This window comes from Salmo salar, chromosome 06 (genome assembly GCF_965601325.2).
Source record: "Salmo salar chromosome 06, fSalSal1, whole genome shotgun sequence".
NCBI classification, from domain to species: Eukaryota; Metazoa; Chordata; class Actinopteri; order Salmoniformes; family Salmonidae; genus Salmo; species Salmo salar.
In genome coordinates, this window is record NC_138296.1 from 56,772,842 (window position 1) to 56,844,930 (window position 72,089).

Sequence of the window (72,089 nt, forward strand, 5' to 3'; positions counted from 1 at the left end):
AAGCTGTCATCAAGGCAAAGGGTGGCTACTTTGAAGAACATAAAATATAACATTTGTTAAACACTTTTTTGGTTACTACATGATTCCATGTGTGTTATTTCATAGTTGTGATGTCTTCACTATTATTCTATAATGTAGAAAAAAGTAAAAGAAAGAAAAACCCTTGAATGAGTAGGCGTATCCAAACGTTTGACTTGTACTGTAGGTGTTCCCCTTATCCAGGTGGGAAAGGGCAGTGTGGAGTGCAGTAGAAATTGCTTCATCTGTGGATCTGTTGTTGCGGTATGTGAATTGTAGTGGGTCCAGTGTGTCTGGGATGATGTCATTGATGTGAGCCATGACCAGCCTTTCAAACCATTTCATGGCTACAGATGTGAGGGCTACGGGCGATAGTCATTTAGACAGGTTACCTTGGCATTATTGGGCACAGGGACTATGGTGGTCTGCTTGAAACATGTAGGTATTACAGACTGGGTCAGGGAGAGGTTGAAAATGTCAACGAAGGTACTTTCCAGCTAGCCAGCGCATGCTCTAATTACTCATCCTAGTAATCCGTCTGGCACTGTTTAAAGGTCTTACTCACATCGGCTAAAGGGAGTGTGATCACACCGTCGTCCGGAACAGCTGGTTCTCTCATGCATGTTTCAGTGTTGCTTGCCTCGCACATGGTAATTTGTTGTACAGAGCATCTAGAACCAGCCAGGTCATTCAAGATTCAAATTGACATCTGGAAATGCCTTCAAACCCGGACACTAGTGGCCACAGTGAGCGCTATTATCATCATCAAGCAGGCTTGGGTTTTGCTAGGGTGTTGTTGCCAGGGGTGGTGGATGGGCATAATCCCATGACTCTGGGTCAGAAGGTTGCGTGTTTGATCCCAGTCGTGGGGGTTTTAACCCTATCACAAAACCTTAACCCTTACCTCAACCATTCGGAATGACTGCCTAAACTTAACCCTTAACATCAAAATTTGACGTTTGGAGAAATGGAATGATACAGAGCAGCAGGAGTAACAAAAACACTTCAAAATGTGATGTTTAAAGCAACTTCAAAATTTGGAGAACGTGGATGAATGTTTAAGTCTGCAGAGACTGTGAGTGCTTGTTTCTAACACATCATGCTACAGCTGGTGCAAAGCTAACATGCTAGGAACATCAGATTATGTCTGATGCTAACATGATTAAAGCTGTAGTGTGTAAATTCCTAGAGCGTGTGGAGCGTAACCATGACACTGTTACAATGGGTGGGATTATGCTAACGTACTGTACTGAGTGTGAGGGGATTCCCCTCTGTGACTGTCAGTCTTAGACACACGCATGAGCGTGCATGAACGAAAACACACGCATGCGTGAATATACACAGACCCACATGTGCATAGACACACAGACATGCGCATGTATTCACTCGCAGACACACACACACGCAAGCACACACACGTTATCTATTGTCAGCAATCAATGTGCCTGTCTTCTCTTTATCTCCCTCTTACTTTCCTCCCTTTTCTCCCTCCCTTCCCTCTCTCCCTCCCTCTATTATCAGGTGGCCAGCCCTCAGCAACCCACAATTTACAGTGTCATAGATGGCGGGTTTGACCAGATAAATGGGGGATGAGAGAGCGAGCAAGAGAGAATAAGTGGAGAAATTATCCCCAACCCATCAAAAAATGTTACGAAAATTATTCAAGTGGAACTTTTAAAGAGGTGTCCGCTCTCCCAGGTAGTTCTCAGTTCCAGCCATCAGTTCCGACTTCTTGATAAAATGGTGCCGGATGAAATGGCAGCAGTTTTACGGGCACCCAAACAATTGTGCTATTATGTGGGGTTTTTCGCGTTATTTGTAACTTATTATGTACATAATGTTTCTGCAACCGTATCTTACGGCAAAACAAGAGCTTCTGGATATCAGGACAGCGATCACTTACCTCAGATTAGACAAAGATTTTTTCTTCAACAAGCAAGACGCACAGGAAATTCTGCAAACACCCGACAGGGCCAACATCCCCGTTATTTGCAAGAGGAAGAAACACAGGTACAGGGGACACAGAGCGGGATGCCTCGTGAGGACCTACAGAAGGCGAGTGGGAAAGCTGCCGTTACCGTCAATATTACTCCCCAACGTGCAATCATTGGACAATAAGTTAGACAAGGTACGATCACGAATATCCTACCAACGGGATATCAAAAACTGTAATATCCTATGTTTCACATAATCGTGGCTGAATGACGACATGGATATTCAGCTAGCGGGATATACGCTGCACCGGCAAGATAGAGCAGCACACTCCGGTAAGACGAGGGGGGAAGGTCTGTGCATATTTGTAAACAACAGCTAGTGCATGAAATCTGAGGAAGTCTCCAGATTTTGCTCGCCTTAAATAGAGTATATTGTGATAAATTGCAGGCCACACTACTTGCCTGGAGAGTTTTCAGCTATACTTTTTGTGGTTGTTTATTAACCACCACAGACAGATGCTGGCACTAAGATCACACTCAGTCAGCTGTATAAGGAAATAAGTTAACAGGAAACCACTCACCCAGAGGCGGCGCTCCTAGTGGCCGGAGACTTTAATGCAGGGAAACTTAAATCAGTTCCACCAAATTTCTATCAACATGTTAAATGTGCAACCAGAGGGAAAACAATTCTAGATCACCTGTACTCCACACACAAAGCTCTCCATCGCCCTCAATTTGGTAAATCCGACCACAACTCTGTCCTCCTGATTCCTGTTTACACTCAAAAATTAAATTAGGAAGCACCAGTGACTCGGTCTATAAAAAAGTGGTCAGATGAAGCAGATGCTAAACTACAGGACTGTCTTGCTATCACAGACTGGAACATGTTCCGGGATTCTTCCAATGGCATTGAGGAGTACACCACATCAGTCACTGGCTTTATCAATAAGGGCATTGAGGACGTCATCCCCACAGTGACTGTACATACATACCTCAACCAGAAGCCATGGATTAGAGGCAACATTCGCACTGAGCTAAAGGGCAGAGCTGCCGACTATAACCCGGAAGCTTACAAGAAATTCTGCTATGCTCTGCGATGAACCATCAAACAGGCAAAGCATCAATACAGGGCTAATATTGAATCATAGTTCACCGGCTCCGACTATTAAGACTACAAAGGGAAGCACAGCCGCGAGCTGCCCAGTGACACAAGCCTACCAGACGAGCTGAATCACTTCTATGCTCGCTTCGAGGCAAGCAACACTGAGGCATGCATGAGAGCATCAGCTATTCTGGGCGACTGTGTGATCACGCTCTCCGTAGCCGACGTGAGTAAGACCTTTAAACAGGTCAACATACACAAGGCTGCGCGGCCAGACGGATTACCAGGACGTGTGCTCCGGGCATGTGCTGACCAACTGGCAGGTGTCTTCACTGACATTTTCAACATGTCCCTGATTGAGCCTGTAATACCAACATGTTTCAAGCAGACCACCATAGTCCATGTGCCCAAGAACACAAAGGCAACCTGCTTAAATGACTACAGACCCGTAGCACTCACGTACGTAGCCATGAAGTGCTTTGAAAGGCTGGTCATGGCTCACATCAACACCATCATCCCAGAAACCCTAGACCCACACCAATTTGCATACCACCCAAACAGATCCACAGATGATGTAATCTCTATTCCACTCCACACTGCCCTTTCCCACCTGGACAAAAGGAACACTTATGTGAGAATGATATTCATTGACTACAGCTCAGCGTTCAACACCATAGTACCCTCAAAGCTCATCACTAAGCTAAGGATGCTGGGACTAAACACCTCCCTCTGCAACTGGATCCTGGACTTCCTGACGGGCTGCCCCCAGGTGGTGAGGGTAGGTAGCAACACATCTGCCATGCTGATCCTCAACACTGGAGCCCCCCAGGGGTGCGTGCTCAGTCCCCTCCTGTACTCCTTGTTCACCCACGACTGCATGGCCCGGCACAACTCCAACACCATCATTAAGTTTGCAGACGACACAACAGTGGTAGGCCTGATCACCGACAACGACGAGACAGCCTATAGAGACCTGGCCGGGTGGTGCCAGAATAATAACCTATCCCTCAACGTAACCAAGAATAAGGAGATGATTGTGGACTACTGGAAAAGGAGGACCGAGTACGCCCCCATTCTCATCGACGAGGCTGTAGTGGAGCAGGTTGAGAGCTTCAAGTTCCTTGGTGTTCACATCACCAACAAACTAGAATGGTCCAAACACACCAAGACAGTCATGAAGAGGGCATGACAAAGCCTATTCCCCCTCAGGAAACTAAAAAGATTTGGCATGGGTCCTGAGATCCTCAAAAGGTTCTATAGCTGCAACGTCGAGATCATCCTGACTGGTTGCTTCACTGCCTGGTACGGCAATTGCTCGGCCTCCGACCACAAGGCACTACAGAGGGTAATGCGTACGGCCCAGTACATCACTGGGGATAAGCTGCCTGCCATCCAGGACCACTACACCAGGCGGTGTCAGAGAAAGGCCCTAAAATTTTGTCAAAGACCCCAGCCACCCCAGTCATAGACTGTTCTCTCTACTACCGCATGGCAAGCGGTACCGGAGTGCCAGGTCTAGGACAACAAGGCTTCTCAACAGTTTTTACCCCCAAGCCATAAGACTCCTGAACAGGTAATCAAATGGCTACCTGAACTATTTCAATTGTGTGTGTCCCCCCCCCACCCCTCTTTTACACTACTGCTACTCTCTGTTCATCATATATGCATAGTCACTTTAACCATATCTACATGTACATACTACCTCAAATCAGCCTGACTAACCGGTGTCTGTATATAGCCTCGCTACTGTTTTTCACTGTCTTTTTACTGTTGTTTTTATTTCTTTACTTACCTATTGTTCACCTAATACCTTTTTTGCACTTTTGGTTAGAGCCTGTAAGTAAGCATTTCACTGTAAGGTCTACACTTGTTGTATTCGGCGCACGTGACAAATAAACTTTGATTTGGGATATTATGAGCCATCCTCCCCTCAGTAGCCTCCACTGGTGTGTGTGTGTGTCTTTAGCTGCATTTACACAGGCAGCCACATTCTGATATTTTGCCCAATTATTGGAAAAAGAGCTGATCAGATTGGTCAGAGCATCAATTAGTGGAAAAAAATATCAAAATTGGGATGCCTTTGTAATCGCAGCCTTTGTGTGTGTCTGTCTGTGTGTGTGTGCATGTGTCTGTTTGTGTGTGCACATGCTTGTGTCTCCATGTGTGTGTTGACTCTGGGGCGCAAGCGATATAACCCAGCCTGACATGATGTCATCGCCCAAGGACAGCTTGGGTTTAAGGTCCGGAGGACCCCAAGACAAGGTCACCATCCACCTCACCACCCCCCAACCCCCTCCAACAGCTGCCCCCATTCACACTCACATGGCCTCAGAGTCACCCCCATCCCCTTAAAACAAAAGATCCTGGTGCTCTTTAACTCATTAACTTTAAAACTCCCAGCCAGCGGGTCACAAACCCTAACACAGACACAGGGACTACTGTAACCGGGTGGAAATGAGTAGCTAATCGACCAGCCTTTCCAGAGAGGCCCAGGGGTTGGAGAGGGCAAGCCTCGGGTGCCTCGGGTGCATAATGACGTCTGGGTCCTTGGGCAGGAACTCTGGAACTGTTGTGGGGTTGACTAAATGACTGACAGACAAAGGCTTATATGACTAATCTAATGGTTAGTCAAAAAAAGCTTACAACTGGCAACAGCCCTTTGATGTTCTATATGATTATATAGTTATACGGCCAAAATCTGATTATGTTTACTGTGTGTAGTGTTTATCTGTTTGTGTACTGAGATTGGATAAATGCTTTGTTGGCTGCAGTTGAATCTGGGCTCAGTTCATTAGACATGAAAAGGAGTGAAATGGGGAGGTATACCATCTGATCATTTTCATTTTCTGTTCCAAAATGTTTTGCAACAATGTGCGACACCCTGATGGTGTTTTTTCCATAGTTTTTTTGACGTAGTGGATGAGGTCAGCTAACCCTTTTACTGTGGCTGAATCCCAAAAGGCACCTTATACCCTATATATAGTACACAACTTTGACCAGTGCGTGCTGAGCACTTTGAAAAAGTACAACTACAATATATTATAATCATTATTATTATCAGTGGTTGCACAATGTTTGTGGGTGGCTTGTCATATCCTCAATTCAGACTTTGTCGAGGCCGAGATGACCTCCATCCCCTAAACCAGGACACACATATAATGTTGTCTATCCTCTCGTCCTCCCTCTCTCTTTTTTTAGACTCTTACCTCTTCTCTCCCTCCCTCCTCCCTTTTCTCTCCTTCTCTCTCTTGCACTCCTCTCTCCTCCTTCCCCCACCATCACTTTCTCCCTCCTTTCCTCTTCCCCCACCCTCTCTCTTTTTCCTGCTTTTTTCTCTCTCTTTCACCCAATTACCTCCCTCTTCTCCCTCTCTTTTCTTTCACCCCCTTTCTCCCTCTCTCTAAGGCCCATAAAGTCATTGACATTGAGCAGTTATTCAGACGTGCAGCAATTTGCCATAACGTTGGTGTTTCATTGGCCCCTTTAGTGTGTACACTCTGGGGTTCAAAGGTCATGCTAGGGAAGTCAGGCCACAGTGGAAGACTTTATTGGGACCCCCGATGTATACTTTATAAAAATACATTATAATTGCTCACGCATGCTTACAACACGTAGGCCTAATAACACGTTATAACTGTCAGCTTTAAGTAAAGTGTTGCCCAACTATAAGATAAAAATGGGCATAATTAAAAATAAATCAGCAAAAACAAAGAAGGCACCAACAACAAAAAACGCAATACTTGTGTTAAGATCCATACAGCTAATGTCTAGGCTTTAGCTCAGCAGGCTAACACAGTCTTTCAAATAAACAGTAATACAATAGGTGATGTGTCAGTTTGATTTCCTTGTCAAATAAAATTAAATATTATTTGTCACATGTGCAGAATACAACTTTACTGTGAAATGCTTGCTTATGAGCCTTTCCCAACAATGAGGTTAAAGATAAAAATGTAATAGTAACACAAGAGTAATAAAATAAAATACACAAGAATGGAGATGTATACAGGGAGTACCAGTACCAAATCAATGTTCAGAAGTACTAGGTATTTGGGAGATATATATATATATATACACATGAGGGCAGGGTAAAGTGACTAGGCATCAGGATAGATAATAATAATGCAAGTAAAATAAAGAACAGAGCAGCAGCAGAAAATGATGAGTGTAAAAGTGTTTGTGTGTTGTGTCGGTCTGCGTGTTTGTGTTATGTGCACATATGTAGTGTATGTGTGTGGGTTTTGTGTGGGAATGTCAATGTAGTATGTGTGAATGAGTGTGTATATGGTTTGTATATACTGTATAGCCTAGTGAGTGTAGGGTCAGTGCAAGATAGTGTAAGTGCAGGTAGTTCGGGTACCATTAATTGACAACTTAGCAGTCTGGCTATTTAGCAGTCGTATGGCTTGGAGGTAGAAGCTGTCTCTGAGATCTGTTGGTCCGAGAGCAGATGCTCCGGTACCGTTTGCCGGATGGTAGCAGAGAGAACAGTCTATGGCTTGGTTGGCTGGAGTCTTTGGCAATTGTTCAGGTCTTCCTCTGACACAACCCATTATAGAGGTCCTGGATGGCATCAAACTCTGTAGCGCTTTGCGGTCAAGGGCGGTGCATTTGCCATACCAAGCAGTGATGCAGCCAGTCAAGATGCTCGACAACTTTTTGAGTATCCGAGGGCCCATAGCAAATCTTTTCAGCCTCCTGAGGGGGAAGAGGCGATGCCGTGCCCTCTTCATGACTGGGTGTGTGAGTAGACCATGGTAGGTCCTTAGTGATGTGGACACCAAGGAACTTGAAGCTTTCGACCAGCTCCACAACAGCCCTGACGATGTGGATGGGAGAGTGCTCTTTCCACTTTCTCCTGTAGTACATGATCAGCTCCTTGGTCTTACTGACGTTGAGAGATAGCAGTGTGGTGCCGGGACAAACAACCTAAGTCGCTGACCTCTTTCCTGTATGATGACTTATCGCCGTCGGTGATCAGGCCTACCATCGTCGCCCATGACTGTTGTGGTAAACTCCTCAATGCTATCGGATGTATTGAGGTAACAAAGCAACAGGGAAGTGACTTAATCTCCTACTGGACAGCAGCCAAATCCCTAGTCAGACCCTATATATATACACACACACACACACACACACACACACACACACACACACACACACACACACACACACACACACACACGCAGGAGGCAGCCGACAGACAGCTATGAGTGTGTTTGTGGGGGGCATTGGAGGAAATCATGCTGCTACAGAAATGTATATAGAGGAATTGAGCCTCTTTGTCTGTGTACTGTTCCTCAGCATGTGTGGTGTGTGTATCAAAGGTTAGGGGGGCTAAGAGCTGGAATGTACTCTTGAGGATGTTGGCTGCATTCTGTACCGCTCCCCCGTACACACCCTCCCCTGGGCCAGCATGCGACAGCTGCCCTCCCTTCACACACACCATTCTACCCCAGCCTTATCCTGGGCTCTCCTTTCTGATCCCTCTGAGTATACACACACACACTGGCCCTTCTGTAGGCAGTGACCAGCCAGCTCTTAGCAGACAGAGGGTAGATTGATAGGATCTGCATTGCAGATGATTCGCCTTGGCCTTCTCTCTCTCTCGCGCTCTCTCTCTCTCTCTCTCTTCTGTCTTTCTCTCAAACCTTCTTCTCTGCCCTTCATCTGTCACTGCAGCTTTCCACCTCTTTCTTTCTTTCCCTCACCTCCCTCTCATCAGCTGTTACTACTGCCCACCACTGCCTCACTTCCTGTCTCCCTCCCACCTATTGTCTCCCCCCTCTCCCCTTTGCCACTCTTTATACACCACTTCCTCCTCTTCTCATTCTGCATCAGTTTCCCTCCCTCTCTTTTTTCTTTGTCCCTTCCCTTATTTTTTCCGCAGTCCCCTCCCCCTCCCTCCCTGTCTGATGTTAGCTGCTGCCAGCCAGTTGGGTGCCACGCCGAGTGGCGGGAAGGAGAGAGCTTTGTGCACTGGCTGCATGTTCTATCACCCCAACCAACCATTAGAGGAACCCACCTAGTGCGCTACTTTTGACAGGGGCCCTATTAGGGCTCTGGTCAAAAGTAGTGCTTTGTATTGGGAATAGGGTACAATTTGTTATGCAGACAGGAGTCAACGAGGACATTGTAAATAATGGAGGAAAACGCAGGTCTGCGCTGCCACCCTGAGACGGCTGGCAGTAGTGCGGCCGGCGGTTGGCGGAGGGTCAACAAGGGGAGAGAGAGAAAGAGGATGATGAAATCCTGGCAGCTTTTCAGCAATGCCTAGTGTGGCTGAGTCGGAGCTGGATGGGGGTGGGGCCTGGCTACTGTGAGATCATCGCTCTAGCTGCTGCTGCGACGGCCACTATACAGTAGCACACAAAGCCACACAGGCCGATTATGCAAGAGGAGGGGAGAGAAAGTGGGAGGAAGGGAGAAAAAAATGGAAGAGGGAAATGCGGACAAGTAAGGATACTGTACTGTGGGCGATGGGATGAACCAAATGAACTCGTCCGTCTCCCTATATGCTGTACCTATAGAAATGGTGGCTATGTATTTCCTTTGTTTAGGGGGATATTTCTTCTAGAACAAAGGAATTTAGGACTACATGTTTCCTTTGTTTAAGAATGTGGTGTAGTGCCTTGATATACAATGTCAAAGCATGAGGCCAGCAAGGTTTTCCTCTCTGTCTATAACATCATGCATCACAAAGACTGCATTGTAAGATCCTCGGGCATAGAGAGGAACTTTTAGCAAAGAAATGTTTTTTAATTAATTCAACTCTTTAAAACGACTCCAAAAGAATCAAATTGCTGAAAAATGTAAACAATAAGAACATCTTAATTGAAATGGATATGCAAATAGTAAACTGCAAGTCAAATTCAGTCAAATTTGTTTTGTTGGCCGCTATCATTCTGAATTCAAAGGGCAAATTTCATAATGTGCATGTACAGTGGTTGCTCCACTAAAAGTTTTGCGATTATGCTGCGGGATTTAGAGGTAATTTGTGGTTTAGTACGGTACCCTGCGTCACCACTTCATTGTTCCAGACCAGAGCGGTGATTATGCTTTTGGGTCCTACTGTGTCTCTAACTGACATTTACATTTACATTTAAGTCATTTAGCAGACGCTCTTATCCAGAGCGACTTACAAATTGGTGCATTCACCTTATAATATCCAGTGGAACAACCACTTTACAATAGTGCATCTAAATCTTTTAAGGGGGGGGGGGTTAGAAGGATTACTTTATCCTATCCCAGGTATTCCTTGAAGAGGTGGGGTTTCAGGTGTCTCCGGAAGGTGGTGATTGACTCCGCTGTCCTGGCGTCGTGAGGGAGCTTGTTCCACCATTGGGGTGCCAGAGCAGCAAACAGTTTTGACTGGGCTGAGCGGGAACTGTGCTTCCTCAGAGGTAGGGAGGCGAGCAGGCCAGAGGTGGATGAACGGAGTGCCCTTGTTTGGGTGTAGGGCCTGATCAGAGCCTGAAGGTACGGAGGTGCCGTTCCCCTCACAGCTCCGTAGGCAAGCACCATGGTCTTGTAGCGGATGCGAGCTTCGACTGGAAGCCAGTGGAGAGAGCGGAGGAGCGGGGTGACGTGAGAGAACTTGGGAAGGTTGAACACCAGACGGGCTGCGGCGTTCTGGATGAGTTGTAGGGGTTTAATGGCACAGGCAGGGAGCCCAGCCAACAGCGAGTTACAATAATCCAGACGGGAGATGACAAGTGCCTGGATTAGGACCTGCGCCGCTTCCTGTGTGAGGCAGGGTCGTACTCTGCGAATGTTGTAGAGCATGAACCTACAGGATCGGGTCAACGCCTTGATGTTGGTGGAGAACGACAGGGTGTTGTCCAGGGTCACGCCAAGGCTCTTAGCACTCTGGGAGGAGGACACAAGGGAGTTGTCAACCGTGATGGCGAGATCATGGAACGGGCAGTCCTTCCCCGGGAGGAAGAGCAGCTCCGTCTTGCCGAGGTTCAGCTTGAGGTGGTGATCCGTCATCCACACTGATATGTCTGCCAGACATGCAGAGATGCGATTCGCCACCTGGTTGTCAGAAGGGGGAAAGGAGAAGATTAATTGTGTGTCATCTGCATAGCAATGATATGAGAGACCATGTGAGGATATGACAGAGCCAAGTGACTTGGTGTATAGCGAGAATAGGAGTGGGCCAAGAACAGAGCCCTGGGGGACACCAGTGGTGAGAGCACGTGGTGCGGAGACAGATTCTCGCCACGCCACCTGGTAGGAGCGACCTGTCAGGTAGGACGCAATCCAAGCGTGGGCGGCGCCGGAGATGCCCAGCTCGGAGAGGGTGGAGAGGAGGATCTGATGGTTCACGGTATCAAAGGCAGCAGATAGGTCTAGAAGGATGAGAGCAGAGGAGAGAGAGTTAGCTTTAGCAGTGCGGAGAGCCTCCGTGACACAGAGAAGAGCAGTCTCAGTTGAATGCCCAGTCTTGAAACCTGACTGATTAGGATCAAGAAGGTCATTCTGAGAGAGATAGCAAGAGAGCTGGCCAAGGACGGCGCGTTCCATAGTTTGAGAGAAAGGAAAGAAGGGATACTGGTCTGTAGTTGTTGACATCGGAGGGATCGAGTGTAGGTTTTTTCAGAAGGGGTGCAACTCTCGCTCTCTTGAAGACGGAAGGGACGTAGCCAGCGGTCAAGGATGCGTTGATGAGCGAGGTGAGGTAGGGGAGAAGGTCTCCGGAAATGGTCTGGAGAAGAGAGGAGGGGATAGGGTCAAGTGGGCATGTTGTTGGGCGGCCGGCCGTCACAAGACGCGAGATTTCATCTGGAGAGAGAGGGGAGAAAGAGGTCAAAGCACAGGGTAGGGCAGTGTGAGCAGGACCACTAGTGTCGTTTGACTTGGCAAACGAGGATCGGATGTCGTCAACCTTCTTTTCAAAATGGTTGACGAAGTCATCCGCAGAGAGGGAGGAGGGGGAGGAGGAATGAACGTGTCACGTCCTGACCATAGTAAGATGTTATTTTCTATGGTAGAGTAGGTCAGGGCATGACAGGGGTGTTATTTTATGTTTTGTATTTCTATGTTAATGTTCTAGTTTTGTATTTCTATGTTGGTTTTGTTTGGGATGATCTCCAATTAGAGGCAGCTGGTCCTCGTTGTCTCTAATTGGAGATCATACTTAAGTAGGGTTTTCTTTCCACCTGGGTTTGTAGGAGATTAATCTTGAGTAGTGTATGTTTCACCTCTGCATCACGGTTTGTTGTTTTGTCATTCAGTTTATTTATGTATTGCATAGTTTCACAGTATAAATAAAATGTGGAACGACACACACGCTGCACTTTGGTCCGCTCATTCCTACGACAATCGTGACAGAATGGGCGACAACCTAAATAGAAACTGATCATTGTGCACGACTTCAGTATTACTTACTGAAACTGTTACACTAAGGTTTTTATTATTTTATTTTGCTCTTACTGTAGTACTGTAGCCCACTTCCGACCGGACACGTTGTACAGCACTTGAGTGGTGCAACGGTCTAAGACACTGCATAGCAGTGCAAGCTGTGTTGCTACAGATGCTGGTTCAATACCTATGCTGGCCTTGACTGGGAGACCCATGAGATGACTGTAGGTTTATCTCCCTCTAAAAACATAAATAAATATTTCTAACTAACAAACCGGTTTTGTTTACAAATTAGTAGCAATGTTTCACCCCATGTTCAACAATGGCCTTTTTCCTCGCTCATTTTACGTTATTTGAAAACTAAATTATCTCCAAAATATAATTTTTAAAACAAAGCGATTATTAATTTAGAATTAAATAAAAGCCCCTTGGATATTCTCACAGATATATTATTAACCCTGTTATTAGCAGGACAATATATATATTGGTCATATTGTTCATGGCTCCCGAGAGGCGCACAATGGGATTGCCTTGCAGTTCTCCAGCAGTATCCACTGAAAGCTCGTGAGGTTCAAGGCACGGGATGGGCCGCAGAGCCGCGCACAGAAGACAGACCTAGCCCATGGGGAAGGGAGGAGGGGGGTGTATTCTGCACATTTGACAAATAACATTTCATTTTATTTGACAAGGAAATCAAACTGCCACCTCACCTACTGTATTACTGTTTATTTGACAGACTGTTTGCCTGATGAGCTAAAGCCTAGGCAATAGTTGTATGGATCTTAACCCAAGTATTTTTCGATATACAGTAAGTCTACCATAGGCGACATGAGTCTCACTAGTGTTGAGTAATGTGGTGTAGGTCTTATTTAAAGAGCCTATTGAAGTTAGAAGCAATAGGATTTGAAGCAGTAGCCTACAACAATTTTTGCACTGTTTCGCGCTGCTCTGAGACAAGCATGGGGACTGGTCTTGATAAATCAATGAGATTTTTATTTTGACTGAATCTCCAATTGGGTGTTGGTTCGACTACAATTATACAATTAGGGTGTAGAACTGTTATGCTCTTAGTGTAACATTTATTTAACTAGGCAAGTCCTTGGTCTCATGTGCCCGCACAAAACGGGGATCCTTTAGCGATAATATTCTGACCGGGAGTCGTTGTTTTCGTTCAGAGAGAGAGAAAGTAAACATGGTGTTGGCTCGTGCACGCGCCTCGAGTCTCATTGTCCTCAGATCGACCACTATCCAAATGCGCTACTGTTTTTCAGCCATGGCCTGCAAAGTCACCATTCATCGTTCTGGCGCCTTCTGAGAGCCTATGGGAGTGTTAGAAAATGTCACGTTATGCCAGAGATCCCCTGTTTTGGTTAGAGATGATCAAGAAGGCCAAGAAATAGTCAGAGAGAGCGCTTCCTGTTTGGAATCTTCTCAGGTTTTGGCCTGCCAAATGAGTTCTGTTATACTCACAGACACCATTCAAACAGTTTTAGAAACTTTAGGGTGTTTTCTATCCAAATCAAACAATTATATGCATATTCTAGTTACTGGGCAGGAGTAGTAACCATATTAAATCGGGTACGTTTTTTATCCGGCCGTGCAAATACTGCCCCCTATCCCCAACAGGTTAAAACTCGTTTTTCAACCACTCCACAAATGTCTTGTTAACAAACTATAGTTTTGGCAAGTCGGTGCATGACACAAGTAATCTTTCCAACAATTGTTTACAGACAGATTATTTCACTTATTATTCACTATGTCACAATTCCAGTGGGTCAGAAGTTTACATACACTAACATGACTTTTCCTTTAAACAACATGGCTTTAGAAGCTTCTGCTAGGCTAATTGACATGATTTGAGTCAATTGGAGGTGTCACTGTAGATGTATTTCAATGCCTACCTTCAAACTTAGTGCCTCATTGCTTGACATCATGGGAAAATCAAAAGAAATCAGCCAAGACCTCAGAAAAAAATTTGTAGACCTCCACTGGTCTTGCTCATCCTTGTGAACAATTTCCAAACACCTGAAGGTACCACGTTCATCTGTACAAACAATAGTATGCCAGTATAAACACCATGGGACCACGCAGCCGTCATACCGCTCAGGAGGAGACGCGTTCTGTCTCCTAGAGATGAACATACTTTGGTGTGAAAAGTGCAAATCAATCCCAGAACAACAGCAAAGGACCTTGTGAAGATGCTGGAGGAAACGGGTACAAAAGTATCTATATCCACAGTAAAACGGGTCCTATATTGACAATCTCAAAGGCCGCTCAGCAAGGAAGAAGCCACTGCTCCAAAACCGCCATAAAAAAAGCCAGATTACAGTTTGCAACTGCACATGGGGACAAAGACCGTAGTTTTTGGAGAATTGTCCTCTGGTCTGATGAAACAAAAAATAGAACTGTTTGGCCATAATGACCATCGTTATGTTTGGAGGAAAAGCGGGACGCTTGCAAGCCGAAGAACACCATCCCAACCGTGAAGCACGGGGGTGGCAGCATCATGTTGTGGGGGTGCTTTGCTGCAGGAGGGACTGCTGTACTTCACAAAATAGATGGCATCACTTGGAAGGAAAATTATGTGGATATATTGAGGCAACATCCCAAGTGAAAGCTTTGTCGCAAATCGGTCTTCCAAATGGACAATGACCCCAAGCATACCTCATAAGTTGTGGCAAAATGGCTTAATGACAACAAAGTCAAGGTATTGGAGTGGCCATCAGAAAGCCCTGACCTCAAGCCTATAGAAAATTTGTGGGCCGAACTGAAAAAGCGAGTGTGAGCAAGGAGGCCTACAGGCCTGACTCAGTTACACCAGCTCTGCCTGTGGGAAGGGGCCAAAATTCACCCAATTTATTGTGGAAAGCTTGTGGAAGGCTACCCTAAATGTTCAACTTCTGACCTACTGGGAATGTGACAAGAAATAAAAGCTGAAATAAGTCATTCTCTCTACTATTATTCTGACATGTCACATTCTTAAAATAAAAGGGGTGATCCTAACTGACCTAAGACAAGGAATTGTTACTCGGATTAAATGTCAGGAATTGTGAAACACTGAGTTTAAATGTATTTGGCTAAGGTGTATATAAACTTCCGACTTCAACTGTATATAAAATGTCTTACTAAGCCTTTCCATAAGTCCACATTAGTTTCTTCAACAGTCTTCTGACTGTGATTAGAGCGATGTTGATGTTGTGGTGTGATGCCTGCAGATTCCAGACTGCATTTGCTGATCGCTCATCATCTCGAACCATCATGGTTTGAATAGTCTCGCTGGAAATGGAATACAATGTAAAAATGTGTAGTATACAGCAAAGACCAGCAGTCTATTTATTTAAGCATTATTTTTAGTATTATTAGGCCTACTTTACAGTATTGTCGCCTACTGTACCTGTTCATAGGCCACTGTAATTGATGGGGGCTCAGAGCGGTACCATTCTGCTCATCTGATGAAGGTGCACATGGATCAGAGTCAAACTTTTAAGACCGAGATCGAGTCATTAAAGGCAGACCAGCAGAAAGAGAAACATTATCTGAGGGCAGAGATATGGGCGACAGCTGATGCATTGGATCAGAGCCAGCCAGCACTGGTGTAGAGTCAGGCAGAGAATGACGCGTTGAACAGGGCAAGGAACGAGATGGAGTCACAATCCATTCCAGGCACACCTGTGAGCTCTGGAACTACACCTCAGACAGGCTGAGTCAACATACCTGGCGGGTTCATCAGGTCGTCGTTTCACCCTGACATTTCCATTCCTCTTCTGACAACAGAACTTGACCAACTGCTCACCAGGCACAGCAAGGGCCGTCCGGACCGTTATGCTGTTCTGCTATAGCCTAATAAACAAATGCTTATATCTTCAAAATGCTTTATTATCCAAATGTAAACGCATATAGTGTACAGTACTGCATTTCATCATCAGCATCTTTATGCTTTCGTTAGTAAAATAATGATAAAAATACTCTTTCAAAATGCCAATGTATATTTAGTTATGATCCATAATTAATTACTATGGAAGTAAATATCACTGAATTACAGAATTGTTGGAACAAAGTTGTCTAATGAAAGTAAACAAATAGTTGCTTACTGGAAAATGCTCTTTCAAAACACACATGGTCACATTGTACAGCGCCATTATGGCTATTAGCAGGTAGCTGGACAACAGACTGGCCTAGAAGGAGGGTAGGGGGAGAATTCTATCATCAAATGTATTTCTTAGTTAGGTTGGCTGTGATTGGTTGCAATTTCAGTTTAATCCACCAGAATAGACAAACCAAATAATACAACAAAAAATATTATTATTATCATCATTATTATGTGTCACATCCGACCGTGATTGGGAGTCCCGTAGAGAGGCGCACAATTGGCCTAGTGTTTCTCTCCCTCTAAAACAGAAATAAATGTTTTGGCCTTTACAAATCGCTCACTTCATTTTTTTGGAAAATGAAATAAACTCCAAAATACTGTTATATATTAACAAGTTGATGGCACAGTCAAGCTGAGCGACTCACTCATTCATTCGTGGCTTTGATCAAAATAAATATATGCCAACATTCTTTCTGATAGTCTTTAATAAAGAAATGTTTTGGTTGTCCTGACGTGGACACCAGGCTATCATGGGCTATTAGCAGGACAATATACTTTTACCAACACCTCTCTGTATTTTGATACTTTGTGCTTCAAATCCTATTGCTTCTAACTTCAATATGCTCTTCAAATAAATAAGACCTACACCACTTTTAACAGCACATTACACAACACTAGTGAGACTCATGTCGCCTACGGTAGACCTATACAACAAATCAAAAAATATGATGTGATTCTCCGGCAATAATTACATATAGAGGATTGGAGGATTTTCAATTGAAACCAAAAGCCGCCTCATGTGTCTCCCGTTGGCGGCCGGCACGGGTATCAAACCTGCATCTGTAGGTTCGATACGTAGCATTGCTACAGATGCAGGTTTGATACCTGTGGAGAGAGTCACGTCATATTTTTCGATAAACTGAAGGCCTACCGTAGGCGACATGAGTCTCACTAGTGTTGAGTAATGTGCTGTAGGTCTTATTTATTTGAAGAGCATATTGAAGTTAGAAGCAATAGGAGATGAAGCAAAAGCCTACAACTATTTTATCCCCGTTTCGCACTGCTCTGAGACAAGCATGGGGACTGGTCTTGATAAATCAATGAGACTTTTATTTTGACTGAATCTCCGTTTGGGTATTGGCTAGACTACAATTAGGGCGTAGAAATGTTATGCTCTTCGTGTAACCTTTATTTACCTAGGCAAGTCAGTTAAGAACAAATTCATGTTACAAGGACAGCCTACTCCTTCCTCCCCATTTGGGAATTGAACCCCGGTCTCCCGCGTACCCACACGGCATGGGGATTCTTTAGGTAAATAGCCCAGTACTGTAGCCTACTCCTGACCGTCACATTGTACAGCGCCATATTTTCCTTTCCATCCTAACGGCAACCGAAAGGGTTTTTCATTTTTCTTGGCATAGACACACCATGATATTAATCAAATTAATTAAGCAACATTTCTTAAAATCAGTCCCATATACTATGTTCTTACAAAAAAAGGTTTTAAATTCTCTAGTACAGCCACTATTGAAGGCTGTCAAATGCTTCTTAAAGATCCCCTCTGGTGGTCAAACTAGCACTAACTAGCATTAATGGTACTGGTGGTTGGCACTTAAATAACGTGCCATAGAATTCTGCAGCACCATGCAAACTGTGCCGCAGTATGCTGCAACTTTTAAAGGACGAACCACTGTAGATGCAACTGTAGACGCACCCAAATTTCACCCTATTCCATATTTAGTGCTATATTTTTGACCTACACTCAATAGTGCACTAAATAGGGAATAGGTTGCCAATTGGGTTGCAACCTGAATTGAAATAAAACATTGTCTCATAACACACTAAACATTCAAACACAAAAGACCGAAATAATTCTATCGAAAATATTAAGAGGAAAATAATCATATAATTACACCCGAGGGCTCCCGAGTGGCGCAGCGGTCTAAGGCACTGCATCTCGCTAGAGGCATCACTACAGACCCAGGTTTGATTCCAGGCTGTATCACAACTGGCCGTGATTGGGAGTCCCATAGGGCGGCACACAGTTGGTCCAGGTTTGGCCAGGGTACGCTGTCATTGTAAATAAGAATTTGTTCTTAACTGACATGTCTAGTTAAATAAATAAAAACAATGGCCATGACCTTCCCAAAAGGCTTTGCCATATGCATATTTATGTGATTGGAAGAGGTATGGAGAGAATAGGGTTTCATTTGGGACGTACTTTGCGTTGATCTAAGAGAAGATAAGAGTTGTGGGGATGCGATGGGACTCTGTGGGCTGGCTGACTACTTCAGAGATCAAATCAAATGTATTTATATAGCCCTTCTTACATCAGCTGATATCTCAAAGTGCTATACAGAAACCCAGCCTAAAACCCTAAACAGCAAGCAATGCAGGTGTAGAAGCACGGTGGCTAGGAAAAACTAGGAAGAAACCTAGAGAGGAACCAGGCTATGAGGGGTGGCCAGTCCTCTTCTGGCTGTGCCGGGTGGAGATAACAGAACATGGCCAAGATGTTCAAATGTCCATAAATGACCAGCATGGTCAAATAATAATCACAGTAGTTGTCGAGGGTGCAACAAGTCAGCACCTCAAGAGTAAATGTCAGTTGGCTTTTCATAGCCGATCATTGAGAGTATCTCTACTGCTCCTGCTGTCTCTAGAGAGTTAAAAACAGCAGGTCTGGGACAGGTAGCCCATCCGGTGAACAGGTCAGGGTTCTATAACCCAGACAGGAAGACCATGTCAGTGACTCAACCCACTCAAGTCACGCACCCATCCTAGGGACGGCATGGAAGAGCACCAGTAAGCCAGTGACTCAGCCCCTGTAATAGGGTTAGAGGCAGAGAATCCCAGTGGAGAGAAGGGAAACGGCCAGGCAGAGACAGCAAGGCTGGTTCATTGCTCCAGAGCCTTTCCGGTCACCTTCAAACTCCTGGGCCAGACTACACTCAATCATATGACCTACTGAAGAAATGAGTCTTCAGTAAAGACTTAAAGGTTAAAACCGAGTCTGCGTCTCTCACATGGGTAGGCAGACCATTCCATAAAAATTGAGCTCTATAGGAGAAAGCCCTGGCTCCAGCTGTTTGCTTAGAAATTCTAGGGACAATTAGGAGGCCTGCTGTGGCCTAGTCCGACGATACCCCCAGACAGGGCCAACCAGGCAGGAAAAAGCACAGCCCCCACACTACTAGAGGGATATCAACAGACCACCAACTTACAACCCTGAGACAAGGCGGAGTATAGCCCATGTGGATCTCCCCCACCACACGAGCCCGAGGGGGCGCAAGACCAGACAGGATGTGACTCAACCCACTCAAGTCAAGAAGAGTGGAGGAAAAAGCGTGGCAAGATGTGATGCACCCCTCCTAGGCCAGTCCCCGTGATAGGGTCAGAGGCAGAGAATTCCAGTTGAGAGAGGGGTGCCGGACAGGCAGAGACAGCAAGCGGGTTCGTCACTTCAGTGCCTTGCTGTTCACCTTTGCGTCCCTAGGCCAGACTACACTCAATCATAGGACCTACTGAAGAGATGAGTCTGAAGAGATGAGTCTTCTGAAGAGATGAGTCTTCAGAACCCCCTTCCCTTTCTGGGAAGGGGGTTCTGCTAGCGGAACACCTGGCCTACAGCCAGTGAAATTGCAGGGCGCCAAATTCAAACAGAAATCTCATAATTAAAATTCCTCAAACATACAAGTATTATACACTATTTTAAAGATAAACTTCTCGTTAACTCAACCACAGTGTCCGATTTCAAAAAGGCTTTACGGTGAAAGCACACCATGCGATTATGTTAGGTCAGCGCCTAGCCACAAAAACACATACAGCCATTTTCCAACCAAGGAGAGGTGTCACAAAAGTCAGAAATCACTTACCTTTGATGATCTTCATCTGATGGCACTCCCAGGTCTCCATGTTGGACAATAAATGTTCCTTTTGTTCGATAAAGTTCATCTTTATGTCCAAATACCTCCTTTTTGTTCGCGCGTTTAGTCCAGTAATCCAAATGCAAAGTGCGGGCACAAAGTCTAGGCGAAAAGTCAAAAGTTCCATTTGAGTTCGTAGAAACATGTCAAACGATGTTTCTAATCAATCCTTAGGGTGTTTTTATCATAAATATTCAATAATGTTTCAACCAGACAATACTGTTTTCATTTGAAAGGAAAGGGAACGGAGCTCGCGATCACGGCCACGCGTGTGGCTAAACTAAAGGCTTTCACCTGGGCCATCTGCTTAGAGTGCTCTTATTCGCTCCCCTTTCACAGTAGAAGCCTGAAACAACTTCTGAAGACTGTTGACATCTAGTGGAAGCCTTAGGAAGTGCAATCTGACCCCACAGACACTGGATAGTCGGTAGGCATTTACTTGAAAACTACAAACCTCAGAATTACCACTTCCTGGTTGGATTTTTCTCAGGTTTTAGCCTGCCATATGTGCATATTCTAGCTTCTGGGCCTGAGTAAGAGGCAGTTTACTCTGGGCACGCTTTTCATCCAAACTTCCCAATGCTGCCCCCTATCCCTAAAGAGTTAAAGGTTGAGACTGAGTCCGTTTCTCTCACATGGAAGGGGCAGATCATTCATAAAAATGTAGCTCTATAGGAGAAAGCCCTGCCTCAGCTGTTTGCGTAAAAATTCTAGGAACAATAAGTAGGCCTGCGTCTTGTGACCGTAGTGTACGTGTAGGTACAGTAGGACCAAATCGGTGAAATAGCTAGTAGCAAGTCCATGTAATTAGTTGTAATGTAGCAGTAAAACCTTGATATCAGCCCTAGCCTTAACAGGAAGCCAGTGTAGAGAGGCTAGCACTGGAGTAACATGATCACATTTTGGGGTTCTAGTCCAGATTCTAGCAGCCGTATTTAGCACTAGCTGAAGTCTATTTCGTACTTTATCTGGGTAGCAGTAGTCTAATCTTGAAGTGACAAAAGCATGGATGAGCTTTTCTGCAGAATTTTTTGACAAAGTTTCTGATTTTTGCAATGTTACGAAGACGGAGAAAGCTGCTGTTGAATAGGAGAGATCAAGGTCAAGAGTAAGGCAGAGGTCCTTCACTGTTTTATTTCAGACGACTGTACAACTTTGAGATTAATTGTCAGATCAAACAGCAGATCTCTTTGTTTCTTGGGACTTAGAACTAGCATCTTTGTTTTGTCTGAGATTAAAAGTAAAGAAAATGTTTCTAAACACTTCTACATTAATGTGAATGCTAACATGATGATGATAATCCTGAATTCATCTTGAGTAATGTGAGTGAGAAACCAACAAAGGTCTTAAATAAAATAAAAAGTATTTCTGTACTGTTTTAGGTTTTCTGGGTCTCTTTGTTTTGGTTGGATAGGTTTCTCAATTTCTTTCTTAGGCTTTTGCATTCTTCATAAAAACATTTGCCATTGTTGTTCATTTTCTTAGGTTGTCTACTTGAAATGTAAGAATTGATAGTGCAGCTGAAAGGTCAAATATGCCTTTTAGGCTTTCAACTGACAGGTTTACACCACTATTGCAATGAAACATTTTGTCCAGGAAGTTGTCTAAAAGGGATAGAATTTGTTGTTGGCCAATTGTTTTCTGGTAGGTTTCTACACTACTTTCTATAACATTTCTTAATAGCATGAAGTTTGTTTGGTTTTGATGCCTCATGAGTGAGGATAGCTTTGTGATAGACTGATTTTGCTGTGATCTGATAGGGGTGTTAGTGGGCTGACTGAACGCTCTTAGAGACTCTTCGTTGAGGTCGGTGATAAAGTAGTCTACAGTACTGTTTTCCAGGGATGAGCTTTAGGTGTACCTACCATAGGAGTCCCCTCGAAGCCTACCATTGACTATGTACCGACTATGTGACAGAGCTGCAGGAGTTTTTGTTGATTGTTTTGTCTTCGTTGTGTCTAGTGGGGCATGTGGGGGATGGAATGCTGTCACCTCCATGTAGGTGTTTGTCCCCCGTTTGCTGAGAGTGTCAGGTTCTTGTCCAGTTCTGGCATTTAGGTTGCCACAGACTAGTACATGTTCCTGAATCTGGAAATGGTTGATCTCTCCCTCTAGGAGGGAGAAGCTGTCGTCCTTGTTGAACTCACGTCAGTTCTGGCGTTTAGGTCGCCACAGACTAGTACATGTCACTGGGTCAAGAAGTGGTTGATCGCACCCTCTAGGAGGTAGAAGATGTCATCATGAAAGTATGGGCATTATATTGGGGAGATATACTGTAGGTAGCACACAGAAGAAAAATATTCTCTGTTGAGATAATTCTTATTTATTTCTAACCAAATGTAAAACCAGATGTAAAATGCTCCTCTCTCCCTCACTCTATGACTCCTTTTCTCTCTGTCTTTCCTATCTCCTCCCCCCTCTCTCTCCCTCCCACACACACACACACAACACATGCACCTGCTATCATGCCAGACATACAAGACACGTTGACCTTGGTGTGCCCACACACACACACACACACACACACACACACACACACACACACACACACACACACACACTAATGGGCACAGTGCCTAAGAGACTAAGACATTCCACATTATTTGGACTAATCACCAATTTGGTCCCATTGTGTAATAAAGTATGTTAAGGCCATATGCCTGACACAAAGCACTACATGAATACAGTAGAACACCATATAAACAGCCAGCGTGCATCCCAAATGACACCTTATTCCTGCAGTGCACTACGTATAGGTCTCTGATCAAAAGCCTTGCACTATGTACATAGAGAATAAGATGCCACCCACATGAAGAAATACAATAGTATACTATGGTATAAATACTATAGTATTCACTGTAGTGTTTTTCCTGACTTTAACAGTATTTACTGTAGGATACACAGTATACTGTATTATTTACATAGTATTATACTATTTATATTGTGGCAAACCTCTTCAAAGTTAGGAGCGTTTGTCACATATTAAGTGGGAAACTGTCACCAAAGTCAGCCCAGAATGAAAGTTCTTTCGAACATGACAGTACCTGTGTGTTTGTTTCGCTGTCCTGGTCCACCCAGGCCACAGGTAAGGTCAAGGATAGCAGGTTTCGGTACACAAATCTGGTTCTCGGTAGGTCCAGGTCTAAACGCCAACAGGTAAGTCCAAAACAGTCCAGCTCGTACACGGTAAATCCAGCCAATGTAGATTGTCTCTTTCTCTATGGTTCATAGATCCTTCCCGCCCTCTCTCCCTCTTCCTGGTTTTTCTTGACCTTTTATCTGTGGGTCGGCTCCACCTTCTGAGGGTTCCCCTTGCTTCTGGGAATTGTAGTTTTGGCAGTCGGCCATTTTGTGATCTGTAGTTCTGATCGGGGTGGCCATTTTAGTGATCGGGCAGAGCCCGTTTATTAGTTCTGCCCTCACATATCTGCCATTTATCACTCGACCCCCTTCTTTGCCACAATATAGTATAAATACGGAAGTAAAAAAAAACTGTAGTATATACTTTAGAAATTACCGTAGTAATTGTTTTTGTAGTATAATGTAGCATTTATTGTTGTGTTTTTGTAGACTTTAGTATACTGTAGAATTTATTGTAGTGTTTTTGCGCTAAATACTGTAGTATTTACTATACTGTTTTAGTTTTATTGTTGGAGCTTTCTCCTTGAAGAAACATATGGGAGAAATACTAAAAGAGCAGATTTTCCATAACCCGTAGGGAACCCAAAATGGTCTATACTTGGCATGTAGTTTTCTCACTTATGGGTGTCACGCCTGCTCCAGGTCCCCCTACCTGGCGCTCGAAGGCGACAGGCTCCCCAGCATTACGCACTCCTGCCACCATCATTACGCACATCTGCCTTCCCCATCAGGCGCATCAGCATTGTCGATCCTTACAGAATCCTGAAGCCATCAAACGAAGCATCGGGGAGTGCTGGCTTTCCGGTTGGTGGTGACGTCGGGTCAGGGGGCTTCCGCCGATGGAACCGGGGGTGCCTAAGCCAGCTCGTCGAGCTTCTACGCCCTAGCTGGCTTGGGGTTTTCTTGTCCCGGTTGGCTCGACAGGCGCACATCACGCCTGAACTGGCTCGCCAGTCCTCTACGCTTCAGCCGGCTCATCAGGCTCCTATGTTCCAGCGGGATCCTCAGGCTGTCACACCTCAACTGGGTCGTCAGGCTCCCACGCCTCTGCTGGTTCGTCGGGCTTTTACGCCCCCAACCGGCTGGTCCAGCACCCAGGCCTCAGCCGGCACGTCATGCTCGACCAGGTAGGATGCCGGGTGACGCCCCTAGATGGGAGGTACTGTCACGCCTGCTCCCAATCCCTGGCGCTCAAAGGCGCCAGGCTCCCCAGCATTACACAGTCCTGCCACCATCATTACGCACACTTGCCTTTCCGCGTCACGGGCATCAGCAATTATTGGACTCACCTGGACTCAATCACCTGTGTCATTACCTCCCCTATATCTGTTCCCAAGCTCTGTTCCCTGCTTCAGGATGAATTGTCGTATGTTGTTGTGTTACCCGTGTGCTGATGCTGTTCTTGTCTTGTTCCATATCTGTTCCTCATTAAATGTTTTACTCCCCGTTCCTGCTTCTCTACTCCAGCGTTGGTCCTTACAATGGGTGGCACAAATTGGGATATGGGGGAGTGGAATAGGCAGGGTACATGCAAAATAAACACAGTAGTATTTCTATAGTTCAAAAACTGTAGTGTTTTTGCAGACTGTAGTGTTTTTGAGGACATTACGGTAGTGTTTTACAGTAGACTACAACATTCTATATAGTAAGTACTACATGAGGGAGACTGCAGTGTGTAGTATAGTATTCTACTGTATGTATTGTAGCATTCTATAGTAAACTGTAGTATTTTTTCATGTGGGCATTTGGGATGCAGTCCCAGTAACTTTCGGATTCCAGACAATCTGTACGGTATGTGGATTGTGGGTGGTCTCAGGGATCTGTGTCTATCCTTATGTTTTGGGCCGTCATATCTCGTTACCTCACGCAGGTGTCACGGGCAAGTTGGGCGACCCTGTGTTTGTGTGTGTGTCCTAGCCTGTAACGCCCGGAATAAGAGCTCTGTCTGACCAATCAGCAGTCAGGCCATCATTAGCATGGGAAAAACGTGCAGAAAGTGACAAATGGTGCCATCAATAAACAAACAATGTCTTCACAGACCGAGAGGGGGAAGAAGAAACAAAAAATATTTTATTTTATTTTTCATTGCAATCTTTGAAGCCTGTTGCTGTTGGGATGGTTCAGGTCCCATGGAATTGAGGGTGACAGGCTCCCATTAGCCCAGTGGGGTATTTATAATTTGGGAGCTAGGGTTGTGTGCGCGTATATGTGTGTTTTCCATGCTTCCGTGCTAGTGTGTATGTATGTGCATCAAGTGTTTATCTGTATATGTGTGTGTTTGTGTGTGTATGCCTTGGGTTCATGTGTGCCACGAGAACAATGCCATTGTCCTGTACTAGTAGGGGCTGGTGCTGGCATTGGGGGCAGCTGCAGATTGTTAACCTGTAATTTAGGATCAGGGGGGAAGTGATGCGTGTGTAATTTACTGTGGGGATCACATGGCCCTATCGGCCTCCAAAGAAAGCCCAACCTCCATCACCCTGGTTACATAACCTAGTCCCGCCGTCACAGAGAGCACCAAGCACTCCCCGCCATAACTAAAGCAAATTAGGTCATCGCCAGTGCACACGATCGATAGGCATCATGCGTAATGCTACGGCAACATTGCAATAACACTCAGCTAGTACTCGGCTAACGTTCAATTCCAGCCCGTATGTATTGAATGGATTATCGTGATGAATATGTAGCTTTGCAGCAGAGAGGGTCTGTTCAGGTCTCCGGCTAACGTTCAGCAAATGTTTTAATTATTTAACTGTTGTGGAATGGATTATCCAAGCACCTGATCAATAGCAGACAAACATTTGAGCCATTGCTTGTCTCTGCAGTGCTGTACCCTAATCCCGTATTGTGGAATTAGTTTTAAACTATCAGCATCTTTATTATATTACTCATCAGTATGTCTAATTTTGCTATCATCCCCTATTTTACGACTGCAGAAATCGGGGACACGCCCGACGTAGCTGCGAGAGGCTATCGACGCTACAACACAGTTCAACAGACCCGCCGCTGAGAGAGAGACAACCGGCATTTGTCCAGCCATCAACTACCGAGGCCGGCTACCGGCAAGGAAACACAGAAAATGCTCGCTAAAGCAATACTAAAGGAAAGTGCTAACGCCTAACGTGTGAGTCTGATTCCAAGTTGTAGATCAGTTTGTTGTCCCCCACGGCTACAGACACGGGGGACACACCCGACGCAGTTGCGAGAGTCTATCTACGTCTTGGAGTGGGGGAGAGGAGAGCTCATCAGCCAGCCATTGACTACCGAACTAGCCATCAACTTCAGTGCCAGCCATCAACTATCGGACCAGGCATCGACTAATGACCTCTGCTCGGGAGGAAGAGCCGAACTCTGGTCGGGTAGAGCCGAATGAATGAACCTAGCTCGGGTAGAGCCGAACAAATGAACAATGGCCACCGCTCTGTGAGTGAAGCAACTGCTGTACTAGTTTTTCCCTGTGCTCATAGTGCTACTCTTACTTATAGTCCTAACTCCTAGACTTCCTATACGTTTCTAAATGGGCTCTTAGTGATACTGCTAGTCCTAACTCTTAGACTCCCTATTAGTTTCTAACTGGGCGTTTAGTCGTTTTAAAATGAAGCATTCAAACAAATGCTTTTTAAGATATTGTCACTATTGTAAAATCTTGTAATATATAACCTTTGATTGTACTTTGCCCTTCTCTGTGGTTGTGTTTGCCGTGGGATTTTAGAGCTCTGCTTTTGACACACTTTAAACTGTTTTGATCTGAGGCCCATTGTATCAGATCTTCCAGACTTAGCAATAATCGTCATGACTAACAAGGTAAGAGAGCGGAAGAGAGAGAGAGAGAGAGAGAGAGAAGAGAAAATAAAATATGAAAGAGGGAGAGGAAGGGTGTGAGGGAGAAGGAAGAGAGAGAATAGAAAGATAAGAGAAAGACGGATTGAGAAAAATGAAAGAGAGCAAAAGAGAGAGAGAGAGAGAGATGCCGCTAGCTAATGTGCTCAGACAGTAGCTTTGTACCAGTCATTGTCCTGTCCCACTGTTAGATAGCTTCCCTGAGGCCTCTCAATGTAACCGACCTCCACTGGCCTTCGTTCGTAGCAATTTGCCCATGTCACATCGGGTTAATTTCATACACCGTTTATACGCTGACATACATCTGAAAGACCTGAGGAGTCCCAGAGTGTCCTTATGGTGCCCTAAGGCTCATGGTTCAAAGATCCAGCTGTGGGTCTGACAGGCTAGGCCGTGCCAGAGGTGACAGCTCTCTGTTTGGGGTAAGGAGAGACCCCGTGGGGGGGTAACAAGGAGGTCCCGGAAGGGGGTACGACAGAGGTTCTCAGGCTGGGTCCCAACACTGGGGGTATGGGCAGCTGTGAGGGCCAGGGAGGCTAGGTTGGGGGTAAGGGTGTTGGAGGAGGGCTATTTGGAAGGGGGTTATTGTCACCACCTATCCACCTATCATCTCTCATTGCTCTGGTGGAGGTTGAAGGGCCTGGTTTGGCTATTGTTCAGTTCCCTTTCTTTTTCCTCTCTTTGTTGGATCCCATGACCTTTGCTTCTCTTTCCTCCTCCCTTGTCTCCAGAGTATGCACAGTACAATACTGTCCTGTGAGATTGTGTTCCTGAACCTCTTCATTGTTAGGGAATATGAATACACTGTCCAAACAACACCAGGTCAGCGTCCCAAATGGCACCCTATACCCTACATAGTGCACTATTCTGATAGGGTGCCATTTGGAACGCATTCTTGGATGTACATCAACTCTACAATAATCAGCGGGGACATATAAACAGCATGTCCTCTATTCCCCTTCAACATCAATAACAAATTCCCGATACTACAATGAGAAACTGAAAAGGGTCAAGACACCCTCTATCTGCTTTACACTAACCCAATCCATTCAATCACTGAAACCAATAACACACAGCTCTAATCTAAACACTCTCAGCCTGATGGGACTGACCCATTTTAACTCTTTACATTTTCCTCTCTCTCTGTTATAGCTTTGATCTTACATTCTCTCCTTCTGACCTGTCAGATTACCATCCATTACTAAACACACACATCTCTCTCTCTCTCTCTCTCTCTCTGCATGCTGGGAGTGTTTGGTGCATGCTGGGAATTGTTTGATCGAGTGCTAAGTGCGAGTGTTTGTGTAGAGTTAGATATCCTGGGTTTTCTTTCGGTTTTCCTTTTCTTGGTGATATCCTTTTTCTTCTATGCATGATTAAGTTTATTATTTTCTTGTTGTGGTAGAATTAAGTAACTTCGGCACGGCTTTAGGTGTGTTACTGAAGCTACTGTCACGGTGGAGGAGTTTCTGGTCGCTGTGGGAGAGAAGGTAGGATATGAGAATGTTGCTTATGCGTCACGGATGAATAAAGCAGGGGTGGTATTTCTTAAAGAAGAGCGCCTTGTTGATCGTATGGTTGAGCATGGCGTACTTGTTAAAGGTATGTTTATTCAAGTTACGCCGCTTTTTTCTCCATCAACAAGGGTAACGATTTCAAATGTACCGCCGTTTATTCCCAATGAGCTATTGGAGCGCGAGTTATTGCGGTTTGGGAATTTTGCAAGTTCAATTAAGATTGTCCTGCTGGGTTGCAAACACCCGGCGTTGAAACGGGTTATGTCGTTTCGGCGACAGGTGTTTATGTTTTTGGAGTCACCAGAGCAGACTTTGGAGTTATCGTTTAAAGTCAAGTATGACAACAGACTGTATATGGCTTATGCTAGTACGGGTAGTCAACGGTGTTTTGAGTGTGGGGATGTTGGCCATAAGCAACATGCTTGCCCGAAAAGGGAGAAGGCGGAGGGAGGGGCGCATGTGGTCCTCGTAACGCCTGGGCCCACTGATGTAGGCAGAGGTGGGCTGACAGCTGTAGAGCAGCCACAAGCACCTGTTGCTGAGGAACAAGTTGTCTGTGTTGAGGGCACGGAGTTGCAACTTGTACCAGAGGGAAATGTTATGCAGCAGAAAAATATTGTTGTCGAAGGTAAGGATGTATATGAAGAGCCATTTCCTCAGACTGGTGAGGAGTTGCACAGCACGAGTGCTAGGGTACAGGAGGGGGTTCATGTGGAACTAGGCTCCCAGGTAGTGGAGGAGATGCCCACTACGAGTAATGGGGTACAGGAGGGGGTTTACGTGGAGCTAGGCTCCCAGGTAGTGGAGGAGATGCCCACTACGAGTAATGGGGTTCAGGTGGGGCTAGTCTCCCAGGTAGTGGAGGAGATGCCTGGTACGAGTGATGGGGTGCAAGTGGGGAGTGTCGAAAGGGATGTGGTAGAGGGGAGTCAGGGGTCTGTGGCCTCAGTTGAGGAGGATTAGGAGAAGGACATGGATATCTCTCCTGATACGATAGCAGCTGGTGAGGACTCAATTTACAATCTAGAGGAGGTAAATGGGTTTCTGGATCAGACTTTTGGGAAATCTGTCAAATTGGCAGATTTTTTTGATGTTGATAAGTTTGTGAGGTCAGCTGTGATGTTACAGAAGACGGTCGGGTTAGACCAGTTGAGTGAGAAGAAGCGTTTTCGCTTGAGGAAATGTGTTACTGGTGTCACAGCAGCAAAAGGTAGTAGGAAACGTGGTCAGGTTAAGAGAAAGTTAAAACAATGACGATGATCATGCCTCATAGGGTGTTTTTTTCTCTTTGTCTGGTTTCTCTGTGGTTTCTTCTGCTTTTCCTTTCTCTTTTCTATATGGAGGTACTAAGGGTAGGTTCTCTCAATATTAATGGGGGAAGGGACAGGAATAAGAGGGCTTGGGCATTAGAAGTAATAAAACAGAAAAGGCTGAATGTTGTTTTTCTACAGGAGACACATAGTGATGAGGCTAATGAGGTTGACTGGGGTATGTGATGGGAGGGTCAGCATATAATCAGTCATGGTACTAATTTCAGTGCTGGGGTGGCAATCTTGTTTTCCTCAGGTTTAGGGGTGACTGTGGTATCTACAATAGAGATTGTCAAGGGTCGGGTTTTATTGGTCAAGGCAGATGTCATGTTTTTTTTTTTTTTTTTTTTTTGAATGTTTATGCTCCTAATGAGGGTACAGAGCATATTGTTGTTTTTGATCAAATAAAGGAAACCTTAAGACAGTGTGACAAAGAGGGGTGTATGGTTTTAGGGGGGGGACTGGAATTGTACAGTAGATTTTACTGTTGCCCGCACCACTGAAGAACCTCGCCTGCGGTCAGCCACTTGCCTGTCTGGTCTATTAACTGAGTTTGAGCTTTCTGATGTGTGGAGAGTAAGGAATGCAAAAGTTAGGCAGTACACATGGTTAAAAGTTAATGAAGGTCGTGTCAGTGCAGCAAGGTTAGACAGGTTGTATGTATCTGATCACTACTGTAGTAAGGTTGGAAGGTGTGACATTACTCCTGTGAGTTTCTCTGATCACCATATTGTTACTGTTGATCTTCACCTGTCCTGTCCACGAAGGTCATCATCTTACTGGTATTTTAATGTTAAATTGTTACATGATGTCATGTTTTGTGAAAGGTTTTTGTTGTTTTGGGAAAAATGGAGGCTTACAAAAGGGAATTTTGAGTCCTTGTGTCATGAATCCCGCTTCCTGAGTCTGTGTTCTGCCTGAGCTGCCTGTTTTCTGTTTTGGAGTTGTTTCCTGAGGTTTCTGAACACACCCTGTCTGGTTGCCGGGCGACGAAGCTAGCCGGGAGATCTCTCAATTACCCGCACCTGCAGCTCATCAGCCATCTGCACACCTGGTCCTGATCATCACCTCTTCTCTTCATAAGCTCTGACCTGACATCCATTCCCTGCCGGATCGTTAGCAATGAACAGTATGTTGTGTCAGCGTATCAGCCTCATGTTACCAGAGTTAGTTTTATTGTTCTGTACTTTTTGCCGGTTACTCACCCCCGTTTACTCTGTCTACAGTCATCCTCCCGGAACATTCACCCCTCTTGCCTGGTCGTCGGTGGTTTCAGTGACATCATTGGATCTGCCTATTCACTCTCATCAACTCACCTCTGCTGCTGCTCTGTCTCCTGGGTTATTCTATTTTTACCTCGAGTCTGTAAATAAATACTCACCTTCATTTGACTCACCTTGTCCTGGTCTGCTTCTGGGTTCAGCTGTAGAGAATCGTGACACCTTGAGACAATGGTGGGAGGTTGGGAAGGCCCAAATATGATTATTTTGTCAACAGTATACTGCTCTGTCTTGTATTGAAGTTAAAGAGACTATCAGGGCCCTTGAACAGGACATCAAATCTAATGAATTGAAGCTGCTCACTCAGAACGACCCTGGATTAGTCATGAACTTACAGGACAAGAGACATGAACTGATGTCGTTTCTACATGAAAGTGTGAAGGGTGCCTTGATTAGGTCTCGTTTCGCTTCCCTTAAGGATATGGATGCTCCTAGCGCTTTTTTTTATAAACCTAGGACAGTCGACATTGCAACGTAAACAGATGGTCTGCCTTCGTCTCCCTGATGGGACAATGAAATGCGTCAACATGCTGTGGATTTTTACTCTGCCCTCTATATGGTGGAGGATTGTGACTCTCTCTGTACTGAACAGTTGTTACATGGCCTTCCTCAATTGGGACCTGAGCAGAGAGCTGCTTTGGACTCTGACATTACTCTGCAAGAGCTGTCCACAGCAGTTACACAGCTCTCATCAGGCCGAGCCCCTGGCATAGATGGTTTACCATCTGAGTTCTATCAGCGCTTTTGGGGGTCTATTGGGGAGGATTTTTATGAAGTGATGTGTGAATCTTTTCATGAGGGTTCTCTTTCTGTATCCTGTCAATGTGCGGTGCTTTCACTGTTGTCAAAAAAGGGGGATTTGGCTCTCATAACAAATTGGAGACCTGTTGCTTTGCTGTGCGCAGAATATAAAATTGTATCTAAATGTCTCTCAAACAGGTTGAAAGAGTATCTGGGATTGTTGGTCCACAAGGACCAGTCTTACTGTGTACCTGACCTCTATTGTTGACAACTTGTTTTTAAGAGATGTTTTAGACATTTGTAAACTGTCCGATGTAAATGTGGGTTTAATTTCTTTGGATCAGGAAAAGTCTTTTAATCGTGTGGACCACCAGTATTTGTTTAAAACAATGAAAGCCTTTGGGTTTGGGGATGATTTTCTGTCTTGGATGAGTTTAGTGTACTGGGCCTTGTGTATGGTGAAGGTGGGGGGTGGTTTGAGTTGCACCATCCCTGTCCAAAGGGGCATCAGGCAGGGATGCCCAATTTCAGGGCAGTTGTATAGTCTGGCAATTGAACCAATGCTTTGTTTTTTAAGAGTGAGGCTTACTGGTTTCTCTGTGCCAGGGGTTATGAAGGGTCCCACGATAGCACTGTCTGCGTACGCAGATGACGTGACAGTTTTTATTACAGGGGCTGAGGATGTTAAGGTTCTCTCAAACGCTTTAAAGGTGTATGAGAGGGCTTCCTCAGCTAGAGTCATTTGGGAAAAGAGTGAAGCGCTGTGGGCAGGTCAGCTTCAGATGGGGTCCACTCCACGGTTACCAGGGGGGCTTCAGTGGGGCATAGATGAGATGAAGACTTTGGGGGTTTTTCTAGGCTCCGGTGTCTTTCAGAAAAATAACTGGGAGGGTGTAGTGGAGAAAGTGTGTGCCAGACTGTCAAGGTGGAAATGGGTGCTACCCCAGCTGTCTTATAGGGGAAAGGTACTGGTAGCTAATAATCTTGCTGCCTCTACCCTGTGGCACAGGCTAATGATTTTACAGCCCCCGGGGTGTCTGATTCAAGAGCTTCAGAGGACCTTTGTCAATTTCTTCTGGTCTGGACAACACTGGATTAACCTGTTAGGGCTAGGGGGCAGTATTGACACGGCTGGATAAAAAAACATACCCGATTTAATCTGGTTACCACTCCTACCCAGTAACTAGAATATGCATATACTTATTACATATGGATAGAAAACACCCTAAATTTTCTAAAACTGTTTGAATGGTGTCTGTGAGTATAACAGAACTCATTTGGCAGGCAAAACCCTGAGACATTTTCTGACAGGAAGTGGATACCTGATGTGTTGTATTGCCTTTAAACCTATCCCATTGAAAAACACAGGGGCTGAGGAATATTTTGTCACTTCCTATTGCTTCCACTAGATGTCACCAGCCTTTACAAAGTGTTTTGAGTCTTCTGGAGGGAGATCTGACCGAACAAGAGCCATGGAACGATGATGGCCCATTAGACACCTGGCGCGCGAGTTCATGTTGGGTACCCTCGTTCCAATACGTTATAAAAGAGTATGCATTCGTCCACCTTGAATATTATTCATGTTCTGGTTAAAAAAGGCCCTAATGATTTGTGCTATACAACGTTTGACATGTTTGAACGAACGTAAATATATTTTTTCCCCTCGTTCATGACGAGAAGTCCGGCTGGCTTAGATCATGTGCTAACAAGACGGAGATTTTTGGACATAAATGATGAGCTTTTTTGAACAAAACTACATTCGTTATGGACCTGTGATACCTGGAAGTGACATCTGATGAAGAGAATCAAAGGTAATGGATTATTTACATAGTATTTTCGATTTTAGATCTCCCCAACATGACGTCTAGTCTGTATCGCAACGCGTATTTTTCTGGGCGCAGTGCTCAGATTATTGCAAAGTGTGATTTCCCAGTAAGGTTATTTTTAAATCTGGCAAGTTGATTGCGTTCAAGAGATGTAAATCTATAATTCTTTAAATGACACTATAATATTTTACCAATGTTTTCTAATTTTAATTATTTAATTTGTGACGCTGACTTGACTGCCGGTTATTGGAGGGAAACGATTTCCTCAACATCAATGCCATAGTAAAACGCTGTTTTTGGATATAAATATGAACTTGATAGAACTAAAAATGCATGCATTGTCTAACATAATGTCCTAGGAGTGTCATCTGATGGAGATTGTAAAAGGTTAGTGCATCATTTTAGCTAGTTTTATGGTTTTGGTGACCCTGTCTTTGAATTGACAAAACATTACACACAACTCTTGTAAATGTACTGTCCTAACATACTCTAAATTTATGCTTTCGCCGTAAAACCTTTTTGAAATCGTAAAACGTGGTTAGATTAAGGAGATGTTTATCTTTCAAAGGGTGTAAAATAGTTGTATGTTTGAAAAATTAGAATTTTGACATTTATTTGGATTCAAATTTGCCGCTCTTGAAATGCACCTGCTGTTGATGGAGTGCACCACGGGTGGCACGCTAGCGTCCCACCTAGCCCATAGAGGTTAAAGCTGCGGCCCTGTACCTGCCACTGCACGAGGGTGGGCAAGGCCTGGTGGACATTTCTTCTAGGATCAAGGCTTTCCGGCTTCAAGCAGCCCAGAGACTGTTGTACAGTAACGGTTCTAGCTGGGTCGACACAGCCTACACATTGATGAGGAGAGCGGGCTGTTTGGGCTTAGACAAGCACCTTTTCCTCTTAAAACTGGAGGGGTGTGATTTGTCTGGCCTGACTCCATTCTATGAGTCTGTTATGCAGGCTTGGAGAGTTTTTGTCAAGTCCCGTAAGGCCGGCACGCTACCAGGGATGTGGCTTTTTGAAGAGCCTCTTTTTCACAAGCCATCCAGTCTTATGCTCTGGGTTCAGCCAGCCTACGTTCATGCCTGTTAGGTGTGGGGTGTACCATACCATCATTTGATGCGGAGCAGGAGCAGATCGTTGGAGGAGCTGGGAGAAAGAGCGGGGATCTGGTCATCTCGCCTACTGAGGAAGGTCGTCGCTGAGGTCTGACTCCTTGCCAGTACTTCATCTGCAGTATGTGACTGACACTTCCAATTCTGATCGGTGGAAGGAGGGTCTGGATTATGTGTTCCCTGCACTGATTGTTAGTGCTGAGGTGGGGGCATTCGAGGAGGACGTGGGGATGCTGCTTTCCTTCGATACCCCGGAGCTGGGGGAGTTCAAGGAGGTGGGAAAGAAGGCCATGTACAGAATATGTGTAAAAGTGTCCCATGCCTCTTCCCTGGAAGGAGTAAAATTGACGAGGTGGGCGGGTGTGTTTGGTCCAGGTGCATCCCCAAAAGGCTGTTGGCGATTATTATACAAACTGCCTATTGAAAAGAGGACAGCTGACCTCCAATGGAGGATAATACATGGAGCCATAGCCACCAACATGCATCTGGTACATCTGGATCCTACTGTTGGGGAGGGGTGTCCATTCTGAGCTGGTGTGGCACTCTGGCACATTTGTTTTTACAGTGTCCCAGGTTGGTGGGGATGATTGACCTGCTCACTAGTTGGTTCTCAGATCTGAGAGAGGTTTTCTCTTCCCAACTGTTTATATTTGGGCTAAAGTACAGGTTTAATTAAAAGGGTGCAGTTGTGTTGCTTAATTTTGTGTTAGGAGCAGCTAAATTAGCGATATGGAAGACCCGAAAGAACAGTATTTGTGGACAGGGGTCTGTGGATGTGGTGGGAATGCTGAAGGGAATGTTGGCAGCGAGACTGAGGGTTGAGTTTGCCTATTATAAACTGGTTAACAATATTGATCTGTTTATGAGTATATGGGGTATTCAGAGTCTGTTGTGTTTAGTTACTGTGGAGGAGGATTTGGAGTTGTGTTTTTAATTGATGTGTAACTATGGTTTTGTTTGAGTATTTATTGTGTTGTGGGCTCTCAGACCCAATAAAGAGTATTTCAAATTCAAACTCTCTCTCTTTCTCTCTCTCTCTCTCACACACTCACACACAAAAGCATACACTCTCTCACACTCTGAGAGACCCACAAACACTCTCTCTTTCTCTCTCTCTCTCTCACACACTCACACACAAAAGCATACACTCTCTCACACACTCTCTGAGAGACCCACAAACACTCTCTCTCTCTCTCTCTCTCTCTCTCACACACACTCACACAAAAGCATACACTCCCTCACACACGTTCACACAGACCTCCCCCCACCCCCCCACCCCACCCCACATACACACACATGTTCCATATCTGAGCAGTAATAACTCAACACCGCTACCTTTCACCTCCTCAGGGGATGTGATCCTATATACATCAGACAGGCGGATTACTGTACGCTATAGTATAGAGGTACATCACTCATAGGTGAGAGAGCAGCCTGTCATGACAGACCACCCTTAGAGAGCGACAAACAAAGACATGAGGGGGAGAGAGAGAGAGGAAGTAGAGAGAGAAAGCGAGCAGGGGGGAGAGCGTTAGAAAGAGAGACAAACAAAGACAGGGAGGACAAGAGGGAAGAGACGGAGAGAGAGACAGTGTGTGTGTGTGTGTGTGTGTGTGTGTGGAATGCATATCTGGGATGTATGTGTGAGGGCGAGAAAGAGAGAGGTCCCTGTCCAGAGGTCATTACAATACAGTACACCATGGATATTAAAAATAACACTGCAAAGAATAAGTACAAAACAATTATTTGCTGACTGCTACAAAGAGAGGAACGTAAGCAACCTAATTTTCCACACAGACCATCCCCTGACATGGTACGGTGCTGTAAGAGCACACTACCCCTATGTCAAGAGAGAGGGTATTGGCCCAGGGTGGAAACTCAGAATACTAGACATTGAGGAAATTGAAACAACCTCTATCAAAGTGTCCAAGTCTGGGACAGCAGGGCATCCTCGTGCAGTTCCAGCAGGATTTTTACGGGATCAAAGAGAAAGCACAGCAGGAAAAGATCTCTCTCTGTGACGACTCCCCCATCCTGAGTCAGTCTGATAACACCTCTTCAAACTGTCGTGCAGACAAGGATAGTCACCCCCCCCCCCCCCCCCCCCCCCTCTGAACACACCCAGGTCCCACAACTGCACTGCTCCTCCATCATTGAGAGGGATAAATTCTGGAGAGAGACATGGTGGAGCTCAAAGAGCTAGTCCACACAATTCAGACAGAACAAACCCCGGCTGTCTGAAAGAGCTGGCTGCTCTACAGACTGAGGTGAAAGAACTTAAAGAGGCACACATGGCGCTGAATGAAGAGGTGAGAAAGCTGAGGTGTGACAGAGAGCAGGACACTCCCAGAGAAGCCAGCAGAACAGCCCACCCCAGATCTGGACCACAACACAACAATGGGACAGACAACACAGGACCCACCAACCCAACAAACCCCCCCCCCCCCTAAAAGCCCCCCTGTCAGCTCCCTTGATTGCTCTCTTGACAACCCCCACACATCCACTGAGGACACACAAAAGCCAGAGATTTTGCTCCTCGTTGACTCAAATGGCAAATACATTCAAGAGGAAAACCTTTTTCCCAAACACAAAGTGGCTAAAGGACAGACTGTTGTCAGAGGACTAGGGTCCCCCAGCCACATCATAATTCACACTGCCACCATACAGCTGTGAAATCAAGCATTTGCAAGACTGTGCCTCAAAACCTAATGTCTACCTGGCCCACCACTCCACCCTGGACTTGAACAACCTTTATGACCATGTCCACAAGACAGCAATCCCAACTTTTGCCAGGACCCTAAAGGATGTCACCTTTAACTTGTTATGGATAGGGGGCAGTATTTTCACGGCCGGATAAAAAACGTACCCGATTTAATCTGGTTATTACTCCTGCCCAGAAACTAGAATATGCATATAATTAGTAGATTTGGATAGAAAACACTCCAAAGTTTCTAAAACTGTTTGAATGGTGTCTGTGAGTATAACAGAACTCAAATGGCAGGCCAAAACCTGAGAAGATTCTGTACAGGAAGTACCCTGTCTGACCATTTCTTGGCCTTCTTTGTCATCTCTATCCAAAACAAAGGATCTCTGCTGTAACGTGACACTTTCTAACGCTGCCATAGGCTCTCAGAAGGCGCCAGAACGTTGAATGATGACTTTGCAGCCCATGGCTGAAAAACAGTAGCGCATTTGGTAAGTGGTCGATCTGAGAACAATGAGACGGAGGCGAGCGTGCACGTGAAGAGTCCATTTTAGATTATCAGTCTTTGAACGAAAACAACGACTCCCGGTCGGAATATTATCGCTATTTTACGAGAAAAATCACATAAAAATTGATTTTAACCTCTCTAGGGTAGGGGGCAGTATTTGCACGGCCGGATAAAAAACGTACCCGATTTAATCTGGTTATTACTACTGCCCAGAAACTAGAATATGCATATAATTATTGGCTTTGGATAGAAAACACCCTAAAGTTTCTAAAACTGTTTGAATGGTGTCTGTGAGTATAACAGAACTCATATGGCAGGCAAAAACCTGAGAAGATTCCTTACAGGAAGTGGCCTGTCTGGGCTTCTACACTCTCTTTATTGAAAACTGAGAATCTCTGCTGTAACGTGACACTTCCTACAGCTCCCATAGGCTCTCAGAAGGCGGCAAAAAGCTGAATGATGTCTTTGCAGCCGCTGGCTGAAAAACATTAGCGCATTTGGTAAGTGGTCGATCAGAGGACAATGAGACTTGAGGCGCGTGCACGAGGCGACACCATGTTTTTATTTTCTCTCTCTTTGTACTAAAACACAGATTCCCGGTCGGAATATTATCGCTTTTTTATAGGCTCTCAAAGGCGCCAGAACGATGAATGGTGGCTTTGCAGGCCATGGCTGAAAAACATTAGCGGATTTGGATAGTGGTCGATCTGAGGACAATGAGACTGGAGGCGCGTGCACGAACAGGGTTTCCCGGTCGGAATATTATCGCTTTTTTACGAGAAAAATAGCATAAAAATTGATTTTAAACAGCGGTTGACATGCTTCGAAGTACGGTAATGGAATATTTAGAATTTTTTTGTCACGAAACGCGTCAGGCGCGTCACCCTTCGGATAGTGTCTTGAACGCACGAACAAAACAGAGGATATTTGAACAGAACTATGGATTATTTTGAACCAAACCAACATTTGTTATTGAAGTAGAAGTCCTGGGAGTGCATTCTGACGAAGAACAGCAAAGGTAACCCAATTTTTCTTATAGTAAATCTGACTTTGGTGAGGGCTAAACTTGGTGGGTGTCTAAATAGCTAGCCGTGTGATGGCTGGGCTATCTACTCAGAATATTGCAAAATGTGCTTTCACCGAAAAGCTATTTTAAAATCGGACATAGCGATTGCATAAAGGAGTTCTGTATCTATAATTCTTAAAATAATTGTTATTTTTTTGTGAACGTTTATCGTGAGTAATTTAGTAAATTCACCGGAAGTTTGCGGTGGGTATGCTAGTTCTGAACGTCACATGCTAATGTAAAAAGCTGGTTTTTGATATAAATATGAACTTGATTGAACAAAACATGCATGTATTGTATAACATAATGTCCTAGGGTTGTCATCTGATGAAGATCATCAAAGGTTAGTGCTGCATTTAGCTGTGGTTTGGGTTTATGTGACATTATATGCTAGCTTGAAAAATGGGTGTCTGATTATTTCTGGCTGGGTACTCTGCTGACATAATCTAATGTTTTGTTTTCGTTGTAAAGCCTTTTTGAAATCGGACAGTGTGGTTAGATTAACGAGAGTCTTGTCTTTAAAATGGTGTAAAATAGTCATATGTTTGAGAAATTGAAGTAATAGCATTTCTAAGGTTTTTGAATAACGCGCCACGGAATTCCACTGGCTGTTGAGTAGGTGGGACGATTTCGTCCCACCTACCCTAGAGAGGTTAAATAGCGTTTGACATGCTTCGAAGTACGGTAATGGAATATTTAGAATTTTTTTGTCACGATACACATCCGCGCGTCACCCTTCGTTACCCTTCGGATAGTGTCTTGAACGCACGAACAAAACGCCGCTATTTGGATATAACTATGGATTATTTGGAACCAAACCAACATTTGTTGTTGAAGTAGAAGTCCTGGGAGTGCATTCTGACGAAGAACAGCAAAGGTAATCCAATTTTTCTTATAGTAAATCTGAGTTTGGTGAGTACCAAACTTGGTGGGTGTCAAAATAGCTAGCCCGTGATGGCGAGCTATCTACTCAGAATATTGCAAAATGTGCTTTCACCGAAAAGCTATTTTAAAATCGGACACCGCGATTGCATAAAGGAGTTCTGTATCTATAATTCTTAAAATAATTGTTATGTTTATCGTGAGTAATTTAGTAAATTCACCGGAAGTGTTCGGTGGGAATGCTAGTTCTGAACGTCACATGCTAATGTAAAAAGCTGGTTTTTGATATAAATATGAACTTGATTGAACAAAACATGCATGTATTGTATAACATAATGTCCTAGGGTTGTCATCTGATGAAGATCATCAAAGGTTAGTGCTGCATTTAGCTGTGGTTTTGTTTTTTGTGACATTATATGCTAGCTTGAAATATGGGTGTCTGATTATTTCTGGCTGGGTACTCTCCTGACATAATCTAATGTTTTGCTTTCATTGTAAAGCCTTTTTGAAATCGACAGTGTGATTAGATAAAGGAGAGTCTTGTCTTTAAAATGCTGTAAAATAGTCATATGTTTGAAAAAGGGAAGTTTTCGGATTTTCGAGGAGTTTGTATTTCGCACCACGGCCAATCATTGGATATTGGAGCGGTGTTCCGCTAGCGGAACGTCTAGAGGTAAGAGGTTAACCGTAACCCCAGCACCTCACACAGGAGCAACAGAGCAACGGACACCCCGCCCAGACCAGCGAGACACCCTCCCAGACCTGAAAGGCCAACACCGAGAGAACCCATGCCAAGAGGACCTACACCCAGACCACAGCATCACCGGCCACACCCCAACCAGCTAAGACCACCCCAAGAAAACCCTGGCCACACTCTATATAGGCCACCCCACATCAGACCTATGTCCCTTTTGCCCACCCCCTGCCACCCGCCCCTGTAGCAAGGACCTCAACATGACAGCTGGACATATGCCCAGGCCGTGAGCAGAGCAACAGGTCCAACCCCCACTAATACACCCGCCCAAGCCCCATCCTGCGACCTAAGAGGTATGTATCAGATGTTCAACGTGCTATGCTCACACCTACTGTGACGGTCCGGGCCTAAACCACACAAAAACAACACTAGACACTATGGAACACAAAGCTTTTTCTATCTCATCCTGGAATATACAAGGTCTGAGGTCATCTGCCATTGGCCTAAAGAGCAGGAACCCAGACTTCATCAAAGAAATTGGAAATGCAGACATTGTCATCTGACAAGAAACATGATATAAAGGAGTGGACCCACTGGTTCACCTCCAGGTTACAGAGAGCTGGTAGTCCCATCCACCAAACTACCAGGTGTGAAACAGGGAAGAGACTCAGGGGGTATGCTAATTTGGTATAGAGCAGATCTAACCCACTCTATTAAATTAGTCAAAACAGGAACATTTTACATCTGGCTAGAAATAAGTAAGGAAATTATATCAACAGAGAAACATGTCCTCGTGTGTGCTACCTATATCCCCCCAATATAATCCCCATACTTTAACGATGACAGCTTCTCCATCCTAGAGGGGGAGATCAACAATTTCCAGGCCCAGGGACATGTACTAGTCTGTGGCAACCTAAATGCCAGAACTGGACAAGAACCTGACATCCTCAGCACACAGGGGGACAAACACCTACCTGGAGGTGACAGCATTCCCTCCCCCATATGCCCCCTAGACTACAACTACAACAACATAACCAACAAAAAACATGTCACACCTCCTGTAGCTCTGTCGGACACTGGGAATATACTAAGTCAATGGTAGACTTCGAGGGGACTCCGATGGGAGGTACACATATAGCTCATCTCTTGGCAGTAGTACTGTAGAGTACTTTATCACTGACCTCAACCCAGAGTCTCGTAGAGTGTTCACAGTCAGACCACCGACACCCCTATCAGATCACAGCAAAATCACACTCTACTTGGAAAGAGCTTTGCTCAATCATGAGGCATCAAAGCCAAAGGAGCTGAATAATATCAAGAAATGTTATAGATGGAAAGAGAGTAATGTGGAAATGTACAAACAATTAGGCAACAACAAATTCCTTCCCTTCTAAACAATTTCCGGGACAAAATGTTTCACTGAAATACTGAAGGTGTAAACTTGGAAGTAGAAAACCTAAACCGTATATTTGACCTCTCAGCATCCCTATCAAATCTAAAAATGTCAAGCAGACAACCTAAGAAAATTAACAAGAATGACAAATGGTTTGATGAAGAATGCCAAAACCTAAGAAAGAAATTGAGAAACCTATTCAACCAAAAACATAGAGAACCAGAAAACCTGAGCCTACGGCTTCACTATGGTGAATTCCTAAAACAATACAGAAATACACTATGAAAAAAGAAGGAACAGCACGTCAGAAATCTGCTCAATGTAATTGAAGAATCCATAGAATCTAACCACTTCTGGGAAAATTGGAAAACTCTAAACAAACAAAAAACATGAAGAGTTATCTAACCAAAATGGAGATGTATGGATTAACCACCTCTCCAATCTTTTTGGATCTATAACAAAGAACAAACATCAAAAACATATACATGATCAAATACAAATCTTAGAATCAACTATTAAAGGCTACCAGAACCCACTGGATTCTCAAATTACATTGAATGAACTACAGGACAGAATACAAACCCTCCAACCCAAAAAGGTGTTGATGAATATACAGACTACAAATTCAAATTGGCTATACTTAAAGTCTTTAACATCATCCTCAGCTCTGGCATCTTCCCCAATATTTGGAATCAAGGACTGATCTCCCCAATCCACAAAAGTGGAGACAAATTTGACCAGAATAACTACCGTGGGATATGTGTCACCAGAAACCTTGGGAAAATCCTCTGCATTATCATTAACAGCAGACTCGTATATTTCCTCAGTGAAAAAGATGTACTGAGCAAATGTTAAATTGTCTTTTTACCAAATTACCGTACGACAGACCACATATTCACCCTGCACACCATACTTGACAAACAAACAAACCAAAACAAAGGCAAAGTCTTCTCATGCTTTGTTGATTTCAAAAGACTTTTGAGGGTCTGCTGTACAAATTGATGGAAAGTGGTGTTGGGGAAAAAACAAACGATATTATAAAATCCATGTACACAAACAACAAGTCAATGGTAGTGTGGTTACAAATGGCAAAAAACAAACACATTTCTTTCCATAGGGATGCAGCTTAAGCCCCACCAACATATATATCAACGAATTGGTGAGGGCACTAGAACCGTCTGCAGCACCCTACTAGATTCTGAAAGTCAAATGTCTACTGTTTGCTGATGATCTGGTGCTTCTGTCCCCAACCAAGGAGGGCCCACAGCAGCACCCAGATCTTCTGTACAGATTCTGTCAGACCTGGGCCCTGACAGTAAATCTCAGTAATACAAAAATAATTGTTTTCCAAAAAAGATCCAGTTCCCAGGACCCCAAATACAAATTCCATCTTGACCCCATTGCCCTAGAGCACACAAAAAAACGATACATACCTTGGCCTAAACATCAGCACCACAGGTAACTTCCACAAAGCTGTGAACGAGCTGAGAGACAAGGCAAGAAGGGCCTTCTATGACATCAAAAGGAACAATAAATTCGACATACTAATTACGATCTGTCTAAAAATACTTCAGTCCGTTATAGAACCCATTGCCCTTTATGGTTGAGAGGTCTGGGGTCCGCTCACCAACCAAGAATTCACAAAATGGGACAAACACTAAATTGAGACTCAGCATGCAGAATTCTACTAAAACTAGGCCAATACCCACTAACATTCAAAATCCAGAAAAGAGACGTTAAATTCTACAACCACCTAAAAGGAAGCAATTCCCAATCCTTCCATAACAAAACCATCACCTACAGAGAGATGAACCTGGAGAAGAGTCCCCTAAGCAAGCTGGTCCTGGGGCTCTGTTCACAAACACAAACAGACACCACAGAGCCCCAGGACAGCAAGACAATTAAAGTGAGGGAAAAAAGTATTTGATCCCCTGCTGATTTTGTACGTTTGCCCACTGACAAGGAAATGATCAGTCTATAATTTTAATGGTAGGTTTATTTGAACAGTGAGAGACAGAATAAGAACAAAAAAATCCAGAAAAAGGCATGTCAAAAATGTTATAAATTGATTTGCATTTTAATGCGGGAAATAAGAATTTGACCCCCTCTCAATCAGAAAGATTTCTGGCTCCCAGGTGTCTTTTATACAGATAACGAGCTTAGATTAGGAGCACACTCTTAAAGGGAGTGCTCCTAATCTCAGCTTGTTAGCTGTATAAAAGACACCTGTCCACGGAAGCAATCAATCAATCAGATTCCCAACTCTTCACCATGGCCAAGACCAAAGAGCTCTCCAAGGATGTCAGGGACAAGATTGGAATGGAATGGAATGGGCTACAAGACCATCGCCAAGCAGCTTGGTGAGAAGGTGACAACAGTTTGTGCGATTATTCGCAAATGGAAGAAACACAAAAGAACTGTCAATCTCCCTCGGCCTGGGGCTCCATGCAAGATCTGACCTCGTGGAGTTGCAATGATCATGAGAACGGTGAGGAATCAACCCAGAACTACACGGGAGGATCTTGTCAATGATCTCAAGGCAGCTGGGACCATAGTCACCAAGAAAACAATTGGTAACACACTACACCGTGAAGGACTGAAATCCTGCAGCGCCCGCAAGGTCCCCCTGCTCAAGAAAGCACATATACATGCCCGTCTGAAGTTTGCCAATGAACATCTGAATGATTTAGAGGACAACTGGGTGAAAGTGTTGTGGTCAGATGAGACCAAAATGGAGCTCTTTGGCATCAACTCAACTCGCCATGTTTGGAGGAGGAGGAATGCTGCCTATGACCCCAAGAACACCATCCCCACCATCAAACATGGAGGTGGAAACATTATGCTTTGGGGGTGTTTTTCTGCTAAGGGGACAGGACAACTTCAACGCATCAAAGGGACGATAGACGGGGCCATGTACCATCAAATCTTGGGTGAGAACCTCCTTCCCTCAGCGAGGGCATTGAAAATGGGTCGTGGATGGGTATTTCAGCATGACAATGACCCAAAACACACAGCCAAGGCAACAAAAGAGTGGCTCAAGAAGAAGCACATTAAGGTCCTGGAGTGGCCTAGCCAGTCTCCAGACCTTAATCCCATAGAAAATCTGTGGAGGGAGCTGAAGGTTCGAGTTGCCAAACGTCAGCCTCGAAACCTTAATGACTTGGAGAATATCTGCAAAGAGGAGTGGAACAAAATCCCTCCTGAGATGTGTGCAAACCTGGTGGCCAACTACAAGAAACGTCTGACCTCTGTTATTGCCAACAAGGGTTTTGCCACCAAGTACTAAGTCATGTTTTGCAGAGGGGTCAAATACTTATTTCCTTTCATTAAAATGCAAATAATTGTATAACATTTTTTACATGCATTTTTCTGGCTTTTTTTGTTGTTATTCTGTCTCTCACTGTTCAAATAAACCTACCAAGTTAAAATTACAGACTAATCATTTCTTTGTCAGTGGGCAAACGTACAAAATCAGCAGGGGATCAAATACTTTTTTCCCTCACTGTAGACTCAACCAAATCATGAGAAAACAAAAAGATAATCACTTGACACATTGGAAAGAATGTACCAAAACACAGAGCAAACTATAATGCTATTTGGCCCTAAACAGAGAGTACACAGTGGCAGAATACCTGACCACTGTGACTGATCCAAAATTAAGGAAATATTTGACTATGTACAGACTCAGTGAGCATAGCCTTGCTATTAATTATGAAAGGCTGCCAAAGGCAGATCTGGCTCTCAAGAGAAGACAGGCTATGTGCACACTGCCCACAAAATGAGGTGGAAACTGAGCTGCACTTCCTAATCTCCTGACAAATGTATGACCATATTAGAGACACATATTTCCTTCAGATTACACAGATCCACAAATAATTCAAAAACAAATCCAATTTTGATAATCTATTGGGTGAAATACCACAGTGTGCAATCACAGCAGCAAGATTTGTGAACTGTTGCCACAAGAAAAAGGCAACCAGTGAAGAACAAACACCACTGTAAATACAACCTATATTTATGTTGATTTGTTTTCCCTTTTATACTTTAACTATTTGCACGTCATTACAACACTGTATATATACATAATATGACATTTGAATTGTCTTTATTCTTTTGGAACTTTTGTAAGTGTAATGTTTACTGTTTGTTTTTTATTGTTTATTTCACTTTTGTTTATTATCTACATCACTTGCTTTGGCAATGTTAACATATGTTTCCCATGCCAATAAAGCCCTTAAATTGAAAGTGAATTGAAATTTAATTGAGAGAGAGAAAAATCTATTTCACTTGCTTTGGTAATATAAACATGTTTCCCATGCCAATAAAGCCCATTGAATTGAATTGAGAGAGGGAGAGAGCGAGAAAGAGAAAAACGAAGAAGTGGAAAAAGGGATACGGTACCGAAGAGACAAAGAAAGTCATCAGTCAGACAGAAAGAGACAAAGGGGATGAAATCCTCATCAACACCTGAAGAGCTCCTCCCATTGTGTCTACTCCTAATAAAAACTGTTGTCTACATGTCTATGGGATATCCAAAAAGGCACCCTATTCCCTATATAGTGCACTACCTTTGACCAGGGCCCATGGAGAATAAAGGGAATAGGGTGCCATTTGGGATGTAATCATGTCTACCTTCTAGCAAGCAACGTTAGGCAATGAATGCAACCTCCGCAATGACATCATCTACACATTACAGCATGGACTGAGATATACGTGGAAGGAGAGGAAGAGGGAGGGAGCTAGAGCAAGGGAGCACACTTGAGAAAAAGAGAGGGAGGGAGACCTAGGGAAAGTACCCGTGACAGGGATAATGGGAGATAAATAGAGAGAGAGCATACATAAGAGAGGGTAAAACAAAGAGAGCAAAAGGGAGAGACGTGAAATGAATTAACACTCCTCTCCCTTTTGACAACCTCAAGCACCGTCTTCTTTGTTGAGTGTGCTGGGGTAAAAATCACAATGTCTTCAGCATAAACACACGTCACACATTACTTAACACCCCCTTCCCTCCCCACCCCCCCCATAACCATTCCACCCCACCCCTCCCCTTGTCCCAGCCCCCAGAAACAATAGAAATGCTTATCTACATATCTAATTCCCTCATCCACTGGTTATCATTGTTATATTTCTCATACGGTGGGACAGGAATAATGGTCCTGTGGTGCGACATACAATGGTCATACAGTGTGATGTGTGAAAATGAGGCCCAGATGAACACCTAAACATTTATCCTAATTTGGCAGGGGTTCATTAGCTTATTCTCAACCGAATACCCAAGAAACAGGTTGGATTCTCTAGAAATAGACGTCCATTATGGCACCTTGTGAGGAAGCGTTACCAACAGAAAATATTGGGTGTTAAATACATTCCATTATGGCACCTTGTCAGGAAGCGTTACCAACAGAAAATATTGGGTGTTAAATACATTCCATTGTGGCACCTCGTGAGGAAGAATTACCAACAGAAAATATTGGGTGTTAAAAACATTCCATTGTGGCACCTCGTGAGGAAGCATTACCAACAGAAAATATTGGATGTTAAATACATTCCATTCTGGCACCTTGTGATGAACCGTTACCAACAGAAAATATTGGGTGTTAGATACATTCCATTATGGCACCTTGTCAGGAAGCGTTACCAACAGAAAATATTGGGTGTTAAATACATTTCATTATGGCAACTCGTGAGGAAGCATTACCAACAGAAAATATTGGGTGTTAAATACATTCCATTGTGGCACCTCGTGAGGAAGCATTACCAACAGAAAATATTGGGTGTTAAATACATTCCATTATGGCACCTTGTGATGAACCGTTACCAACAGAAAATATTGGGTGTTAAATACATTCCATTATGGCACCTCGTGAGGAAGCATTACCAACAGAAAATATTGGGTGTTAAATACATTCCATTATGGCACCTTGTCAGGAAGCGTTACCAACAGAAAATATTGGCTGTTAAGTACATTTACAATGCCTTCAGAAAGTATCCATACCCTTTGATTTATTCCACATTTTGTTGTGTTACAGACTGAATTCAGAATTGATTATATCGGGGTGGGGGGGGGGGTCACCCATCTACACGCAATACTCCATAATACCCAAGTGAAAACATGTTTTTAGAAATGTTTGTACATTTATTGAAAATGAAATACAGAAAAAGCTCATTTACATAAGTATTCACATCCTTTTGCTATGACACTCCAAATTGAGCTCAGGTGCATCCAATTTCTTTGATCATCCTTGAGATGTCATTTCAACTCGATTGGAGTCCACCTGTGGCCAAATGGATTGTTTGGAAATTATTTAGAAAGAAACACACCTCTATATAATGTCCCATATGTGACAGTGCATGTCAGAGCAGAAAATATACCATGAACTCCAAGGAACTATCTGTAGATCTCCGAGATAGAATTGTGATGAGACATTTATCTAAGAAAGGGTATAAAACCATTTCTAGAGTGTTGAACGTTTCCAAGAGCACAGTAGTCTACATCATTGGGAAATTGAAAATATATGGAACTACCCAGACTCTGCCTAGAGATGGCCATCTGACCAAACTGAGCAACTGGGCAAGAAGGACCTTGGTCAGGGAGGTGAACAAGAAACCAATAACCAGCCTGACAAAACTACAGAGTTCATTGGCTGAGATGGTAAATACTGCCAGAAGGACAATAGTCTCTACAGCACACCAATTTGGGCTTTATAGGAGAGTGGCCAAATGGAAGCCACTTCTGAGAAAAAGGCACATGACAGCAAACCTGGTGTTTGCTAAAAGGAACGTGAAAGACTCAGAGCATAAGGCAAAATACTCTGTGGTCTGATGAGACAAACATTTAACTCTTTGGCCTGAATACAATGCGCTGTGTGTGGAGAAAACCAGGAACAGCTCATCACTCGTCTAACACCATCCCTACCTTTGAAGCATGGTCGTGGCAACATCATGGTATGGGGATGCTTTTCCGTGTCAGGGACTAGGAGACTGGTAAGAATAGAGGGAACAATGAATGGAACCAAATGCAGGCAAATCCTTGATGAGAACCTGCTTCAAAGTGCAAACGACATTAGACTGGGGGTGAAGATTTACATTCCAACAGGACAATGACCTGAAGCATATAGCCAACGCAACACTGGAATTGCTTCAGAACAAGACTGTGAAAGACCTTCAGTGGCGTAGCCAAAGCCCAGACTTGAATCCCATTGAAAACCCAAGGAAAGACTTGAAGATTGCTGTTCACCACTACTGCCCATCTAACTTAACAGAGCTTGAGAAGATCTGCAAGGAAGAATGGGAGAAAATCTCCCAAAACAACTCGTGTGCTTCTACAAAATATTGACTCAGGGGTGTGAATAATTATATACATTAGATATTTCTTATTTAATTTTCAATACATTTGCAAACATTTCTAAAAACATGTTTCACTTTGTCATTATCAGGTATTGTGTGTAGATAGGCAATATATATATCTTTTTTTAATCCATTTTGAATTCAGCCCGTAACACAACAAAATGTGGAATAAGTCAATAGGTATGAATACACCCTGTCCCGTCCCTCTGGAACGCCTGGAAAGATATGTATCACCTTCTGCACATGTGTTTCTTTACCTCTACTCACATAATTTTATGGTCACCCTCCCTTCACATTTCTCACTGTCAATCGTGAATGATTATTCTTCAAGTTTTACCTGCAAAACGTCCTTGGAGCATCTGCATGCCGACCATTTGATCTCAATCACTTTCTTGGGAATATGCATTTAGATATTCTTAGTTATGTATGTGTTGTTTCGAATTATGTACAGTAAGCGAATTTTTGAGCAGAATTATGCACAGTAAGCGAATTTAGAGCGTATGGTGTTAACAATGGTAGCATAGACTACCTGTGTTTTGTTTCAATCAAAGTACGTATTTTGCCTAGTGGCATGCTGTTGAGTTGTGGCCACATGAGAGAAAAATGCAACCCTTCACACAAGCATCCTAAAATCTCATAAGAAATTGTGTATTTTTGTCTTACAGTAACATTATACTATGCTATTATATTAGGTTATGTAGAATACTATCATTATGTGATCTTGCAGACATTGATTCAGCTTTTTAAACAAGCACCATTCGCCAGAGCAGCCTGTTCTCTATGAGTAGAGCAGAGACTGTGCAGGAAGTAGAGAATCCCACACATGGGCAGAAGCTTCGGGACCTTTAGCTGTCAGGAAGAAAGATCCAGAAAAACTCTGTAAATAAATACATTAAAAAAATAAGTAACTGTTAAAAACAAGCATTAAAACATGTCTTGTTGAAGAAGTAAAAAGACAGAATCTTATTAGCCACCTTACACAATACCACCCATATCAGACATATACTATTTACATACACGCTACTACAAAAACAAACATACAATATATATTCGATAGGACTGCATATCTAAGGTACTCTAAGATGCATCATCTACACTGTGTAGCCTCCCACGATAAAAGGACAGAAAGGCTTTTCATTTCAGACAGGCGGGGCTGTAGTGCAATGCGTACTGGCGGCAGAGAAGTCAGGCGCAGGAGAGAAAACACTGATTTACAACGGTGTCGTTTAATATCCATAAACCACCGTCAACAGAACAATACAATAAATGGGTCAAACAAAACCCGGTAAATACCAGCATACCGTGCAAAAGCACTACAAGAAACAATTACCGACAAGGACATGAGGGGGAACATAGGGTTAAATACACAACATGTAATTGATGGAATTGGAACCAGGTGTGATGGAAGACAAGACAAAACCAATGAAAAATGAAAAGTGGATCAGCAATGGCTAGAAAGTCGGTGACTTCGACCGCCGAACGCCACCCGACAAGGAGAGGGACCAACTTCGGCGGAAGTTGTGACAGGGGCAGGGGGTGACCCAAGGGTTATGAAAGGGGGCCTCAGAGTGCAACCACCTCCAGACAAAGCACAGAGCACGTTCTGACACCGTAGGAACTCCTCATAAATTGCCTTATTCGAAAATGGATTAAATCATTTTTTTGCCTCATCAATCTACACACAATACCGCATAATGACAAAGCAAAAACAGGTTTTTAGACATTTTTGCAAATGTAATATTTAATAAATATCACATTTACATAAGTATTCAGAACCTTTACTCAGTACCTGGTTGAAGCACCTTTGGCAGGGATTACAGCCTCAAGTCTTCTTGGGTATGATGCTACAAGCTTGGTACACCTGTATTTGGGGAGTTTCTTACATCCTTCTCTGCAGATCCTCTCAAGCTCTGTCAGGCTGGATGGGGAGCATTGCTGCACAGCTATTTTCAGGTCTCTCCAGAGATGTTCGATCAGGTTCAAGTCCAGGCTCTGGCTGATCCACTCAAGGACATTTAGAGACTTGTCCCGAAGCCTGCGTTGTCTTGGCTGTGTACTTAGGGTCATTGTCCTGTTGGAAGGTGAACCGTCGCCCCAGTCTGAGGTCCTGAGTGGTCTGGAGCAGGTTTTCATCAAAGATCTCTCTATACTTTACTCCGTTCATCTTTCCCTCGATCCTGACTAGTATCCCAGCCCCTGCCACTGAAAAACATCCCCACAGCGTGATGCTGCCACCACCATGCTTCACTGTAGGGATGGTGCCAGGTTTCCTCCACACGTGAAGCTTGGCATTCAGGCCAAAGAGTTCATCAGACCAGAGAATCTTGTTTCTCATTGTCTGAGAGTCCTTTAGGTGCCTTTTGGCAAACTCCAAGCGGGCTGTCATGTGCCTTTTACTGAGGAGTGGTTTCCGTCTGGCCACTCTACCATAAAGGCCTGATTGGTGGAGTGCAGCAGAGATGGTTGTCCTTCTGGAAGGTTTTCCCATCTCAACATAGGAACTCTGGAGCTCTGTCAGAGTGACCATAGGGTTCTTGTTCACCTCCCTGACCTAGGCCCTTCTCCCCCAATTGCTCCATTTGGCCGGGAATTTTTGCTATATCACATTTACATAAGTATTCAGACACTTTGTCATTATGGGGTATTGCGTGTAGATTGATGAGGGGAAAAAACAATTACATCCATTTTAGAATAAGGCTTTAAAAAACAAAATGCGGAATAAGTCAAGGCGTCTGAATACTTTCCGAATGCACTGTACAACCCTGCCAAGCCGCACTGCTTCTTCAAACACTGCTCACTTAACCTGCAAGCCAGCTGCACCAATGTGTCTGAGGAAACACCGTCCAGCTGGCGACCAAAGTCAACTTACAGGGGCCCAGCACTCCACAAGGAGTCGCTACAGTGTGATGCGACAACAAAATCCCGGCCGGCCAAACCCTCCCCTAACCTGGACGATGCTGGTCCAATTGTGCACCGCCTCCTGGGTCTCCCAGACACAGCCTGGGATTGAACCTGGGTCTGTAGTGATGCCTCCAGCACGGCGATGCGGTGCTTTAGTCCGCTGTGCCACTCAGGAGACCCTAATGTAGTGATTTTGCAAATTGTAGTATACTGTAGTACAGTAGTGTTTTTCCGAACATTACTGTAGTATTTACTATAGAGTTTTAGTTGTATTTTCTTTGACACAGAAGTGGAGGCTTTCCTACTGGATAAATACTAAATGAGCCAATGTTCCATAACCTGTACGTAGGTTGGACTGGGGTCTGAATAGATAGTAAAGAACCTCTGATCTTTTCTATAACCTGTAGGGAAAACAATATATGGGTTTCTCATTTATGGGTGGTTCAAATTGCGATATGGGGGAGGGGAATGGGCAGGGTATATGCAAATAAAATTTGGCAGTATTTACTATAGTTAAAAAGAGTTTTTGCGGACTGAACTTGTGTAATAGGAAACACTTGTCTATTTTCTGTTGCAAAACATTTTTCTACGGTGTGCACTAATGAATGCAACCCTGGTTCTGTCTGAGCCCCGCGTGCTACCTGAGGGCAGAACATTCCTTGGCTCTGATCCAAATCAATCAGAGAAGTATGCCTATGAAGCTTGGTTGAACCATGGTGACCTCGGAGAGGCAGGATAAAACAACATGCATCCGGGGTAACTTCCAGTTATTTCCAGAGCGGTCCCGGTCTAACGCACCTTGGGCTGATTTTACAGTGAACTCCGCAGATCGGCTATCAGATTTTATGAGGGGTGTGTGTGTGTGTGTGTGTGTGTGTGTGTGTGTGTGTCTTGGCCCAACATGTGTTTCTGATGAGTCAATATAGATCTGCATTTCAAATGAAACCTAATGGGAAGCAGGAGAGCGGAACGGAGTAAGAGAAAGGAGAGCTGGATACACACACATGCACACGCGCACAAACACACGTAAAGACACACACACACACACAACCACTGTCGGAAAAGACCCTGCTGACGATCCGGTAACTACTCACTCGTGGCCAATTACGCCTCTGTGATGTGCCCCCCTCCTCCACCCCTCCATCCCAGCCTGCACTCCTCCTGTCTTACCCCTCTGGCATATTGTTTGCCAGAGAGAGGGAGCTGTGAAAGTGACTGGATCAAAAAGCGGAATCAAACGCTAGGCTGTCAGAGTCCCAGGTGATGATTAATGAACTGTGTTTCTCTATAGCTGAGAAGAAAGGAACGGAGCGGAGCAGGGAAATATACAGATGGGAGCTTTCATTGTAAGTACAGTAAGTAACATGTGTTAAGATAATATGTGTGAGAGGCTCACACGTTTCTGGGGCGGCCATTTGAAGCTAATTATCTTCGTCTGGGATGAAAGGTTTGAGGGATTTTCTTAGGCTTCCTTGAGAGTTAACAGTGAATACAAGGTCTCTCTCTCTCTCTCAGCCAGAAGAGGACATTTACAGGAAAACCTCTTTGCTGGAATTCATAAGTTTTTATATTGGATCCTGGACACAGAGGGCCACAGTCATGGCTTTGTGAGGGCCAAGTGGTCTCTGAGTGGTAGTGAAGAGACTCTCTGGTGGCGAATACCACACACACATACACAGACACACACACAGTGTGTGAGACTGATTGAGACGTTGGACAGAGCTGTATTGTATTGCGTCTCCTATTACGGATGTTCCACTCAAACCCCGGTCCTACTCCCACACTCATCTCTTCCTCAAGCATCAGGAACACAAGAGGTAGTCACATCCAAGCTGAAATGATTTGAGGTGAAAGAGAAAGGAAAAGTGGGAAGGAGGGAGAGCTGGATGTTTGAGACAGAGACCGAGAGAAGAAAAAGAAGAGAGAAAGGAAGGAAGGGAGAGACAGTTGAGAGAGAGAAGGAGAGAGAAGAGGAATAGAGAGAGATGGTGAGAATTATTGAGAGAGGATAGACAAGAAGATGGAGATATCATTGACACAGATAGAGAGATTGTTGAGAAGGAGTGAGAAAGAGAGGAGAGAAAGATATGGCAGGGGTAGGAGGTAATCACAGAGACAGTAGTTTAGGGGTGAGCCCATTGATCCAGGACAGTGAGGTTTCGCATTTCACCCCCTTAGTAGAAGCACTGGAGCTTGGCCATGGAACTGAGCCCTGTCCTGTCTGGCCAGTGTCAACTCCATCTCTGTGTGTGTGTGTGTGTGTGTGTGTGTGTGTGTGTGTGTGTGTGTGTGTGTGTGTGTGTGTGTGTGTGTGTGTGTGTGTGTGTGTGTGTGTGTGTGTGTGTGTGTGTGTGTGTGTGTGTGTGTGTGTGTGTGTGTGTGAGACAGAGACAGAGAGCGAGAGAGAAAGTGAGAGAGGCTGGCATACGGGATCCATCATATCAATAAATCACAAATACACATATTACACACTACACACGTCAAATACACAATTGTACCTCAAACATGTAGCCTTCTCGAGCAATTTCTCAAAATAAGCCTTGTTCTGAAAACAAATGAGTATTTGTTATGAAAGCTTTCAATTCAGCGATTTGGAATAGACATTGCATAGAGTAGATTCTGTTTCCACTTAACTATAAACTGAATCTAGCCTACATTATTCAAGTTTATGTCTTGTCCATAGACAAAAAGGCCAAGCCCATACTTGCTTTTTCCTCCCACACATTTGCCAACCTCTCCAGCAGGGGAACTGACTCTGAATGAATAATTTTACCCATGACAGACACAGACACACATACACACACAATTTAGTGAGTGGAGGATCCATTCTCAAAGCCATTGCTCTGTCACCCGAGCCCACGTTGATGGTTCGATGACCAGAGAGAACAGACGGCCGAGCATGTGGCATCTCTAGTGACCTATAGAAACTTCCCCTATCTGACCCACAGCAGTCCAGCTAATGGATCCTAACGAAGGCTTCGAACCCACAATTGCTCAGTGGCCACTGGCTACTCCCACACACACACGCACGCACGCTCACATGCACGCATGCATACAAGCGCACATACACACACCGAACACACACAGAACAATCTTGCGCACACGTAGACGCACACAAACCTTTGTGCGAGTGCAGTGAGAGGCCACTCAGATCTGAAACAGGGCAGGGGAACAACTTTGACCCCTTGGGTGAGGGCAGTGGAGTTTTAGAGTTGTGGTATTTGGGACAAATATGGGGGATGGGTGTTGGTGGTGATAAGATGCAGATGGACAGTTTTGCAGAGAGGGAAACAAGTTGTCTGTTGATGGTTAGATGTTTCTAAAGTAGGTGACACTGAACTGAAGATTGGTAACAGACTTTCTTCCCTTGAAGACGTGTTACAACCATGAGTTACCGCATTGTGCAATTCTATGGGCAGAAATTGGTCGGCTTAGCTAGCTTATTCAGCTCTTATTGAGTCCCAAAACCCATTTGAGTGACCGCGTGACTAAGCGCTGGCCCACCAACACGGTTTTCCTCTGAACGTTGATTTAGGGGGGGTTTCATGCCCATTGGTTGGCAAACTTGGCATCTCACGCTCTTGCCAAGTCACCTCGTGAAAAGCCATACGACAACCCACACAGGATTTTAAAATCCCTCCCATTGGAACAATAAACGCCTGGTACAGTGATGTTACAGTAATGTAACAGGGAAGGGAAATACAGCTCCCCATTGGATTGTTTCACGCTTTATTGGCGCAACCATTTTCACATTATGTTTTACTAGGGGATCAAGGCCAGAGAACATGTGAGGGGAAACTGTTCCTAACAGTTCATATCCTACAACATCCTTTCTCACTCAACTGAACAAAACCCACAACCCAGGTTCCTGACCATACTGTAAGTATAAAGGAACATGTCACAATGGGTAATATGCTGTATCATAAAAGAAGACATGAAAGAAACATCCAGGTCTTGAATCGCAGTCAACATTTCTCAAAGGAGCTCCAAAGCGGAATAATAATGTTAAACATGATTTTTGAATGACTGCCTGATTTCTGTACCCCACACATACAATTATCTGTTACGTTCCTCAGTCGAGCAGTGAATTTCAAACACAGATTCAACCACAAAGACCAGGGAGGTTTTCCAGTGCCTCGCAAAGAAGGGCACCTATTGGTAGATGGGTAAAAAAAGCACATTGAATATCACTTTGAGCATGGTGAATATAAAATAGAACCTATTCTATGTATCTTAGGACTTCTTAAAAGATTTTTGTCTCTTAAAATATTTTATTCATGACAGGAGATTGGAGATTGCCTCCTAGAAAAAGGTTTGCGCCCTATACTTCTAAACTCTGGTTCCAGATCAGATATTGAACATAGGGGAGTAGTTGGAAGCATTCCTAAACACACATAACTTCTAGTCTGGGGTCAGATTGAAACCACAGGGGGGAGATCTACAGCATTCCTAAACTAATATCAAACTGGTATTGGGTTAGATATTAAACACTGGGGAGAAGACCTGGGAAACATTACTGAACAACTTTTTAGTATGATGGTTCACTAGTGTTCTACACTACACGTTCTTTACTTTACAGATCAGCGAAATGTCTCTCCACACACACACACACACACACACACACACACACACACACACACACACACACACACACACACACACACACACACACACACACACACACACACACACACACACACACACACACACACACACACACACACACACAGGCACCAGGGTTTCCGTTAGCTGGTAATAGCCAGCTTTTGTCCAATAAAGAAAATAGAAAAGCCGATGAATAAAATTGGAGGCGGCCAAGTGTCCAGGAGAAGAAGAAGACACAATCCCATTGTGAAATAATCCTTTTAGCCTATTCATTGATGGAAATACCGTTAATACATTTGACTGGTCATGCTTATCGGTCTGTAGGTTAATTAGCACGTGTGTACAGTATATTCGTTTTGTATCTTATTTATCGCGCGCGTACATCATACAGATACAGAGCCTTTGAGTGGAAAATTTGTCAGACAGCGCAAGAGCTGCTGCTGCAGCTTGCACCTACTCCCTCTCTACCCCTTCTTTCTCCCCATCTCTCTCTCCATCTACTCTCCAACCTCCTTCTCTCTCTCTCCTTCTACTCTCCCACCTCCTTCTCTCTCTCTCCCCCAGTCTCTTTCTTTCTCCTCTCTCTCTTTGGCCATCTGGCTGGACAAATGGACGGTGGTCGGTAAAGGTCAAGACAGTGTTGGCCCATAATAACCTCATCAATATCAGGGCAGCTCTTATCTGAAAGACGAGACACTGTGTGCATGTGTGATAGTTGGCAGGGGGATCGTGGACTGCCTTGTGTGTGTGTGTGTGTGTGTGTGTGTGTGTGTGTGTGTGTGTGTGTGTGTGTGTGTGTGTGTGTGTGTGTGTGTGTGTGTGTGTGTGTGTGTGTGTGTGTGTGTGTGTGTGTGTGTGTGTGTGTGTCTGAGATAAATGCACATTGTTCTGGGGTTTCTTTGTGAGTGTGCATGTACGGCATGACTCATAAACCAAAGCTGGATTCAATGGGCGTCATAGCCAGGATCTGCCTTCTGACTCACATGCCAGATCACCAGACATAGATTGTTGTTTGTGTGCGGCTATGGCAAGGGAGGAAACAGTGTGTGTTTGTGTTATAGCCACAGAAGTGGTGGGTGGATGTATGTAGGCTATTTTCCGTAGCATATGGTGCTGGACACACTGGGTGATAATATCAGCAAACCACAACTGATCACCTGTAGTCATTGGGAGAACCAAAAGAGACAGCGCCAAGTCAGCAGCTCTCAGTGCTCCCTTCCGCTGCCGTCGTTCAGATGGATATCCTCCAAGCTGTCGGGTCTGTGTGTTGTCTGGATGTTTATTTATAGCGTAGCTAGTAACAGGTTATATAGGTTTTCACAGTCCTTGCAGGCCGTGTAGTAGCCCATGTAGCCATGGAACGTGACATGTGATAGCCAGCTAATTTGGGCAGCTTGATAAATAACCATGGATCATGATGATGGATAACCTATAGCTATCAAGTTACCTTTTGCTAGTAGACAAGTAGGGTCATTATCTTTGCTAATGTTAACGTTAACCACATTTCTACAGTGCCTTCAGAAAGTATTCACACCCCTTGACTTTTTCCACACTTTTCCACTATTATTGCACACAGAGTGAGTCCATGCAAATTATTATGTGACTTGTTAAGGAAATGTTTACTCCTGAACTTATTTAGGCTTGCTATATCAAAGGGGTTGAATACTTATTGACATTTCAGCTTTCATTTTTAATACATTTGTAAAAATGTCTAAAACCATAATTCCACTTTGACATTAGTATTCAACCCCTTTGATATGGCAAGCCTAAATAAGTTCAGGAGTAAACATTTCCTTAACAAGTCACATAATAAGTTGCACACTCTGTGTGCAATAATAATGTTTAACATGATTTCTGAATGACTGCCTGATTTCTGTACCCCACACATACAATTATCTGTTACGTTCCTCAGTCGAGCAGTGAATTTCAAACACAGATTCAACCACAAAGACCAGGGAGGTTTTCCAGTGCCTCGCAAAGAAGGGCACCTATTGGTAGATGGGTAAAAAAAAGCACATTGAATATCCCTTTGAGCATGGTGAAGTTATTAATTACACTTTGGCCGGTGTATCAATACACCCAGTCACTTCAAAGTTACAGGCGTCCTTCCTAACTAATTTGCTGGAGAGGAAGGAAACCGCTCAGGGGTTTCACCATGAGGCCAAAGGTGACTTTAAAACAGTTAGAGTTTAATGGCTGTGATAGGAGAAAACTGAGGATGGATCAACAACATTGTAAAAACTCATCAATACTAACCTAATTAACAGTGTGAAAAGAAGCAAGCCTGTACAGAATACCAATATTGCCCTGCCTCCAGTACACTTACCGATATATGAACAAGAGAGCCTCATCGAAATTGCAACAAGCGGTTCTGTGAAATTTTTATTTAATCAGAAGCCACTGCCAGATTTCTGGATTGGGCTGCGCTCAGAGTAGCCTGCCTTGGCAAATCACGCTGTTAAGACACTGATGCCCTTTGCAATCACGTACCTATGTGAGAGTGGATTCTCGGTCCTCTCTAGCATGAAAACTTAATACAGGCACAGACTGTGTACAGGAAATGATTTAAGACAGAGACTCTCCAATACAACCCAACATTGCAGAGTTATGTGCATCCTTTCAGGCACACCATTCTCATTAACCTGTGGTGAGTTATTCACAATTGTCAATGAACAAATAAGGTTTTATATGTAAGATGGCTAAATAAAGAGCAAAATTATTGATTATTATTATATTACTATTTGTGCCCTGGTCTTATAAGAGCTCTTTGTCAATTCCCATAAGCCGGGTTGTGACAAAAACTCACACTCATTCTTATGTTTAATACATTTATCATATAGTGCGTGTGTGGCAGGATTAAAATGATGGCAAAAAAACAACATTTGAGAGTGCGCTGACTCTGGTGCTAGAGGGGGTACGCAGCTGGAGGTTGAATGTTTGAAGGGGTACAAGACTATAAAAAGTTTGGGAACCACTGGTATAGTGGATTTAACAATTTCTAATAATAAACAAACTAATTTACTATAATAAATATAAATACATATTTTCCATCTATAATCTCATATTTACACCATCAGAATAAACTATCATCCATTTTAGTATTCAAAAGATACCAAATTAACCTGAAAAATGTGTCACGACTTCTACCGAAGTCGGTCCCTCTCCTTGTTCGGGCGGCGTTCGGCGGTCAAAGTCATCGGTGTTCTAGCCATCGCTGATCCACCTTTCATTTTCCATTTTTTTTGTCTTTGTTTTCTACACACCTGGTTTCTTTCCCCAATTACATGTTCATGTATTTAACCCTCTGTTTCCCCCATGTTTTTGTGCGTGATTGTTTCTATGTTCATTCGGTATGTTATGGCTGGTTTTCGACGGGTGCTGTTTTCACCCGTGCGTAATTGATTACCGTTTATTGTTGGTCAAGTGTATTGTTACCTTGTGCCTTTATTTTGAGTAAAGTACGTTGCTCACTCATTCTGCTCTCCTGTGCCTGACTTCATGCACCAGCTACACCCACCTTCTGACAAAATGACTCAATGTCGCTGTTGGGGCGAAGAAATATAATACACCTAGAGCGTCCCACATATTTTCCAAAACTAACAAAGCCAGGCTAATACACTGCTAGCTGGTGCTCATAAATGTACACTGCTCAAAAAAATAAAGGGAACACTAAAATAACACATCCTAGATCTGAATGAATGAAATAATCTTATTAAATACTTTTTTCTTTACATAGTTGAATGTGCTGACAACAAAATTACACAAAAATAATCAATGGAAATCCAATTTATCAACCCATGGAGGTCTGGATTTGGAGTCACACTCAAAATTAAAGTGGAAAACCACACTACAGGCTGATCCAACTTTGATGTAATGTCCTTAAAACAAGTCAAAATGAGGCTCAGTAGTGTGTGTGGCCTCCACGTGCCTGTATGACCTCCCTACAACGCCTGGGCATGCTCCTGATGAGGTGGCAGATGGTCTCCTGAGGGATCTCCTCCCAGACCTGGACTAAAACATCCGCCAACTCCTGGACAGTCTGTGGTGCAACGTGGCGTTGGTGGTTGGAGCGAGACATGATGTCCCAGATGTGCTCAATTGGATTCAGGTCTGGGGAACGGGCGGGCCAGTCCATAGCATCAATGCCTTCCTCTTGCAGGAACTGCTGACACACTCCAGCCACATGAGGTCTAGCATTGTCTTGCATTAGGAGGAACCCAGGGCCAACCGCATCAGCATATGGTCTCACAAGGGGTCTGAGGATCTCATCTCGGTACCTAATGGCAGTCAGGCTACCTCTGGCGAGCACATGGAAGGCTGTGCGGCCCCCCAAAGAAATGCCACCCCACACCATGACTGACCCACCGCCAAACCGGTCATGCTGGAGGATGTTGCAGGCAGCAGAACGTTCTCCACGGCGTCTCCAGACTGTCACATGTGCTCGGTGTGAACCTGCTTTCATCTGTGAAGAGCACAGGGCGCCAGTGGCGAATTTGCCAATCTTGGTGTTCTCTGGCAAATGCCAAACGTCCTGCACGGTGTTGGGCTGTAAGCACAACCCCCACCTGTGGACGTCGGGCCCTCATACCACCCTCATGGAGTCTGTTTCTGACCGTTTGAGCAGACACATGCACATTTGTGGCCTGCTGGAGGTCATTTTGCAGGGCTCTGACAGTGCTCCTCCTGCTCCTCCTTGCACAAAGGCGGAGGTAGCGGTCCTGCTGCTGGGTTGTTGCCCTCCTACGGCCTCCTCCACGTCTCCTGATGTACTGGCCTGTCTCCTGGTAGCGCCTCCATGCTCTGGACTCTACGCTGACAGACACAGCAAACTTTTTTGCCACAGCTCGCATTGATGTGCCATCCTGGATGAGCTGCACTACCTGAGCCACTTGTGTGGCTTGTAGACTCCGTCTCATGCTACCACTAGAGTGAAAGCACCGCCAGCATTCAAAAGTGACCAAAACATCAGCCAGGAAGCATAGGAACTGAGAAGTGGTCTGTGGTCCCCACCTCCAGAACCACTCCTTTATTGGGGGTGTCTTGCTAATTGCCTATAATTTCCACCTGTTGTCTATTCCATTTGCACAACAACATGTGAAATTTATTGTCAATCAGTGTTGCTTCCTAAGTGGACAGTTTGATTTCACAGAAGTGTGATTGACTTGGAGTTACATTGTGTTGTTTAAGTGTTCCCTTTGTTTTTTTGAGCAGTATATAAAACATATACTTTACACATTTCTCAAATTTCTTGCAATCATAGGACACAGTATGGATGATGAGTAGTAGACAGGATATAAACAGCACTCCTAAAGAAGATGCATTCTCGAGTTAGCTACCAACTTCAAAGAGGGGATTTTAGCTTGCATAAAACCCACATTGCAAAATGTGCTTCGGCAAATAACATAAAGAGTGGCTTATTTGACGTCAAACCATCATGGCTATGTTTGTAATTGTTAAGGACTGGGGAGTTTTTCAGGATAAAAGGGGGGCCAAAAGTAGTGCACTACACAGGGAATAGGGTGCCATTTGGGACCCCGACACAGACAATGAAATGCTAGTGTCAAAAAGTGGAGGGGAAAGAACCTGTGGAAAAGAGGGCTAAGAATAGCAGCTAACGATTGCCTCCACTGGCACTCTCTCTCTCTCTCCACACCACACACACACACACACACACACACACACACACACACACACACACACACACACACACACACACACACACACACACACACACACACACACACACACACACGCACACACACACACACAGAACTGTAACCTAAACTGGCCCGCCAAAGAAACCAAGGCAATCAGGAAATCAAAGCGCCCCCAGTGTGTGTGTGGGCAGGGAAAGGAGGCTGGTGGAAATCATTCGCCCAGAAAGAGGGGTGTGTGCCTCTGATGTATAGCGGACGTCCCGAGTGAGTGAGAGAGAAGACTTATTTTCATTCAGCGTGAGGAGATTTGTCTTGTTCTCTCAGCATTTGAAGTCCATTCTCTCCCTATCACACACAAGTACAGTAAATAAAATCTCTCTGACTGCTGCTCTTTCTTCTTGCAATTATGCCCAGACAAATGAGAGAGGGAGGAGAGGAGAGGGGTTAGGTGAGGAAGGCGATAAGTGTGGAAAGTTAAGGTAGAGAGAGAGAGGGTAGGAAGAGAGAGAGAGAGAGAGAGAGAGAGGGTAGGAAGAGAGAGAGAAAGAGAGAGGGTAGGAAGAGAGGAAATATTGGGGAAATGAAAAGTTGTGTGGAGTCAAAACAGGAGAGAAGAAAGGAAGAAATTAAAGATGTGTTTGTTCACAACCACCGGCTGATACACTTCTCTTATCTCTTGCCCAAGTAAACCACATGCCCCCAGGCCACAGAGAGGGAGGGAGCGGTGTGTGTGTGGCATGTGTGTGTGTGCATGTGTACAAGAGCGGGCACATGCCAGATGGACAGGGAATAGAGAGTAGGAGCAGTCGAATAGGATGAATGGAGAAAGTGAGAGAGAAAATATAGCAATGGCGAGGAATGGAGAAAGATTGATAGTGAGAGAGAAAAAAGAGAGCGAGCAACAGACAGATGGGGAAAGGATGAGTTGAGCTAGCAGGGGCTTGGCTTTGACCTGGTTCCATTCTCTCCCCCATGGCCACCCAGTTGCCCGATGACCGCAGACACAGCAGGCCAGGCGCAGTGCAACTGGCAGGGTACAGACGCCATCGCCCCATGACAAAGAGCCGCCGCCACAATCCTCCAGACACCTCAGCGGGCCACCATGTTGGCTTGATGGCCCTGATTCGACATCTTTGGAGCTGATAGTCCGCCGTATCAAAAAAACTGACCATTCTGTCTGTGGAAAATTTGGAAGGGAAGTGTGAATGTCAAACAATGTTTAGACCACTACTGTGTGTATAACAAAAGTTATATTTGGTTCGTTTTATATTACTAGCAAAACCTGGCGGGTGCCAAGAAATTAACATAGCGGCTGCCGGTTTTTGATTTGTTGAGTTACATGTTGAGTTAAATGTGAGTCGAACATACACAGACTATCACAGTGTAAATCCTGTCAACGGTGACTGCGGTTTGGATGCGAGTCTGTGACTCGCTCCACATGTTCAAACTCCAGTTGAACGTTGAGGTCCTCGACGTCTAATTCCACTGTTTATTGAGTCGACTTTAAACACAAAGTGAATTCAATTGCTGCATCATGGTTGGTTGTTAGCCATTCACTTCTATGCCCCGAGGAATTTTACATGGCTGTGAATGAGGTTAGCTTGCCCCTGGTCGCATTCATTAGGCACCAACGGGAGAAAATGGGACTACATTGAACTTCCCAATGCGAAACGCTCATGTTAATTTCCCGTAGCAACATTTTTTCTACGGCATGCCCTAATAAATACAACCCCGGTCAGGATGTCTGTCTCTCTCTGCCTTTGGGCTGCATTCAGAGGAGCCGTTGTGTTCCTGAATGTTCCCCAGTGCGGTCTCATTCCTCAATAACACCTGAATAGTCTGCTATACTATGAAAGCCTTGGGGGCTGTTTTAACTTTGCGTTCCATTCAGTGTGTTTTATATGTCTTAATGAGGGGAGAAATTGGAGGTGGAGGTTTTATCTGTTTTATCTGTAGTCAATGTGTGACTTCAAATAGTAACAGCGGTGAAAAATAGAATCCCTAGAGATTGTTGTATTACTGTGAATGAGACCTGGTGTCACAGTAAAATAGTGGTGTGTGTGTGTGTGTGTGTGTGTGTGTGTGTGTGTGTGTGTGTGTGTGTGTGTGTGTGTGTGTATAAGCCATAGCGGTTTATCTTGGACTTGTCGTCTGAGTAGGATTTACAGTGCGCCCCCCGAGTCTACACTTCCTACTCACACTCACACATGATCCTTCCCTCTCTTTCTCTCTCTCACACAACACACATTCCCGGTGCGGAGGTGCGCTCTTTATCACTTTGACAGTTTGATTTATAAGGTAATCAGTCAATTGAAAGTAATTCAGTAGGCCATAATCTATGGATTTCACATGACTGAGAATACAGATATGCATCTGTTGGTCAAAGATACCTGTGGAACAGAATACCAGTCAGTATTTGGTGTGACCACCATTTGCCTCATGCAGCGCAGCATCTCCATTGCATAGAGTTAATCAGGCTGTTGATTGTGGCCTGTGGAATGTTGTCCCACTCCTCTTCAATGGTTGTGCGAAGTTGATGGATATTGGCAGGAACTGGAACAGGCTGTCGTACACGTCGATCCAGGGCATCCCAAACATGCTCAATGGGTGACATGTCTGGTGAGTATGCAGGCCATGGAAGAACTGGGACATTCTCAGCTTTCAGGACTTGTGTACGACATGTGGCCGTGCATTATCATGCTGAAACATGAGGTGATGGCGCCAGATGAATGGCATGACAATAGGCCTCAGGATCTCGTCACGGTATATCTGTCAATTCAAATTGCCATCCATAAAATGCAATTGTGTTCATTGTCCATAGCTTATGCCTGCCCATACCATAACCCCACCGCCACCATGGGGCACTCTGTTCACAACGCTCACCTACATGATGTTGTACACGCTGTTTGCCATCTGCCTGGTACAGTTGAAACCAGAATTAATCTGTGAAGAGCACACTTTTCCAGCGTGCCATCGAACACCGAACTGCACTCAGATCAAGACCCTGGTGAGGATGACGAGCTTCCCTGAGACTGTTTCTGACAGTTTGTGCAGAAATTCTTCAGTTGTGCAAACCCACAGTTTCATCTGCTGTCCGGGTGGCTGGTCTCAGACAATCCCACAGGTGAAGAAGTCGGATGTGGAGGTCCTGGGCTGGCGTGGTTACACATGGTCTGTAGTTGTGAGGCCGGTTGGACTTATTGCCAAATTATCTAGAACAACATTGGAGGCGGCTTATGGCTGAGAAATGAACATTCAATTCTCTTGCAACAGCTCTGGTGGACATTCGAGCAGTCAGCATCTGTGGCATTGTGTTGTGTGACAATATGTCTATGTTCTGGGAAATGTTTTTGTTACTTACAACCTCATGCGAATCACATTAGCCTACGTTAGCTCAACCGTCCTGAGGGGGGGGGGGGGGGGGGGGGGGACCGATTCCGTAGAAGTTAAGTAGTGTTGCACATGAAATCACAGATGCAAAACACATGGACAATTGTTTTACAGTAGATGGGATAAGGGTTAGAAGTGATATGAGCATGCATGCAGGCAGGCAGGCAAGTGAGCAACACACACGTGCACACACACTGTAGGCCTACATAATGGATAATGCTTGGCACAATTCAAAAAACATAGTAGGCTACTGAAAAGGGTAAGACTACACATGTTATATGCAATAACAAGGGGAATTCATCCAATAGGCCTATATCTGACCTTTACAGTGTGTGTGAACCAAGTTATCACTAGGGAGTCTGTAATGTGTCTCTCATCAACACACCTACTGTCAACTAAAAATAAAACTCTAGGGCTGGCAGAAACCCAGCAGTGTAGTGCTACGATGAGGCCTCTCCTCTCCCGGCCGCAGCATTAATCTAAAACACATGGTTAAAACGGATGACTTTTCTCCTGGTCTTTTATTACAGCTATTGAAGAACGCATGCTGACTGAGTTGCTGTGTCCTCACACATGGTTCTAACAGCGTTTCAAAGCGACCGGCAGTCCCTGACTGTTTGGAGCCTCGCGCCGCTCTCACACCCCTGTAGGACTCAAAGCACACAGAGACCTGGCTGTTTTTGATTAATCATACCTGCTTGGACATGCTGTGCTGAGTGGCCAAATCACATCTATTAGAGCCGGGGAGTCACCGCAGGCACAGAGCGAGAGAGGACACTTTGTGCACAAGTACACAGGTCATTGTCCGTCTGTAGAGGCCACGACGCCTGGGTCTATTTTGCGGACATTAAAGTGGACATTGTGAGGGGCTTGTTTCGACATCCTCTCAGTGCAAGGCCGTGGATTTCCTCCCCGTATAGGCTAAGTTTCCTATTTCCTATTTTGCAGCTAGATATGGGGAGCAAGAAGGGTGGCCCTTAGTACTCAAAACAGATCATCAAAAAGGCAGTTGTTTCAAAACTCTGCACATTTTCAATTGACTAAGAACAACACACAAAATCAGTCACTTTTTCACCAAACTTAATCAGTGTTTCATCTAGAAATACGTTTCACATTGCAATACATGTTCATATAAAGTAATTGCCTTTCACAATGCAATGCTTTTGATATGATTCTCTTCTCTTTTGTTATGAGACATTTTAGTATTACTTAATCCGACTGCTCTTAATTGATGATCACTTAAACATTTGGTAAACCTATAGATTTGATATGTAAACTGTTGTGTCTAGTACACATTTTGAGAAGTACATAATGAAAATGTATGTCTGTAAAGTAGAAACATATAAAGTATGATATATACTTCATTATAAATGGGTGGTTCTAGCCCTGAATGCTGATTGGCTGACAGCCATGGTATATCAGACCTTATACCACAGGTATGACAAAACAATTATTTTTACTGCTCTAATTAGGTTGGTAACCAGTTTATAATAGCAATAAAGCACCTCGGGGGTTTGTGGTATATGGCCAATATACCATGGCTAAGGGCTGTATCCAGGCACTACGCGTGGCATCGTGCATAAGAACAACCCTTAGCCGTGGTATATTGGCCATATACAACACCTCCTCGGGCCCTATTGCTTAAATATACTACTATGATGATGACTTATGATTTTACTTCACAGTAAGTTTAAACAAAATCTGATATTCACAAGATCAGAGATGTACTGTATGTAACAAATAAAATCAAAGTGTATTGGTTGCGTACACAGATTAGCAGATGTTACAGCAGGGGCAATACAGTACTGTAATACCATAATATATGCCATTTACATAGCAGACACTTTTATCCAAAGTGACAACAGTCCACACATGTTGCTATGTGACCCCAGTGGGAATTCAAACCCACAACTCTGGTGTTGCTAGCGCCATGCTCTTATGAACTGAGCCACATACAAGACCACTACAATACAATACTGTAAAAGACAATACACACGTACAATATACAGTGGCTTGCGAAAGTATTCACCCCCTTGGCATTTTTCCTATTTTGTTGCCTTACAACCTGGAATTAAAATGGATTTTTTTGGGGGGGTGGTATCATTTGATTAACACAACATGCCTACCACTTTGAAGATGCAAAATATTTTTATTGTGAAACAAACAAGAAATAAGACAAAAAAACTGAAAACTTCAGCGTGCATAACTATTCACCCCCTGAAAATCAATACTTTGTAAAGCTACCTTTTGCAGCAATTACAGCTGCAAGTCTCTTTGGGTATGTCTCTTTAAGCTTGGCACATCTAGCCACTGGGATTTTTGCCCATTCTTCAAGGCATAACTGCTCCAGCTCCTTCAAGTTGGATGGGTTCCGCTGGTGTACAGCAATCTTTAAGTCATACCACAGATTCTCAATTGGATTGAGGTCTGGACTTTGACTAGGCCACTCCAAGACATTGAAATGTTTCTCCTTTAACCACTCGAGTGTTGCTTTAGCAGTATGCTTAGGGTCATTGTCCTGCTGGAAGGTGAACCTCCCTCCAAGTCTCAAATCTCTGGAAGACTGAAACAGGTTTCCCTCAGGAATGTCCCTGTATTTAGTGCCATCCATCATTCCTTCAATTCTGACCAGTTTCCCAGTCCCTGCCGATGAAAAACATCCCCACAGCACTTTTTTTTAACAATTATTTTACCTTTATTTAACTAGGCAAGTCAGTTAAGAACAAATTCTTATTTTCAACGACGGTCTAGGAACAGTGGGTTAACTGCCTTGTTCAGTGGCAGAACGACAGATTTTGACCTTGTAAGCTCGGGGATTCGATCTTGCAACCTTCCGGTTACTAGTCCAACGCTCTAACCACTAGGCTATCTGCCACCCCAATGCTGCCCCAGCACGATGCTGCCACCACCACCATGCTTCACTGTGGGGATGTTGTTCTCTGGGTGATGAGAGGTGTTGGGTTTGCGCAAGACATTTTCCTTGATGGCCAAAAAGCTCAATTTTTAGTCTCATCTGACCAGAGTACCTTCTTCCATATGTTTGGGGAGTCTCCCACATGCCTTTTGTCGAACACCAAACGTGTTTGCTTATTTTTTCCTTTAAGCAATGGCTTTTCTCTGGACACTCTTCCATAAAGCCCAGCTCTGAAAATGTACGTGTGTACATTTGTACGGCTTAAAGTGGTCCTATGGACAGATACTCCAATCTCCTCTATGGAGCTTTGCAGCTCCTTCAGGGTTATCTTGGTCTCTTTGTTGCCCCTCTGATTAATGCCCTTCTTGCCTGGTCTGTGAGTTTTGGAGGGCGGCCCTCTCTTGGCAGGTTTTTTGTCGTGCCATATTTTTTAAAGTATTTAATGGTGCTCCGTGGGATGTTCAAAGTTTGGGATATTTTCTATAAACCGTCCCTGATCTGTACTTCTCCAGAACTTAGTCCCTGACCTGTTTGGAGAGCTCCTTGTTATTCATGGTGCCGCTTGCTTGGTGGTGCCCCTTGCTTAGTGGTGTTGCAGACTCTGGGGCCTTTCAGAATAGGTGTATATATACTGAGATCATGTGACAGATCATGTGACACTTAGATTGCACACAGGTGGACTTTAACTATGTGACTTCTGAAGGTAATTGGTTGCATCAGATCTTATTTAGGGGCTTCATAGCAGAGGGTGAATACACACCACTTTTTTTCTTTAAAAAAAAATAATTTTTTGAAACAAGTTACTTTTTTCATTTCACTTCACCAATTTGGACTATTTTTTGTATGTCCATTACATGAAATCCAAATAAAAATCAATTTAAATTAGAGGTTGTAATGCAACAAAATAGGAAAAACGCCATGGGGGATGAAACATTTCAATGTCTTGAAATGGCCTAGTCAAAGCCCAGACCTCAATCCAATTGAGGATCTGTGGTATGACTTAAAATTGCTGTACATCAGCAGAACCCATCCAACTTGAAGGAGCTGAAGCAGTTTTGCCTTGAAGAATTGGCAAAACTCCCACTTGCTAGATGTGCCAAGCTTATAGAGACATATCCCAAGAGAATTGCAGCTGTAATTGCAGCAAAAGGTGGCTCTACAAAGTTTGGGGGGGTGAATAGTTATGCACACTGAAGTTTTCAGTTTGTCTTATTTCTTGTTTGTTTCACAATAAAAATATTTTGCATTTTCAAGGTGGTAGGCATGTTGTGTAAATCAAATGATATAACCCCCCAAAAAATATATTTTAATTCCAGGCTGTAAGGCAAGAAATTAGGAAAAATGCCAAGGGGGTGAATACTTTCGCAAGCCACTGTACGTATCCATTTAGATCCTCTCCAAAATGGCCTATCAACTTGAAACTTTTTGGGATCATAAAAAACATTACCATGTGTAACCATGTTAAGTTTGGAATTTATGTCTTAAATAAGGAAATTATTAACAATTCACTTTAAGTAATGACTTTAAGAATGATTAACTGCTGCATTCAAAGATAACCAACCTACAGCACTAGCCTGAACTTCACTTGCATCATCCTTCCGGAATTGAGATATAAACATGGCAAGGTTTTCATTAGCTGTTAATAGCCAGCTTTTGGCCGATAAAAAAATTGAAAAGCAGATGAAGAAAATTGGCACCGGCCAACTGTCTGCGAGAAGAAAAGATAATCCCATTCTGAAATAATGCTTTTAGCTTTCCCTAAGTAAATTTTATTAAATTGCTGAAAATTATAAATCCTAATTAGCCTACTCCTGTCTATACATAAGTAGGTCAAGTAATTCAAAATAGGCTACTAAAGCCGGATTTGGCAACAAAGAATCATTAGCCTCCCCTAGCCTTAAAAATATAATAATTGTTGATTGTTTTAAATCGCATTGCCTACAGTCGGAAGGAAAAGGAGCAAGCGGAATTTGGGCAGCGCACACGTGGACATTTCCCAAATAGATGATTGTTAAGTTGCGACTGTCAGTGAAAAGGATGCCCAGCTAGGCATATCTCAATATTATAAAATTAAATCACAGGAAAACATTGTTTGGAAAGCAAATGGCTATTGCTGTAAAGAGAAGACAATGAAAATACTAATGTCTTTTTGTTATCAAAATTCTCAGTTTAATTGAGGCAACAACAGTAGGCCTAACAGCTGGCAACCTAACAGCTGTCACCAGCAGAGACCAATGGCCATATCCCCGGTGAGCGCGCACTGCGCATATTCATTTTGTCATTCTTGGGTCAGTGCCACTTAAGTTTGTTTTTGGACAATAATGTACTCCTCCAGTTTAGATGGACATCATATTATCTTTGTCTCTCTCCTTCTTGTAGGCTTACTATATGGACAACATTGTTTTTATTGATCTGTTTGTGTCAGCAGAGCATGCTACCATGTAATTTGTTGTATAGAAAAAATGGTCTGCTAATGTCTGCAGTCATATACACGTAGTAGAATTGAATGTAATATGTTTATAAAAGGCATCATCTTACCCATGCAAAGGAAGAAGAAGCGTATCTGATATAGCCTATAGCCTCTACGCACTCAGCCATGCATTGAACAGTCAATTTTGCGATCAGTGATTGAGTTATATCATTAGCCTAAATTATGACTATACAATCTTCTCAACGCATTACGAATAGTAGGCTAAGTCTGCAAATGCGATGATGCATGGAATGCTTTATTATAACGGTGCATTTTATGGTGAAATAGGCTAACAGGCGGTTTGTTACTCATCTTGTTGGCTGAGGAAAAGTACATGTGGACAGGTATTCTAACA

At 44.1% G+C, this 72,089-nt stretch overlaps 1 long non-coding RNA gene across 1 annotated transcript; it reads left to right on the forward strand.

Moving 5' to 3' along the window:
* Positions 1-26,123: 26,123 nt before the first annotated feature.
* LOC123743462 (uncharacterized) lies at positions 26,124-32,625 on the forward strand. Its single transcript, XR_014392696.1, has 2 exons — positions 26,124-31,370; positions 31,468-32,625. It is a non-coding gene; the product is annotated as an uncharacterized LOC123743462 (long non-coding RNA).
* The last annotated feature ends 39,464 nt before the right edge of the window (positions 32,626-72,089 follow it).